This window comes from Heteronotia binoei, chromosome 10, assembly GCF_032191835.1.
Source record: "Heteronotia binoei isolate CCM8104 ecotype False Entrance Well chromosome 10, APGP_CSIRO_Hbin_v1, whole genome shotgun sequence".
In the NCBI taxonomy this organism is placed as follows: Eukaryota; Metazoa; Chordata; class Lepidosauria; order Squamata; family Gekkonidae; genus Heteronotia; species Heteronotia binoei.
Window position 1 is genome coordinate 5,476,594 of NC_083232.1, and position 71,830 is coordinate 5,548,423.

Sequence of the window (71,830 nt, forward strand, 5' to 3'; positions counted from 1 at the left end):
TATTAAGAATCACTTGGAATGAAGAGAATATCAAATATGTATATACCCAGACCGTGCAAGGTCCAGATGAAGACCCTATGGTCTATTTGGCGAAAAAACAATTCTTAGCTTTAGCCGCCGAGGTAATATTCCCGGAGGAGGAGGGCCAGGCTCCCGACTACAATGACGCCAATTTTGTCACAGATGTCATTAAAGGCCTCAACGTAGAAACGCGGCAGCTACTGGGACCCACACATGCACCTAACCCCGAATGGAGCACACTTCATGCCAATCTACAAAATCTTAGTAGATATATAGACACGTTTGGGCAGGGGAAAAAGAGTACTAAGAAGGACCGGGCTAAGGAGGCAGTCCATACTGTCACTTATGCTAACAACGGCCCTCACTCTCAATACCAGAAGGGGGAAATTAATCCCAGCCCATATAATCCTCAACAAATGGTAACAAATCCCCCGATAGCACAAAACCGGAAGGGTCAGGCACAGAACAATGGGAAATATGCGAAGCAGAGACAAGGAACAGAGGGAGAGATTCCCAATTATCAAGTGAGAGCTCCACCTCCGCCCGTCCAGCCTTCGGCTCCCTTACCCCCTCCAATGGCTCCGCCACCTCCGGCCCCACAACCCCATGTGATGACGGGTCCGTATGGGGAGGCCTACCGAGACTTGCAGGAGCATAGTAAAAGGTATAGGGACCCCCACCCACGGCGGTCTGAGCGAGCGCAGTTTTGGAACGCAATGTCACCCGGAGAGCAGAGCCAGCGGAAGGCGATTTGGAACTTTTTAGTACAAGCAGGGGTGAACATGACCAATTTGGATCCAGCACCCACTGCACACTTGATAGAAAAACAACAACAGATAGTGCAGGGGTGGGGAAATCAGCAGTACGCTGCACCTCCACCTCCGCCTGCCCAGCCTTATTTCAATGCGCCTCAAGGGTTTTCTCAACCCGTAGCTGCAGTAACTCAACACCCGCCTCCTCCAATGCACCCCACCGTTCAAGTGTACCCGGCACCGATAGCTGCGGTTCAACAGCAGACTGTCGTCAACAGTCCGGAATATGAAGACCAGGGCTTGCGCTAGGGGTGCCCGGGACCCACTGATCTCCCCGAGGGAGTAATGGCTAAGCTTAAGCCAGACACCTGGGGGAGACCAATGGTACAGGCAGGCATTGGGGCTCCCGGGAGGATGAAATCTGCCAATTTGTTAGTAGATACAGGGGCGTCGATTAGCGTGCTCCACCCAAAGTTAGTTACACAAGGGACTCAGACGGACAGGACTCTGGAACTGGCTGGGTATGCGGGAGGAAGCCACCTCTCACACATTTGGAGGAAGATTCCCATTACTATAGGGAGACTTAAAACTTCCACTTCAGCCTGCGCTAATGCAGGAGAAGATGACGGAATGGTTGGGGCTCCCTTCCTAAAGAAAAACCATTTAACTGTGGATTTGGCCAACGGACTCCTGTGGCACATCCCAGGAGGCCCGGACTTCATTAATGCCATACACCGTTGTGCTGCTCTAAAAGCACCCTTTCCTGTGTTTTCAGTAACCGGAGATCTATGGACCCAAAAGTTCCCCGGGGTATGGATTACTGACAAGGCGGAGTGTGGGACTGTGAGGAACGCTTGTGTTCTCATAGAGGGCAAGGATCCTCCTCCCCAGCGTCAGTACAAATATCCCGCGGAAGCGGAAGCAGGAATAGGAAAGACAATTGAGGGTCTGTTGAAGTGGGATGTCATCCTCCCAATGCAGTCCATCTGCAATGCCCCCTTGTGGCCGGTCCTTAAGGCAGATGGAGTGACTTGGAGGATGACGGTAGACTTCAGAGCCCTTAATGCTGTGACTCCCCCGGTGGCCCCGGTGGTCGCCAAATATAACGAGATAGTGGCAGCCATTGCAGCGGGATCTAAATTTTACAGCGTGGTGGACTTGGCCAACGCGTTCCACTCGATCCGCTTGCATGAGTCCTGCTGGTATAAATTCGCGTTTACTTTCCGCGGCCAGCAGTACGTATTCAAGCGGACCCCGCAGGGCTTCCATTCAAGCCCGAGCATTTGCCACGCGCACGTTGTACAAATGTGGGACCGACTGCTACCTGGATCAAGGGATTGCGTGCTCAGTTATGTAGATGACGTGCTGATTCATGCAGAAACAGAGGAAAAGGTCCGAGAGGTCACTGAGGAGGTCCTCAACCTCATCCAAGAAACTGGCTTTAAGGCAAGCAGGGAAAAGGCTCAGCTAGTAAAGACTGAGGTGAAGTACCTCAGTATCACACTAGGGGCAGAAGGGAGAACGCCGGACTCGCAGAGAGTAGAAGTGATTTCCAAACTCCCCGCCCCCACAGACTCCCATTCACTAAGAGCCCTGTTAGGCACCTTTAACTTTTCCCGGGATTTCATAGAGATGTTCTCAGAGAAAGCCCGACCTCTTTATGAGCTCCTGAAGAAGGACGTGCAGTGGTACTGGGGACCGGAACAGCAGCGGGCTTTTGCAGAGCTTAAAAGTGACCTCGCAAGGGCTCCGGCGCTCGCCCACCCCGATGTTACCCAGCCGTTTTTCATTCAGCTGGCTATCTCGGAGCACAGTCTGGGGGCTACTCTGATCCAGAGAAGAGCGGGATCTCAGCGGGTGGTGGCTTATGCCTCCAGGAACCTCTCTTCCGTGGAGGAGAAATTCTCCCCCTGTGAGAAGGTCTGCCTCGCTCTGGTTTGGAGTTTAACCCATTGGGAGTTTATAATAGGAGGAGCAAGGGTGATAGTTCAAACCACTCATTCCCCTCTTAAGTATATCCTCTCAGGGAAAGTTAAAGATGGGCAAGTTTCGAACCAGAGGATTGCCCAGTGGACACTGGCGTTAACTAACAGAGGGGTAGATTTCCAGAAGGAGCAAAAGGAACCGCCCTCGCCCTATGGCCTCGTAGTTGAAGGGGAAGAGCATGAGTGCCCGCTGCCAGTGGTACAACATATACCCTGGCCGGTTAATGGAGGAATAACCCTAGCAGAAGCCCGACAACAGGAACTTGTTTGCTGGTTTTGTGATGGGTCCTCCTTCCATGTAAATGGCTCAGCTCGAACCGGCTACGGCGCCATTAGGGTGCAGGATTCCCTAGTCCTTAAAGGAACAGTCCGCCCCCATTCCAGCCAAGCCGCAGAAGTGGAGGCGGTACTGACCATCCTCTGCTTTGAGCCCCTGGATGTGCCCTTAGCCATTTTTACAGATTCCCATTGGACGGTGCAGGCGATAACAGCCTGGCTGCCCATTTGGAAAAAACAGAATTGGCTGAATAGCGAGGGGAAGCCGGTCGCGCACTCTCAGAAATGGCTGCAAATAGCTGAAAGGATAGAGGCGCGAACTGACTCTACCTATGTGACGCACGTCAAGGGACATCAGAGAAACTATACAGAGGAACAACAGGGTAGATGCCATTGCCAAAGAAGCTGCATTCGCAGACACCAATCCTTTCCGTTCACCCCCCACCTTTCCTCTACACCCGGTCACCACTTGGAACCAGAGCAAAGGGAGAGAAATCCTGATGGATTTGGGCGAGCTCCAGAAAGATGACCCAGAGATCCTGGAGCTCGCCAGAGCCCAGAAGGATGAAACTGGGAAATACACCATCACTCAGCAAGATGGTATTTACTGGGCAGTAGATAGCCAGGGCGAGCAACACTGGATTGTGCCCCTGCAGGTCAGAGGGGATTTAATCAAGTTTGTGCACGAGCAGGGACACCGCGGTGCAAATCTGACTTTGGAACGGGTAAAGGAGACGGGCTGGTGGCCAGGCATGCGCCAGGAAGTCGCGCAGTGGGTGACTAATTGCCTTGCGTGTGCTATGGTTAATGCCGACACATCAGGACCCAAAGCTCCTATCCAACACCAAAGGATAGAGGGACCCTGGGCTCGAATACAAATTGATTTTATCGGCCCCCTTCCCCGCACAGCAAGAGGAAATCGATACTGCCTCACGGTGATTGATCCTTTCAGCAAGTGGGTGGAGGCTTTCCCTTGTAAATATAACACTGCTGCTACAACTGCTAAAATTTTATTCAATCACCTATGGACGAGATGGGGGATCCCGAGGGTCATGGACTCGGATTTGGGGTCACACTTCATCGGAGAGGTCACAAAGGAGTTGTGCAAAGCCTTGGGGGTGGAACAGCGGTTTCACATTGCCGGGCACCCCCAAGCCTCAGGAGCGATTGAGAGGACGAACCGGACTATCAAGGAAGCCTTACGGAAAGTAGTAAAATCCACAGGCAGGGATTGGGACGAGAAGCTGCCCATTATCCTGATGGCGCTGAGGGGAACTACTGCCGTCCATGGTCACACACCGCATATGGTCATGACAGGAAGGAAAATGGTGTTGCCGGAAGCCTTCTGGCTCAAAACACAACTTCCATCTGACTGGATGCCGGTGGTTGTGAATGACGCGTGGGTGCAATCACTAGTCACGGAGGTCCACAATATCCACCTAGAGGTAGCCAAACAGCTGGGAAGAGCACAACAGACCATGGATCAAAGGTTAGGTTGGGTCAAAAACCCGCGTGTATGGGATCCAGGACAATTAGTGCTATACAGGAAATTCTCGCAAAGCGAGCACTCCCTGGAGGCCAAATGGATAGGACCGGTCCCAATTACACAGCGAATAAGCCCAGCGGTTTACCAAGTAGAGATCCAGAAGAAGAACAGGGAAACCTTTCCCAACTCAAGGAATGGAAGGGGACCGCTCCTGCCAACACTAACCCAACTCAGCGGCCTGAGATGGCGCAGCCACAGCAAAGAGCTGAAGTTAGACAGATTTCTGTTATGCCATGCCCCGACCTTATAGACTTCTCCCTAGGAGACACATTCCTCAATATAGGAGTAACCTGAGCAAGTTAAAATATATGGAGATTTCTGAGACAGAGACCTGCACACAGAAATCTAGGGGGGGTGGAGGAAATACAAACACAGCTATATAATTTTAGGAACTGCAGCAAGTTTTTTTTTTCCCTTTGCTCTCTCCTACCCTTCCCCCATACCCTATACTATAACCCCCCTCACTGCGTGTAGAAGCAGCAACAAGGGTCTACAGCACAACTTTATTTTTGTTCTAGGTACACAATATGGATTACCAGGAAACAAAGGTGAGATTTATATGGAAAGTAATGTATGCAATGTATTTAGTGTTGATGTTAATGCAGGAGGAATGTACAGCTGATAGAGCAGTATTGCCCACCATAGTCCCATTCTCTCATTGGAGATGTAAAACCAGTTTATACCCCAAGGAAGTCATGCTATGTAAAGTCATAAAATCTAACTACGGAGAAAATGACAGCAGACTTCCTAGAAGCAGTTATGACTTTCGCAGCTGTGATGAAGAATGGGTTAGACCACCAAATATGATTTTATTATGTGCTGGGACCAGAATGTTAACACAGGAACTGTATTGCTTTTCACATGAGGATACCATGAGACCCTTGGTGCCCATGCATTGTGTTTATGTTCCAAATGGTCCACGAAAATTAACAACAACTCCCAATACAACCCCTAATGCCGTCCCAGCCTCTAAAGGGTTTAATGAGGACATGGGACCATACTGCGAAATTGCAATCGTGTTGACCGCAGTATGGAGGGCAAAGGATCCCTTCAAATTTATATTATCAATTGGCTCACGAGTAGAAAAACCACTTGCGTTCTCGATACAGACCCCTAGTGGAGAGACGCACCATTACCAGCTAACAGCATGGACTGAAAGAAACTGGGTGGTTACTGATTCAGAATTAAAGACACAGGGACCTCCTGACTGGTTTATGGTGATAGACCCTCTGTGCCAGCAGGGGCCTGTGAACGTTATGAAATTTACCAGGTTGGGCACCTTCAACACGGAACTTCCGGTTGAGGAAGGGAACTATTCTCTCACGATAGCTAATCTCACTCAGCTCTATTTTAATCCGCTCATCGTAGACGCTGAGACCACCCTAAACGCTGATTCCCACATAATTGGCTCCCATGTGATTAAGCGAGATATAAGGGAGCAAGTTTTAATCCGCCCACAGATGGTACTAAAGGAAATCAGGGTCAGCCTGACAGGATTAAATACCATCGAAAAATTGCCACAATGTGCTCCCTACCTGGAACCCAGTAAAAAGGGTTGGGAAGCTTGGCTGCAGTTATGGGTGGGGAACACACCTCGCAGATCGAAACGATCTGTAGGAGACTGGGTAGCACCAGTTGCTGGAGGAGTAGCGGTCTTAGATTCTATAAATATAGAAACGCTAGCAAATAAATTTGCCTATACTACCTGCTATATTTCTCAGCTGGGAAAACCCATTAATGACTCTTTCCACACCATCTCTGAAGTCCAGCATTCTATCAGCTCCATCTTAGTAAATTGGGAAAACCAAATTGAAAGGGATTTTGCCTTGCTGTTGAGAGGTACTCAATCCCTACAGGTAAATATTTCTTTGGCACTGGCGTGCACCCAGGCACAAGCTATGAATTTGGCAGTGACCATGGGCATGATCAGGCAGGCCACGGAGGGAAATATTCCATTAGAAATCAAGCAGTTAATTAGACCAGAAATTCCCGCCCCGCAACTGGAATTGGAAGCCTGGTGGACCCTGGTCAATACATCTTTTTCCGTGGACAAGCAGGAACTGAGACTTCTCATCCTTATGCCCACTGCAAAAAGGTTCTTTTATGTACACCCCGTTGTGCCGCTAGGGCTGCAAGTAGGGCCAACCGAAGTTTTGTATTCCTCAGACTCAGATAAATGGGCTAGGAATGACAATGGAAGTTGGGAAGCAGTAGATTTACAGGCATGTGTGCATAAAGACAACTTGGGATTTATTTGTGATGAGCAGACTCTACAAACTTACCACCCCTGTGTGAACCCCCTAAGGGACTCTCCTCAAGAATGCAAATATACGCTTAGGCAAGAGAATGCCTCCGCTTTTGTGTATTTAGGAAGAGGATGTGCTTGCGTGAGGACACACTGCGAGTATCTCATCATAAATACCTTCCACATCCAACCCATGTTGCCAGGTGTAAACAGATGTTTCTGCAACCTATCTTCCATTGTAGGATGTGATATAGAATTCACAGTCCCCATATGGACTAGGGAAGAGATCCTGTTAGCCCCTAGCTTATTTAAATTTATTCAACCAGTCTTTCTGGGCATGGGGCTGCGAGCGATTAGATCCTTGTTGTCTCATCCCCTTTTAAAACAAACCTTGCAAGATATTAAGAGGAGCGGAGACACAGCAGCCATGGTGATTAAGCACGACGGGCATGAAATCTCTAGCCTCTTAACACAGATCAAGGATACAGGAAAGCATTCGTTCCTTGACACGCTTCTGGTCTGGAGCCCGACTGGGTCAGCCGTACTGAACGTAGTCCTACACCCCATTGTGGTCATCTTAGTTTTCCAAATTATACTCTGTATTGCAATAATTGTTCTGGGATGCTGGCTGAGAAAGCAGTTAAAGAAAGTAGACGAGCTCCAAACCATGTGGAGATATCGTCCCCTCGTCATTGAGAAGCCCTAAGAGCCCCCTTGAATCCCCTCCCCACTCGTGTGAGGAGGAGGGGGGGGTTTCCTTTTTATTTTTATTTATTAGGTTATTCCCTTTCCCAAAGTCTTTCTTTTACTTGTAAGGGAGGGCTGTGTAGCCCAGGGGAAGGGGAGAGGGGAAAAAGGCGACAAAACCGAACCGTGGACTGCGGACCAGCAGTGGCAAGGTAGAACTTGCAAGGGATGCCTCCCGAGGGGTCAGAAGTCTTCATTGGAAGACTCCCACATGTTCGCAGGGTCAGCCGTGCGACTTCAGGCTCCCATCTGAACTGGATTGCGCCAGGCGCTTCAGTTCAACTGACCCGCTGAGACCCCCGGTTCTGCAGCCCCACATGTTTTACAACAGCGGGAACCGGTCTGGTCACAGGCTAAGCCGCCCGATCCTCCCCCTCTGGTGCCTCGATCCCACCAAGTAACTAAAAGGTCACAATAAGTCAAATGGCGGCTCGGCCCACACTATATTCTAGATCCCTGCATCGTGTTTATAGGCCCGGAAAGCTTCCCCCTCCTTATTCACCCATGGAAAAAGTTTTAGTGATTGAAAACCCCACTGCCCCGTCGCTCCCAGGTCACCCTGGACTTGAGGCATTTGCATAAACTTCTTCTGCACATGCCCCAACTTTTGGGCTGGGAAGCGAAGGACGATGGGAAATGTAGTCCCCATAGCCAGTTTAAAATTCTGAATGTCAGTATCTAATAGCCCCTCACTTTGCTCCTAAGAAATGTTCTATCTTTTACCAAGTAAAGGGTGGGCTTGGTAGCCCAGGGGGGAAGGGTGAGGGAAGCCCAAAATGAGCAGAACAAACTCAGGGCATTCTTGCAAGTGATCCATCACTACAAGGCCCGAAGTGACTCTGAGACAGAACCTGTTCTGACCCAGAGAGACTCCCAGCAGTCCAGTGTTTGAGCTCTGTGACTCTTCCGGCGCTCCGTGATCCTGAAGGAACACAGGGAACGGAGGGGGGGAAGAAGTTGCAGACACTCAAAGCATCAGGAACCTGGTGCAGCCTCTGTTCTGACCCATTGGGACGCCCGAGCGTGCAGCCCTACCCACATAACTGTGGGAGGGACTCAGGCTGTGCATGAGCACCCGAACCGAGGAGCTTAGGGAAACCACCTCCCGCGGGCACCCTGCGTCCGTCAACTAGCTTTTAGATTAAAGGCAACCCAGGTGAAGAGCGATTTCGGGGCCACAGGTATACCGGAACAGGGACCCTTCCACGAGCCGCTATTCCCACAGGAGCGGACCGAACCCAGGTCCACTTATTTGGAGATATTTTACAATATCTTGCTCCCAACCTGCCTCAGGCTTAGTTCATCTGCATAAACGCACCATGCGCATGCACTAACCCAAAGAGCAGGGCTGGGGACATCTGGGACGTGGAGTTCCAACGCCACGTGTTGGCAATGTACTGTTGATTTTAAGTTTTATCTATCTTTTACCAGAGATGTTGGGCCGCCGAGGCGACCCTGAGGGTTAAAAGAGGGCAGGCAGTGACACTTGCCCTCCGGAGCGCGGAGCTCCAGCTAAAAGTTCCGCCCACCTAAGGGTCTCAGGGGGCCAGAACAGACTCTGCACCAGGTGCCATACTTGCAGGGGCACCCTGAGTTTGTAAAGGCACACGCGAGCCCAGGCGGAATGCTTGAACCTGGCCCCCACCGGGAGAGCCAAACGCACGAAAGCACCCTCAAGTCACAGTGACTCTGGTATTCCCCAAAAGAAAGATGCGCCCCATAATAGGAAAGCCGCTTGAGGGTGACTAACAGCCTTTCTGGGGTGTTTTTGAAAAGGGGTGCCCCACAATAGTCCAAGAGACCCATTTCAGAGCAAGAGGATATTTGCATATGTGCCTCCCACTTGGTCTGCGTAATGAACTGTATGTCATCCTTGCCTGGCGCCTCTGTAAACCGCCCTGTCTGCCGATAGACGGCGGTGCGATGCGGAAGAAGTGACGTGGCAGTATATCAGTTGCCACCTTCCGGGCGGGAGGGGTAACACAAAATGGGGTCTCGATTGGGTGTACTCATGTGTGTATGTTTAAGAATCTATTTTTATACAAAGAAAGGGTGCCCGCCCTTGGGTGGGCAGGCTTTTGGAAAAATTACAGCAGGCTTTTGGAGAAATTGCAAGGCCGAACCAAGGAGCATGGAGTTGGAGGGTGTGAGAACCAAGTTAGCCCTTTTTGCAGGGGCTCTTTCTCGGTTTCCCAAGGAGCATCTCCAGGTTGGGAGTTGCCGAGGCAAGGCCTCTCCTTATGGTGTAGGTTCGGAGAAGCCTACCCAATGGAGTGACTGGCCCCACGCGACACACTCCTCTCCATGATTTCCATCGTACGGCCAGGTTAGTGTGGGAAATGGCGAAATCCCCCAAACTGCCTTGCAAGAGGGTCATTTGCATCTCCCACGCCCACCGACGGGTTGTTGGCATCATGATATGGGCAAGACCTCACAGGAAGTGGGAACTACCATGTAACCTAGATCCCACCCCTGCCAGTCAGAGCCTCGATTGACGGGCAGGGAACCTTAGGCCAAAAACCAACATTGGACTAAAGTTTTTCTTGTGTGTATGTTTTCTTATTTATGTATTTTTATCTATCTTTTACCAAGTAAAGGGGGAGTCCCCCCTCCCAGTCAGGGAGGGACTCCAATAGGCCCTAAAAGAGAGCCACGCTTATAGCTGGCTCTCCGGAGCCCACACGGGCTCCCGATTAAAAAAGGGAAAGCGGCCCTTGGATCAACTTCCCCGAACCTACAGCAATAGGAGAGGCCTTTCCGCGGCCGTGCTCCCCGGTTCGGAGTGCTGATCCATGGGCCCGCACTTCCAGACGCATGCTTTCCCCCTCCGCAAAGCCGGGAAGGCATGAGGAACGACATGCTTTAAGGTTGAAGAAAGCAATCTAAAGTCAATTAGAGAAGACTGTAAACTCACTAGGAAATCTGGTTTTGTAGAAATGCTTCGACAGAATTTGCTAAATGTTGTCTAAAACATGTATGAACATAAGCAAAGTGTGTGAAAATTTCTCCCAGAATCCTTTTTCCTCTTCATTTGCATGAGTGCATGGGGGACCCCTCCGGATAGGGTCCCCCCAGGTCATGTGAGCGGACCCCCAACAAGGTCCGAGCAACGTCGGATATTTCCGTTTGGAGCATGCTCCGATGGAAATTTGGCTTCACTGTGGGCAGCCTGGACTCAAGGGGGGGTGGGATAAGCGACGCAGACGGCTCGGCGCCGCCAACCTCCTTCCCTCCCGAAAAAGACTACAGACAAGCCGAATGAGAAGGGAAGCCTCTTCTTTCCCCAGCGACGAAGGTTATCGAGGGGGGGAGAAGAAGAAGCCAGAAGACCAAAGGTCAGAAATAGTTAGATGAACTATGTATCAGCGTAGTGTTAGGCTTTTATGAATATGAAATGTAATATGGAGATCACGAATGATTGCTTTGCCTCGTGGATCCGCTGATAATATGTACTGTTTATTTCCTACCCAATCAACTATTGCAGCCTAGCCGGCCTAGACTGCACGCATGATTTTGTTTTTAAGTAATCTTTGATTCAAATACTTTGTACTATGTGATTTTACTATGTGTTTTTATGGATTTTATAATGCTACATGAAATGCTGAAGTATGCACAATGTATCCCAACAGGCCTCCCTGTAAGCATGAACGCCAAGGAAGGATCTGATGGCCCATTGGCATTTTCAAAATTGTATTTTGAGTAGTGCTAGATAGTGGCTCCAACCCTTTTTGTAGGTAGCCGGTATTCCCTAGTAGACACCTCACGCTTCGTGGGCACACCGCCCGCTAACCCAAAGCTCCCGCTTTAATTTTTATTTCTATTTTTCTATGCTGTTGCGAGACTTTGCCACTAGACGGTGACGTCAGTCTCGAGGGGGGGAACTGTGAGAAAATGACCCCTCTTTCACAAACATGGTTGCCAGGGCGCCTGGAGAAGTGAGCTTGCATCCGCCTGGCCAGTGAATGCAAGTAAAACTATCCAGGAACTACATAGGACTCATGTATACCAATTGCTAATTATACAAGTGCTTGAGACAGGCACAGAGTGTCTGCAGACGCACACAGACGTTTCCCCGCTACCGCGTGGAGTCTGCCATGGTGAGGAGGAGGCTACGCCGCCACGGAGCTGTCCAGGCGAACGGTGTTGAAGCGCTAAGCATGGAAGCCACTGTGTTTCGCTAACACCACCTGTAGCCATCTTCCTGCCTGGTTGGGCTTCATTCCTTCTTAGTGGGAACCTCACGTACGCACCTTGAGCCTTTCCTAGCCCGCAAGCAACCTATCTAGTTTGTGAATGGATTAATAGCTCCACTATTAATCCTGATTGCTAAGTGATATCCTGAACAACAGTCCTCACCCAGGAGATGATGAGAAAGAGGAAGGATCTTTCCTGATACCTCCAAGCCCTTTTGTCTACACCGGGATACCTAGGTTCATATCTGATTCCCTATTGTCACCTCCCCAGATAATCCCATCTCATCCCAATCACCCGACCATTCCCATACTGATATCACCGGAGCCGCCCCAGGCCCTGTCGCAACTTGGAAGTTTCCAGGATGCCCAGGATAAAGGCGATGTTCATTGGTTGAAGCATACACCCAATCAGGTGTCGCCATGGACTCGCCATTGGTCCAGCCGATGTCCAGCCTTCTTGGTCATCAGCGGAACCTCCCATTACCACTCCCAGTCACCTCCCATCCCCTCAGGACCAAGGTGACGCTATATAACCTGTGGACTAGCTACCCACAGGTGTGCTCTCTATTCAGCAATCCCCTTAATCCGCTGTATAGATCCATCCCCGATTCCTGATCAGTTTCGGGCCCATTCCCCCATTCCCTCATTCGTCGCCATCGGAGCCTTCATTGGAGTCTGCGAGAGGTAGTATTGCCCTGTATGTCCATCCTTTTATGTTCCCCTATCGATCTCTCTATATTTCTTTAGACCTGTGTGAATGTGAGACTGTTTTTATACCTTGTGTGAAAGAACTATTGTTTCAAATAAATTACAATTGATTTTACTAAATTAGAGTCCTTTATTGAGCATTGACTCTCTGATCGGTTAAGCCTGGTATACACAGATAACAAAGATTCCTATTGGGACAACTGTCTCTCAATCTAATTCCCCAATCTCATTTTGAGAGCAGTTTCCCTAACAGGTTAAAACGGATAAAAGGAATTACTTCTTCACCCAAAGGGTGATTAACATGTGGAATTCACTGCCACAGGAGGTGGTGGCGGCCACAAGCATAGACAGCTTCAAGAGGGGTTTAGATAAAAATATGGAGCAGAGGCCCATCAGTGACTATTAGCCAGTGTGTGTGTGTGTGTATGTGTATGTATGTATTATATATATATATATATATATATATATATATATATATATATATATATATATATATATATATATATATATATATATATATATATATATATATATATATATATATAAATTGGCCACTGTGTGACACAGAGTGTTGGACTGGATGGGCCTCAGGCCTGATCCAACAGGGCTTCTCTTATGTTCTTATGTGACACAGCGTGTTGGACTGGATGGGGCACTGGCCTGATCCAACATGGCTTCTCTTATGTGACACAGAGTGTTGGACTGGATGGGCCATTGGCCTGATCCAACATGGCTTCTCTTATGTTCTCTTATGTTCTTATGTACATATGTCCTACTGGCCCCAGGCTTGAATATCTTTTGCTATAACATTGTTGTGGATTTGTATAGTGTGCGTGTGTCCGTGCGCGTGTGTGTGAAGTCCCATCAGTTGGCTTTTGACGTAAGAACATTGTCAAGCATGGTGAAATTCCATTGATAATTGATTGTTTTGGGGTCCTGCCTAACCTGGTCTGTGGAGTATCATGGTGGATCCAATTTTGTTAGCTTGTTATTCTTTCCCTTCCCTCTGTCTTGCTTTATGGCTTATCATTAGAAGTAGTGAGAACTGAAACTAAGTAATCAGCACCTTCCCATACATTCCGGTAAGGGAGTACACGCCATCCTGGGAAAGCAAGGACACAGTCCTGATAACACTATGGGAATGTGGACATTTATGATAGTTTATGTATGAATGCTACCCCGCAACCCCATCCCTTGGAATCCTTTTGAAGTAAGCCTTAAAAGTATTGTATCCATGTATTATCAGCATTACTCTCAAGAACCTGCTACACCAAAGTATCGGTCTATCAATAAACGTAGTCTTTGTATCAACTTCGACTCATCATTGAACCCGCATGCTTGTCAAACATCAGAAGAAGCTTGTTGAGTCAGAGCAGTGGCCCGTCTAGTCCAGGCTTCTGTCTCACACAGTGGCCAGCCAGTTCCTCTAGAGGGCCAACAACAGGGCAGAGAGGCTGAGGCCTTCCCCTGAGAAGGTCATCAGAAGAACCCTGCTGGGTCAGACCAGGGAGGGTCCATCTAGTCCAATCTTCTGTCTCACACACTGGCCAGCCAGTTCCTCTGGAGGGTCAAAGAGGGCACAGAGGCTGAGGCCTCCCCTGATAAGAACATAAGAAGAGCCTTGCTGAGTCAGACCAGGGAGGGTCCATCTAGTCCACCGAGTCTAATCCTGTCTCACACAGAGGCCAACCAGTTCCTCTGGAGGGCCAACAACAGGGCAGAGAGGCTGAGGCCTTCCCGAAAAGGACATCAGAAGAGCCCTGCTGGGTCAGACCAGGGAGGGTCCATCTAGTCCAGCCTTCTATCTCACACAATGGCCAGCCAGTTCCCCTGGAGGGCCAATGAGAGCACAGAGGCTGAAGCCTCCCCTGATAAGAACATAAGAAGAGCCCTGTAGGATCAGACCAGTGGCCCATCTAGTCCAGCATCCTGTCTCACATGGTGGCCAACAAGTTCCTCTGGAGGGCTAACAACAGGGCAGAGAGGCCAAGGCCTTCCCCTGAGAATAACATAAGAGAGCCCTGCTGGATCAGACCAGTGAGGGTCCATCTAGTCCAGCATCCTGTCTCACACGGTGGCCAACACATTCCTCTGGAGGTCCAACGATAGAGCATAGAGGCTGATGCCTTCCCCACATAAGAGCATCCGAATAGCCGTGCTGGATATATATATATATATATATATATATATATATATATATATATATATATATATATATATATATATATATATATATATATATATATATTTTCCAGTAGGGCTTAGGGCAGCTGACAATATGTAAACTTCTGGTGACCCCATGAATTAATGATCTCTAAAATGTCTTGGACCTTGCTCAGGCCTCACAAACTGAGGGTTGTCTCTTTGGCAGTCTGCAGCATCCGTAAAGTTCTCCTCCGAGGTTCTTCAAGGTGCTACAGGACTCTTGCACTTTTTTGTTCCTGCACTCACTGCTCACAGGTAGTATCATAGACATAGACATAATCTTTATGTTTGCCACAAGTTCTCTCAGTTTGCTGTAGTGGTTAAGTGGGTGGACTCTTACCTGGGAGAACTGCATTTGATTCCCCACTCCTCCACTCACACCTGCTGGAATGGCCTTGGGTCAGCCAGAGCTCTAATAGAGAGCCAGTTTGGTGTAGTGGTGAAGTGTGCGAACTCTTATCTGGGAGAACCGGGTTTGATTCCCCACTCCTCCACTTGCACCTGCTGCCATGGCCTTGGGTCAGCCAGAGCTCTAACAGAGAGCCAGTTTGGTGCTCTCACAGCAGCTGCCCTTTCAAGGACAACCTCTGCCAGAGCTAAGAGTCCGCACACTTAACCACTACACCCAACTGGCTCTCATTAGGCATTGAATTAGGCATTCAACAAAGAAGCTCTTCCTTCTGTTTGCCCATCAACTTCGTGGGGTGCCCTCTTCCCCGTCTACACCAGTCTCTGTTTCCTGAACATCCTTACTGTGCAGGGGAGAGTAAAAGCAGGATATGGCGGAATCAGATGAGAACAGGTTGGGAGACGACACCGGAAAATGAAAATAGGGTGATGCGGAACTGCAAGTCTTTGCGGTGAAGGTTTCGCTCGAGGAAAAGGCAAGCCAGAGAGAGAAAGCAGACAGAGAGCTCCACCTAGTGGCCCTGCGGGGTTACTTCGTCTTCCTCGGTGACCACCGGCAGAGAGTGGAGAGGCCGGGAGTCGACTTGGCCAGAGAGAGTAGGAAGGCTTTCAGTGGAGCCTGGAAAGTGCAGAGAATCAGGTAAGGCAGTGAAGGAAAAGACAGCGCAACAAAGCCATAGCAGGAGTTCAGGAAATAAAGCAAAGCCTTTGTGGTTGTCAACCTCCAGGTAGTGACTGGAGATCTCCTGGGATTACAACTGATCTCAACAGGCACTCTGGAAGGTCTGCTTTATGGCATTATACCCCTTTGAAGTCCCTCCCCTCCCCAAACCGTGCCCTTAGAGAGCCACTCTGGTGTAGCGGTTAAGTGCACCGTCTCTTATCTGGGAGAACCAGGGTTTGATTCCCCACTCCTCCACTTGCACCTGGTGGAATGGCCTTGGGTCAGCCGTAGCTCTAATAGAGAGCCAGTTTGGTGTAGTGGTGAAGTGTGCGGACTCTTATCTGGGAGAACCAGGTTTGATTCCCCACTCCTCCTCTTGCACCTGCTGGAATGGCCTTGGGTCAGCCATAGCTCTAATAGAGAGCCAGTTTGGTGTAGTGGTTAAGTGCATGGACTCTTATCTGGGAGAACCAGGGTTTGATTCCCCCACTCCTCCTCTTGCACCTGCTGGAATGGCCTTGGGTCAGCCATAGCTCTAATAGAGAGCCACTTTGGTGTAGCGGTTAAGTGCACGGTCTCTTATCTGGGAGAACCAGGGTTTGATTCCCCACTCCTCCACTTGCACCTGCTGGAATGGCCTTGGGTCAGCCATAGCTCTAATAGAGAGCCAGTTTGGTGTAGTGGTTAAGTGCATGGACTCTTATCTGGGAGAACCAGGGTTTGATTCCCCCACTCCTCCACTTGCACCTGCTGCCATGGCCTTGGGTCAGCCACAGCTATAATAGAGAGCCAGATGGGTGTAGTGGTTAAGTGTGCGGACTCTTATCTGGGAGAACCGGGTTTGATTCCCCATTCCTTCACTTGCACCTGCTGCCATGGCCTTGGGTCAGCCACAGCTCAAATTGAGAGCCAGTTGGGTGTAGTGGTTAAGTGCACGGACTCTTATCTGGGAGGACCGGGTTTGATTCCCCCACTCCTCCTCTTGCACCTGCTGGAATGGCCTTGGGTCAGTCATAGCTCTGGCAGAGGTTGTCCTTGAAAGGGCAGCTGCTGTGAGAGCCCTCTCCAGCCCCACCAACTTCACAGGGTGTCTGTTATGGGGGAGGAAGGAGATTGTGAGCCGCACTGACACTCTTCGGAGTGGAGGGAGGGATATAAATCCAATATCTTCATCTACCTCACAGGGTGTCTGTTGTCGGGGAGGAAGGGAAAGGAGACTGTGAGCCGCTCTGAGACTCTGAGTAAAGGGCAGAATATAAATCCAATGCCTTCTTCTTCCCTCTTCATGCTCCAATCCCAAAATCCCGAGGCCTTTTCTAACAGGGACCTAGCAACCCTAATCGGTTGGCGTTGTAGGAAGCGCAGGTAAGAACATAAGAGAAGGCATGTTGGATCAGGCCAACATCCCATCCAGTCCAACACTCTGTGTCACACAGTGGCCAAAAAATCCAGGTGCCATCAGGAGGTCCACCAGTGGGGCCAGGACACTAGAAGCCCTCTCACTGTTGCCCCCCCCCAAGCACCAAGAATACAGAGCATCCCTGTCCCAGACATAAGAACATAAGAGAAGCCATGTTGGATCAGGCCAACAGCCCATCCAGTCCAACACTCTGTGTCACACAGGGGCCAAAAAACCAGGTGCCATCATGAGGTCCATCAGTGGGGCCAGGACACAAGAAGCCCTCCCACTGTTGCCTCTCCCCCAAGCACCAAGAACACAGAGCATCACTGCCCCAGAGAGAGTTCCGTCAATACCCTGTTGCTTATAGCCACTGAGGGACCACTGCTCCAGATGTTTATCCAATCCCCTCCTGAAGCTGTCCATGCTTGTAGCTTCCACCACTTCCTGTGGCAGTGAATTCCACGTGTTAATCACCCTTTGGGTGAAGAAGGACTTCCTTGTATCTGTTCTAACCTGACTGCTCAGCAATTTCATTGAATGCCCACGAGTTCTCATATTGTGAGAAAGGGAGAAAAGGACTTCTTTCTCTACTTTCTCCATCCCACGCATCATCTTGTCAACCTCTATCACGTCACCCTGCAATTGGCGTTGTCCAAGCTAAAGAGCCCCAAGCGTTTGAACCTTTTCGCGTAGGGAAATCTTCCGACCCTTTAATCATGCTAGTTCCCCTTTTCTGCACTTTTTCCAAGGATATAATCTTTTTGGGGGGGTGTTTTGATGCATTCTTCCGCTGATAGGAATTCCAATCTGAATGCGTTTCTCTGCTAACTCCAGAGCCCGGGGCCATTTCCACCAAGGCTCTGGCCCTGTGAAACGGCTTCCCTGAAGAGGTGAGTAGGGTCTCCTCCTTGGAGATCTTCAGGAGGTGCTTTTGCCAGGGTATAATATAGTGCAGGGGTGGCCAACGGTGGCTCTCCAGATGCTTTTTTGCCTACATCTCCCAGCAGCCCCAGCCGTTGGCCATGCTGGCTGGGGCTGATGGGAGTTGTAGGCAAAAAAAAAAACCATCTGGAGAGCTACCATCGGCCACCCCTGATATAGTGGGTTCTACGCACTGATGAGGCGAGGTGGAAGTGATAATCAGCTCTTTATTAAGTGCAGCAGCATGGTAGGTGGCTGCACTAACAAGACAGGTGAATGGGGCAGCAGGGTTACCTATATGTAACACTGGGTTCCCACGCTAGCATGTGATTGGGTCAGTCAGACCAGCAGGGGGCCTGTGATTGGAGCAGGGCAGTTTGGGTTTGGATCCTGCTGCCCATTGTTCCTAAGTCCTCTAGCTCAGTCCTTCAGGCCACAATGAGCCAGGCAGGAACACCCTTGGTCCCCCCCCCCCCCCTTGGCAAAGGGATTTGGGGTTTGCTATTTTTCTGGGATCCAAGATCCCTGCAGATGGTGACTGTAGCCATGAAATTAAAAGATGTTTGCTCCTTGGGAGGACAGCTGTGGCGACCCTGGGCAATGTCATAAAAAGTAGAGACATCACCCTGCAAACAAAATACACAAATCATAATGCCTCTGTATAAATCGATGGTGCGGTCTCATTTGGAGTACTGTGTGCAGTTCTGGTCACCGCACTTCAAAAAGGATATTATAGCATTGGAGAAAGTGCAGGAAAGGGCAACTAGAATGATTAAAGGATTGGAACACTTTCCCTATGAAGAAAGGTTGAAACGCTTGGGGCTCTTTAGCTTGGAGAAACATCGACTGCCGGGTGACATGATAGAGGTTTGCAAGATTATGCCTGGGATGGAGAAAGTAGAGAAAGAAGTCCTTTTCTCCCTTTCTCACAATACAAGAACTCATGGGCATTCAATGAAATTGCTGAGCAGTCGGGTTAGAATGGATAAAAAGTACTTCTTCACCCAAAGGGTGATTAACATGTGGAATTCACTGCCACAGGAGGTGGTGGCAGCTACAAGCATAGCCAGCTTCAAGAGGGGATTGGATAAAAATATGGAGCAGAGGTCCATCAGTGGCTATTAGCCACAGTGTATATATATATATGTGTGTGTGTGTGTATGTGTGTGTATATGTGTGTGTGTGTAAATATATATGTATATATATACTCTCTCTCTCTCTCTCTCGGCTTGGCTTCGCGAACGAAGATTTAACTATATATATACACACACACATATATTGACCACTGTGTGACACAGAGTGTTGGACTGGATGGGCCACTGGCCTAACATGGCTTCTCTTATGTTCTTATGTGACACAGAGTGTTGGACTGGAGGGGCCATTGGCCTGATCCAACATGGCTTCTCTTATGTTCTTACGTATAGTCAAAGCGATGGTATTCCCAATAGTCATGTATGGCTGTGAGAGCTGGACCATAAGGAAGGCCGAGCGCAGAAGAATAGATGCTTTCGAGCTGTGGTGCTGGAGAAGACTCTTGAGAGTCCCTTGGACTGCAAGAAGATCCAATCAGTCAGTCTGAAGGGAAATCAACCCAGACTATTCCCTGGAAGGTCAGATGCTGAAGCTGAAGCTCCAAGACTTTGGCCACCCAATGAGAAGGGAGCGCTCCCTGGAGAAGATCCTGATGCTGGGAAAGACAGAAGGCAAAAGAAGAAGGGGACGGCAAAAGATGAGCTGGCTGGACAGCGTTACTGATGTAACAAACACGAATTTGAGCAGACTTCGGAGGATGGTGGAAGACAGGAGGGCCTGGCGTGACTTTGTCCATGGGGTCACAAAGAGTCAGACTTGACTGTGCGACTGAACAACAACAAATTTTTCTGAAAAGAGCTTTCACTGAAAATGTTTTAAACTGTTTTTTTTTAAGCTGCCCTGAAACACAAGGAAAGACTCCAGATATAAATGCTTTTTGAAAAAACGAATAATAAATAACATGGCTGCCATGGAGTTTACTGGGAGAGGGTTGGGGTGGGGTGGGGGGGACACAGACTTGAGGTATCAACATTTAACATGCTGATACTTATTAGTGCATCGAAGATTCACCAGCAAGCTTCAAGGTTTAACGTCCGTAAAGAATCCATCGACGCCGAGTAATAGCAAAGTTTGAATCCGGTTTAGCATTCAAAAAATCTGTTCAGCTTTTTTTGAATTCTTGGAATGGTGCAAAACTCCTGCTGTCTTGACTTTGCTCAGAGAGTCCATGCTGTTAGCGCTGGGGGAGGCAGGGAATGTTAGAAAGAAACGGAGAGGTAGAAAAAGAATCCGGGTCCAAGCTGTGTTTTCTGGGTCTGAACACTGGCTCTCTTAGAGGCAGAAAAAGCGCAGAATGTATGAACTGATACAGCATCGAATCAGAATGTCGCCTGGTTCGTCCCGGGGAGGGACGGTGGCGCAGGGGAGGGAGGGTGGCTCAGTGGCAGAGCATCTGCTTGGGAAGCAGAAGGTCCCAGGTTCAATCCCTGGCATCTCCAAAAAAGGGTCCAGGCAAATAGGTGTGAAAAACCTCAGCTTGAGACCCTGGAGAGCCACTGCCAGTCTGAGAAGACAAGACTGACTTTGATGGACCCAGGGTCTGATTCAGTAGAAGGCAGCTTCATATGTTCATATGTCTGGCAGTATGACAGGTAGCTTATAGTTGAGTGGCACCTGAGAGACAAAGAAAACTTTGAGGGCATGAACCATCGAGAGTTAAAACTCCCTTTTGTCAGGTGCTGTCTAAGGGAGCGGGGAGCGTTGACTCTTGAAAGCTTATACCCCTCAAATCTTGTTTGGGTCTTCAGCTGTCAATACCCGCCCCCCGCCCAGCTCCTAGGCAGGGTTGGTAGCTCCCCCCCCCCTCCGCACAGCCAGAAGTAGGGGATGGAGGGGAGGATGGTTGCAAGATCCAGGTTGCAAAACACCTGGAGATTTGGGGATGGAGCCTGGGAAGGACAGTGGGACACGGAGCCTTAGAATCCACCCTCCAAAGCGGCCATTTTCTCCAGGGGAACTGTAGTCTGGAGATGAGCTGTAATCCCAGGAGACTCCCAGGCCCATCTGGATGCTAGCATCTCTAGTGGTGTTCTACAGTTTCGTAACCTGATGCCCCCAGATGTTCCTCTGTCAAATGTCTTCTTGAAGGAGAAGATCATAGGTTTATACCACATCCTTCTCTCTGAATCAGAGTCTCAGCGTCGCTTACAATCTCCTTTATCTTCCTCCCCCACAACGAACACTTTGTGAGGTAGGTGGGACTGAGAGAGCTCTCACAGCAGCTGCCCTTTCAAGGACAGTTCAGTGAGAGCTATGGCTAACCCAGGGCCATTCCAGTCATCTTCTTCTTTTTCTTCTTCTTCTAGTCTTCTTCAATCTTCTTCTTTTTCTAGTCTTCTTCTTCAGTCTTCTAGTTTTCTTCTTCTTCAGTCTTCTTCTTCTTCTAGTCTTCTTCAGTTTTCTTCTTCTAGTCTTCTTCAGTCTTTTTCTACAGTCTTCTTCTTCTTCTTCTTTAGTCTTCTTCTAGTTTTCTTCTTCTTCAGTCTTCTTCTTCTTCTAGTCTTCTTCAGTCTTCTTCAGTCTTTTTCTACAGTCTTCTTCTATTCTTCTTCTTCTTCTTCTTCAGTATTCTTCTAGTTTTCTTATTCAGTCTTCTTCTTCTTCCAGTTTTCTTCTGATGATGATGACGATCTGCCACTATATAGCTGCTTCAGACATTCAACCTAGCATATCAACCCAGCTATTCACTCTAATCATCTTTAGAGGCCCTGCTTTGGCTGCCCCACCCTTATGAGGCTAGGTGGGTTGCAACCCAAAGGAGGGTCTTCTTAGTCATGGCACCAAAAATCTGCAACTCCCCTCCCCCAGGATATTAGTCTGTCTCCCTCTATTGCAGTCTCCTGGCAGCAGGTGAAGGCTTCTTTTGTTTCATCTGGCATGCCCCCATGCATTGCTATTGGCTCTCTTCCCTGGTTCGATGCATTTTTAAGAATTACTTTACGATTTTAAAAGCTGAAATGTTAAACTGTGGAAACATTTTAATGTTTTTTTGTGAGCATCCCTTTGGGAACCCTGAATGTTTTACATTTTAAATAAAATGTTTTTAAAGGAAGAAAGAAAATAAAGGAAATGGGCTTTCAAAAGAGAGCACCAGTATGTGGTTGCCAAGTCCATGCTGAGAAATTAAGAACATCAGAAGAGCCCTGTTGAAGCACACCAGTGAGGGTCCATCTAGCCCAGCATCCTGCCACACACAGGGGCCAACCAGTTCCTCCGGAGGGCCAACAACAGGGCAGAGAGGCTGAGGCATTCCCCTGAGAAGAACCTCAGAAGAGCCCTGCTGGATCAGACCAGGGAGGGTCCATCTATTCCAGCCTCCTGTTTCACATGGTGGCCACCCAGTTCCTCTGCAGGGCCAACAACAGGGCAGAGAGGCCGAGGCCTTCCCCTGAGAAGAACCTCAGAAGAGCCTTGCTGGATCAGACCAGGGAGGGTCCATCTAGTCCAGCTTCCTGTCTCACACAGTGGCTAGCCAGATCCTCTGGAGGGCCCACAACAGGGCAGAGAGGCCGAGGCCTTCCCCTGAGAAGAACCTCAGAAGAGCCTTGCTGGATCAGACCAGGGAGGGTCCATCTAGTCCAGCTTCCTGTCTCACACAGGGGCCAACCAGTTCCTCTGAAGGGCCAACAACAGGGCAGAGAGGTTGAGGCCTTCCCCTGAGAAGAATCTCAGAAGAGCCCTGCTGGATCAGACCAGAGAGGGTCCATATGGTCCAGCTTCCTGTCTCACACAGTGGCCAACCAATTCCACTGGAGGGCCAAAAACAGGGCAGAGAGGCTGAGACCTTCCTCTGAGAAGAACCTCAGAAGAGCCCTGCTGGGTCAGACCAGTGAGGGTGCATCTAGTCCAACCTCCTGTCTCACACAGTGGTCAGCCAGTTCCTCTGGAGGGCCAATAACAAGACAGAGAGGCCGAGGACTTCCCCTGAGAAGAACCTCAGAAGAGCCCTGCTGGATCAGACCAGGGAAGGTCCATCTAAGTCCAGCATCTTCCTGACTAACACAGTGACCAACCAGGTCCTCTGGATGGCCAGCAACATGGCAGAGAGGCCGAGGCCTTCCCTGATGTTGCCTCCTGGCTTGGGGATTCAGAGGTTTAATGCCCCTGAATGTGGAGGTTCCCCTCAGTAACAATGCCTAGTAACCATTGATAGACTTCTCCTCCATGAATCTATCAAATTTCCTTTTAAAGCTGTTTATTCGTGTGGCCATCGCTACCTCCTCTGGCAGCTAATTCCACATTTTAAATCACTCTCTGTGTAAAGTAGTATTTCCTGGAGATTTGGAAGGGGGGTGAGGGCTGGAGATAGCAGGCCTGAGGGAGCAGGAGAGACCTCCACTGGGGACACAGTCTACCCTCCAAAGCAGCCATGTCCTCCAGGGGAAATCATCACTGTAATCTGGACATAAATTGTAACTCTGGGAGATCTCTAGACCCCACCTGAAGCCTGGCAATCCAAATCTGGGACCATGCTTTATATGCACAAAAAAAAAAAAAAAAAACAGAAAGGGGAAAATACCTCCCGGGATGTCTGTCAGCTCATTGAGTGGTGGCACCGTGTCCAGCTTGTCGGCGTACATTTTGGCGGCTTTCCTTTTGGCGTACCGCGCCTCGATCTCCTTCTTGGTCCTCGGGATGCGGCATTTGAAGATACAGCACAGGGTAATGACTGAGGAGAAAGCAAAAAGGAGAGAGGGAGGGAGAAAACACCATCAAACGACACGTCCTTGAAACGTGAGAAAGTGAAGTGTTTGTGAGTTTCCTCCATTGTGCAGGGGGTTGGACTAGATGACCCTAGAGGTCCCTTCCAACTCTGCGATTCTAGGATTCTATTAACTGGGGAGGCCCTGTCTCAGAAAATGCAACTGGGAATTTTGAAAAACGGAAGCTGCCACATCTAGAGTCGAGAACTCTTCTGACACAGAGTTGCCCACTCTGACAGGCAGCAGTTCTTGGGAAGAAGAAGAAGATATTGGATTTATATCCTGCCCTCCACTCTGAAGAGACTCAGAGCGGCTCACAATCTCCTTTCCCTTCCTCCCCCACAACAGACACCCTGTGAGGTAGATGAAGATATTGGATTTATATCCCGCCCTCCACTCCAAAGAGTCTCAGAGCGGCTCACAATCTCCTTTCCCTTCCTCCCCCACAACAGACACCCTGTGAGGTAGATGAAGATATTGGATTTATATCCTGCCCTCCACTCCGAAGAGTCTCAGAGCGGCTCACAATCTCCTTTACCTTCCTCCCCCATAACAGACACCCTGTGAGGTAGATGAAGATACTGGATTTATATCCTGCCCTCCACTCCGAAGAGTCTCAGAGCGGCTCACAATCTCCTTTACCTTCCTCCCCCACAACAGACACCCTGTGAGGTAGATGAAGATATTGGATTTATATCCCACCCTCCACTCCGAAGAGTCTCAGAGCGGCTCACAATCTCCTTTACCTTCCTCCCCCACAACAGACACCCTGTGAGGTAGATGAAGATATTGGATTTATATCCCGCCCTCCACTCCAAAGAGTCTCAGAGCGGCCCACAATCTCCTTTACCTTCCTCCCCCACAACAGACACCCTGTGAGGTAGATGAAGATATTGGATTTATATCCCACCCTCCACTCCGAAGAGTCTCAGAGCATCTCACAATCTCCTTTACCTTCCTCCCCCACAACAGACACCCTGTGAGGTAGATGAAGATATTGGATTTATATCCCGCCCTCCACTCCGAAGAGTCTCAGAGCAGCCCACAATCTCCTTTATCTTGAGAGACTAAGATTCCATCCAATCTTGAGTAAGTTCCATGCACGGCAGAGTAAAAAGAATACACATCATCATTAGGAAACATTTCCATCCATAATTCTAGCAGACTAAATTTCCCGCACACTCTTTTAAATTTCTCTGCCTTTCTTTTTTTAACATTGCCTTTCCCCTGCAAGTTAATATTAAAATCCCCCCCTATTATTTTAGTATAGGGTGAAAATTTTTCAAACTTCTGCAAAAATCTATACAATACATTCAACTGATGCACATTAGGGAGGTACAAAGAAGCTATGGCTGACCCAAGGCCATTCCAGCAGGTGCAAGTGGAGGAGTGGGGAATCAAACCCGGTTCTCTCAGATAAGAGTCCGCACACTTAACCACTACACCAAACTGGCTCTCCCTGCTATTTGGATTGTATTATTGAATATAATACTGTAGAATTTTTGGAATTTTCTATATAAGAGGATTCTCCGATGTAACATTGTGAGATGAGTGATTCTCTGACAGTGTATTATATAACAGCGCTTTTCCTTGTATCGTGCGCATTGCCGGTGGGTGAAACAAGTTCGGGGTTTTTCTTGTACCTGCATTGAACAGATTTCCTTGCTTGAAATGACCAAATTTGAGCTTTGGAAAAGAAAAGAAAAATTAAAGCTTAAGAGGCAGCTGGGAGCTTATTAAAAATTGAGCTCGATTGGTCATAAGTCATTCCCAGAATAGCGGCAGATAAAAATGTCATGCAAAAGGACCTTTCGCGCTATGGACTTGGGACTGGCGGTGACTCATTCAAAGTCAACCCCTCTTCCTTTCCAAGGAAGCTGCTGCAGATGGGGGTCCATACATTCCCCCTTCTTGCTAGGATTGCCAACCCCAAGTTGACAACCTGACCTATACCATAGCAGGCAACCCACTGTCAAACTTTGGAGCAGCTTGGAACTGATCAGAGAAAAGCAGTAGACAAGTGCTTCTTTAAGACCAACTAAGTTGTATTCCAAAAGTAAGCTTATGGATGCTCTTAAGCAGACTTCATCAGACAAAATGAGAAGGGCAAGCTGCAATTCTTAATATAAGTGGGCAGTGAGTTGGTATGTGGAATCATGGGAATGTTTTTAGCAAAATAAAAGAATCACAAATTGGGATCTGTGTTTAAGAACATAAGAGAAGCCATGTTGGATCAGGTCAGTGGCCCATCCAGTCCAACACTCTGTGTCATATAAGAACATAAGAGAGGCCCTGTGGGATCAGGCCAATAGCCCCTCCAGTCCAACATTCTGTGTCACATAAGAACATAAGAGAAGCCCTGTTGGATCAGGCCAGTGGCCCATCCAGTCCAACACTCTGTGTCACATAAGAAACTAAGAGAAGCCATGTTGGATCAGGCCAGTGGCCAATCCAGTCCAACACTCTATGTTACATAAGAACATAATAGAAGCCATGTTGGATCAGGCCAGTGGCCCACCCAGTCCAACACTCTGTGTCACATAAGAACATAAGAGAAGCCCTGTTGGATCAGGCCAGTGGCCCATCCAGTCCAACACTCTGTGTCACATAAGAACATAAGGGAAGCCATGTTGGATCAGGCCAGTGGCCCATCCAGTCCAACACTCTGTGTCACATAAGAACATAAGAGAAGCCATGTTGGATCAGGCCAATAGCCCATCCAGTCGAACACTCTGTATCACATAAGAACATAAGAGAAGCCCTGTTAAATCAGGCCAATGGCCCATCCAGTCCAACACTCTGTGTCACATAAGAACATAAGAGAGGCCCTGTGGGATCAGGCCAATGGCCCATCCAGTCCAGCACTCTGTGTCACATAAGAACATAAGAGAAGCCATGTTGGATCAGGCCAATGGCCCATCCAGTTCAACACTGTGTCACATAAGAACATAAGAGAAGCCCTGTTGGATCAGGCTATTGGCCCATCCAGTCCAACATTCTGTGTCACATAAGAACATAAGAGAAGCCATGTTGGATCAGGCCAGTGGCCCATCCAGTCCAACACTCTCTGTCACATAAGAACATAAGAGAAGTCCTGTTGAATCAGGCCAATGGCCCATCCAGTCCAACACTCTGCGTCACATAAGAAGATAAGAGAAGCCATGTTGGATCAGGCCAATGGCCCATCCAGTGCAACACTCTGTGTCACATAAGAACATAAGAGAAGAAATGTTGGATCAGGCCAATGGCCCATCCAGTTCAACACTGTGTCACATAAGAACATAAGAGAAGCCCTGTTGGATCAGGCCATTTTCCCATCCAGTCCAATACTCTGTGTCACATAAGAACATAAGAGAAGCCATGTTGGATTAGGCCAATGGCCCCACCAGTCTAACACTCTGTGTCACATAAGAACATAAGAGAAGCTATGTTGGATCAGGCCAATGGCCCATCCAGTCGAACACTGTGTATCACATAAGAACATAAGAGAAGCCCTGTTGGATAAGGCCAGTGGCCCATCCAGTCCAACACTCTGTGTCACATAAGAATATAAGAGAAGCCATGTTGGATTAGGCCAGTGGCCCATCCAGTCCAACACTCTGTGTCACAGAGGAACAGAAGAGAAGCCATGTTGGATCAGGCCAATGGCCCATCCATTCCAACACTCTGTGTCACACAGTGGCCAAATATATATATAAACACATATATACACACACATATATATACACACTGTGGCTAATAGCCGCTGATGGACCTCTGCTCCATATTTTTATCCAATCCCTTCTTGAAGCTGTTTATGCTTGTAGCCACCACCACCTCCTGTGGCAGTGAATTCCACATGTTAATCACCCTTTGGGTGAAGTTCTTCCTTTCATCCGTTTTAACTGGACTGCTCAGCAATTTCATCGAATGCCCGCAGGTCCTTGTATTGTGAGAAAGGGAGACAAGTCCTTCTTTTTCTACCTTCTCCATCTCATGCATAATCTTGTCAACTCTTATCATGTCACCCCTCAGTCTACGTTTCTCCAAGCTAAAGATCCGCAAGCGTTTCTTCATAGGGAAAGTGTTCCAACCCTTTAATCATTCTAGTTGCCCTTTTCTGGGATTAAGACTGATCTCCAGTCTCCCTGGAGAAAATAGCCACTTTGGAAGGTGAGCTCTTGGGCATTGGACCGCACTCAAGTCACTCCCCTCTTCAATCCCCTCCCTCCTTTAATTCCACCCCCAAAATCTCCGGGTATTTCTCAACCCACAGCCGGTAACTCTAAGAACAAGGCGAGGCTTCTGACTCACTGGAGAAGTCGACAGTCTGGTCTTGTCTTGTCCAATTAGCGTTTTTCTGCTCAAAGGTCATATTAACATCAGGGCCGATTTCCCAGACCGTTTCGTTTCTTTCTCCCATTCGCCGGCTCCACTGAAAGGACCACCCTGGAGCTGTTCCCCTTTCCCCGACTGCGTGCCTTTGCACAGTAGCAGGCAAAACATCTGGCTGGATTTACAGTCCAAAACTGTAATGCTTATTTTATGGTGTAAATCTCCCCCCCACACACACACACTCGAATGCCCGAGAGAAGCTGAGAAATAAAAGCCAGAATGCTGTAAATGGTGCATCCCGGGTGGAATTAATTGTCCGTGCAATTTTGGTCTTGCAGATTTTAAGTGCCCATGACAGAAAATGCCGCTTTCTCGGAAGTGTATTTGTTCTGGCTGCGAACTTGATGCCCGGCAAGGTTTCTTGCTCTATGGTAAAGCTTGCAAGGATGTAAAAAGAGGCCTACTGGATCGGACCGAGGGACAATGGGTAGAGATGCCAGCCTCCAGGTGGGACCCGAGGATCCCCTGGAATTAGTTTATCTCCGGAGAGCCGGTTTGGTGTAGTGGTTAAGTGTGCGGACTCTTATCTGGGAGAACCGGGTTTGATTCCCCACTCCTCCACTTGCACCTGCTGGAATGGCCTTGGGTCAACCATAGCTCTCGCAGGAGTTGTCCTTGAAAGGGCAGCTGCTGTGAGAGTCCTCTGCAGCCCCACCCACCTCACAAGGTGACTGTTGTGGAGGAGGAAGGGAAAGGAGATTGTGAGCCGCTCTGAGACTCTTTGGAGTGGAGGGCGGGATATAAATCCAATATCTTCATCTACCTCACAGGGTGTCTGTTGTGGGGGAGGAAGGTAAAGGAGATTGTCAGCCGCTCTGAGACTCTTCGGAGTGGAGGGCGGGATATAAATCCAATATCTTCATCTACCTCACAGGGTGTCTGTTGTGGGGGAGGAAGGGAAAGGAGATTGTGAGCCGCTCTGAGACTCTTCGGAGTGGAGGGCAGGATATAAATCCAATATCTTCATCTACCTCACAGGGTTGTCTGTTGTGGGGGAGGAAGATAAAGGAGATTGTGAGCCCCTCTGAGACTCTTCAGAGTGGAGGGCGGGATATAAATCCAATATCTTCATCTACCTCACAGGGTGACTGTTGTGGGGGAGGAAGGGAAAGGAGATTGTGAGCCGCTCTGAGACTCTTTGGAGTGGAGGGCGGGATATAAATCCAATATCTTCATCTACCTCACAGGGTGTCTGTTGTGGGGGAGGAAGGTAAAGGAGATTGTGAGCCGCTCTGAGACTCTTCGGAGTGGAGGGCGGGATATAAATCCAATATCTTCATCTACCTCACAGGGTGTCTGTTGTGGGGGAGGAAGGGAAAGGAGATTGTGAGCCGCTCTGAGACTCTTCGGAGTGGAGGGCGGGATATAAATCCAATATCTTCATCTACCTCACAGGGTGTCTGTTGTGGGGGAGGAAGGTAAAGGAGATTGTGAGCCGCTCTGAGACTCTTCGGAGTGGAGGGCGGGATATAAATCCAATATCTTCATCTACCTCACAGGGTGTCTGTTGTGGGGGAGGAAGGGAAAGGAGATTGTGAGCCGCTCTGAGACTCTTCGGAGTGGAGGGCGGGATATAAATCCAATATCTTCTTCATCTTCTTCTTCTTCCAGACTACAGAGATCAGCTCCCCTGGGGGAAATGGATGCTTTGGAGGGGGGGGGGGGCTCTGTGGCACTGTCTTCCCCATGCTCCATCCCCAAATCTCCCAATATTTCCCAACCCAGAGCTGGAAAGGGAACTGATCTACACCTGGGGCCCTGATGATCTATGGCTGGAGATCAGTTCTAATTCTCGGAGACTAGGAATCCTACAAAAATGGGAGATGAAGGGTACAGTATAAAAACCAGCCCTCCTGTAAACAGCCCAGGCAATAAAAGCAGACAAACCTAATACATTTTGAAAGAACAGCAGCAAGATAAAAGCAGAACTGAGAGAGAATCGTGTGATGTCTTTGCAAATATGTAATCAAAATGGGAAACATAAAGCCAGCCTCTCTTGAAACTCAACAGGCCCGGCCAGGCAAATAGGCTCGGGCAGGAGTTTTTGAGGTAGTAAAAGGTAGTCCCCTGTGCAAGCACCAGTCGTTTTCGACTCTGGGGTGACGTATTACGACGAATGAATTAAAGTTTCAAAATCGGGAAAGTCACCTGGCTTTGATGGTTCCCTGCTGAACTGCTAAAGAAGATGATGAAGAAGAAGATATTGGATTTATATCCCGACCTCCACTCCAAAGAGTTTCAGAGCGGCCCACAATCTCCTTTACCTTCCCCCACCACACACATCAGACACCCTGGGAGGTAGATGAAGATATTGGATTTATATCCCGCCCTCCACTCCGAAGAGCCTCAGAGCGGCTCACAATCCCCTTTACCTTCCTCTCCCAACACAGACACCCTGTGAGGTAGATGAAGATATTGGATTTATATCCCGCCCTCCACTCTGAATAGTCTCAGAGCAGCCCGCAATCTCCTTTATCTTCCTCCCCCCACAACAGACACCCTGTGAGGTAGATGAAGATATTGGATTTATATCCCGCCCTCCACTCTGAAGAGTCTCAGAGCAGCCCACAATCTCCTTTATCTTCCTCCCCCCACAACAGACACCCTGTGAGGTAGATGAAGATATTGGATTTATATCCCGCCCTCCACTCTGAAGAGTCTCAGAGCAGCCCACAATCTCCTTTATCTTCCTCCCCCCCACAACAGACACCCTGTGAGGTAGATGAAGATATTGGATTTATATCCCGCCCTCCACTCTGAAGAGTCTCAGAGGGGCTCACAATCTCCTTTATCTTCCTCCCCCACAACAGACAACCCTGTGAGGTAGATGAAGATATTGGATTTATATCCTGCCCTCCACTCCGAAGAGTCTCAGAGCGGCTCACAATCTCCTTTACCTTCCTCCCCCACAACAGACACCCTGTGAGGTAGATGAAGATATTGGATTTATATCCTGCCCTCCACTCTGAAGAGTCTCAGAGCGGCTCACAATCTCCTTTATCTTCCTCCCCCACAACAGACAAACTGTGAGGTAGATGAAGATATTGGATTTATATCCCGCCTTCCACCCCGAAGAGTCTCAGAGCGGCTCACAATCTCCTTTACCTTCCTCCCCCACAACAGACACCCTGCGAGGTAGATGAAGATATTGGATTTATATCCTGCCCTCCACTCTAAAGAGTCTCAGAGCGGCTCACAATCTCCTTTATCTTCCTCCCCCACAACAGACAACCCTGTGAGGTAGATGAAGATATTGGATTTATATCCCGCCCTCCACTCTGAAGAGTCTCAGAGCGGCTCACAATCTCCTTTATCTTCCTCCCCCACAACAGACAACCCTGTGAGGTGGATGAGGCTGGAGAGGGCTCTCACAGCAGCTGCCCTTTCAAGGGCAACCTCTGCCAGAGCTATGGCTGACCCAAGGCCATTCCAGCAGCTGCAAGTGGAGGAGTGGGGAATCCAACCCAGTTCTCCCAGATAAGAGTCCGCACACTTAACCACTGCACCAAACTGGCTCTCCTCTCCAAAGATGGCCCTGGACTGGTGGACTCAAATGCTCACACCTTTATTCACATTGGTAAATCATGATAGATATTTGGAATATATCGCTGATGACTCGTGAGTCATCCAAGCAGACAGCCGTGTGGGTGTGAAGAAGTAGAACAAAATAGGAGTCAAGTTTCACCTTTAAGACCAACTTAGTTTCATTCAGAATGTAAGCTTTCTCGTGCAATGGCTCAGAATGTAAAATGAGTCATGCGCTTTTCAGTGTGCAAGTAGACAAAGATGCAGCCCGCTGGAATAAGAATCTTTTGATTCTCAGCGCTGGCCAAATCTTCTGCTGAAAGCCAATTCATTCTTTTTTTAAAAAAAAAAAAATAGTATGATTTATGCTTTTTTTAGAACTCTTGAAAGAAGCTGAAAAGCAATCTTCAGCTTTCGAGGGAAGGAGAGGAAAGAAAAAGAAAAAAAATCTATATAAAGTTGATACGGTACAAAGAACGATATGAAAAAGTGCTTGCAAAGATGGCAGCGTATATTTCACCTTCCTTCATACTCCGAAGGCGTATCGATCGCTCTAGAACTTTCCACTCCTGACGTTTCCAGTTCTATATTCTGTGGGATTCGCCATAATAGCAATGTTCTGTTTCCTCACTGCCATTTTTTTTTTTTTAAGAAGAGGGTTTCACTAAAAAGACAGCATGCATTAATAGCCACTAAAAAGACCTACTAAATGAACTATGAGAAAATAAAACTTCACACACCTGAGTTTTCAGGCTCTAAGTGACCCCAAAGGGTTCTCATATAACAACACAATTGTTAAAGGTCACGCCCAAGGGATCTCTGCAGTACCACCATTACTGCTAGTCATCAGATCACTCAAGGAGGGAATTGAGTGGATTACTCTATTTAGATTTCCCTTTGAAGATAAGATGTTGTATTAGTATCCCGCCCTCCGCTCCAAATCTCAGAGTCTCAGAGCAGTTTACAATCTCCTTTATCTTCTTCCTCCACAACAGGCACACTGTGAGGTAGGTGGGGCTGAGAGAGCTCTCCCAGAAGCTGCCCTTTCAAGGACAACTCCTATGATAGCTGTGGCTGACTCAAGGCCGTTCCAGCAGTTGCAAGTGGAGGAGTGGGGAATCAAACCCGGTTCTCCCAGATAAGAGTCTGCACACTTCACCACTGTGGCTGACCCAAGGCCATTCCAGCAGCTGCAAGTGAAGGAGTGGGGAATCAAACCCGGTTCTCCCAGATAAGAGTCCACACACTTCACCATTATGGCTGACCCAAGGCCATTCCAGCAGCTGCAAGTGGAGGAGTGGGGAATCAAACCTGGTTCTCCCAGATAAGAGTTGGCTCACTTAACCACTATAGCTGACCCAAGGCCATTCCAGCAGCTGCAAGTGGAGGAGTGGGGAATCAAACCTGGTTCTCCCAGATAAGAGCCCGTGCACTTAACCACTACACTAAACTGGCTTTTTGGATATACTCCTTCTTGCCTTGCTCAGAAGAGAAATACTTAGGCAAAGTAAAGAGGAGCACTCCCCACGCAAACTTCCCTAGGGTACAAATAAATCAGTCTGGCCAAAAGGAGATTAAGGTGCCTGGAGACAGTCTGGGGATGGAATGAGGGCAAATAAACTGAAGTTTAAGCTCTAAAAGGAGGAGGAGGAGGAGGATTTTCTGAGTACCCACAGGGCTCTCAAAGCAAGAGACGTTCAGAGGTGGTCAGTCATTGCCTGCCTCTGTGTAGTGAACCTGGACTCTCTTGGTGGTCTCCCATCCAAATACTAACGGGGGCAGAAGATGTTTCAGCGGTGGTTGGTTGTTATGCATTGGAACTGAAACATAGTTGCCTTAGGGGCAACCAGTGAGGAGTGAGTTTGAGACTCCATGACAATAGCCATCCGGATTCTGGGTGGAGGCCAAAGTGCGTCTATAGTTATGTTTGTTGGGTTTAGAGGTGAGGTCATTTGCATGCTTATAATTGTCATGCTGGGAATTATTAGGAAGGGAACTGAAAACAAATCAACCAGTATCATAATGCCCCTGTATAAATCGATGGTGCGGTCTCATTTGGAGTACTGTGTGCAGTTCTGGTCGCTGCACCTCAAAAAGGATATTCCAGCATTGGGAAAAGTGCAGAAAAGGGCAACTGGAATGATTAAAGGGCTGGAACACTTTCCCTATGAAGAAAGGTTGAAACGCTTGGGAGTCGGGATTCTTTAGCTTGAAGAAACGTCGACTGCGGGGTGACATGATAGAGGTTTACAAGATAATGCATGGGATGGAGAAAGTAGAGAAAGAAGCACTTTTCTCCCTTTCTCACAATACAAGAACTCGTGGACTCTCAATGAAATTGCTGAGCAGTCAGGTTAAAACGGATAAAAGGAAGTCCTTCTTCACCCAAAGGGTGATTCACATGTGGAATTCACTGCCACAGGAGGTGGTGGCGGCTACAAGCATAGCCAGCTTCAAGAGGGGATAGGATAAAAATATGGAGCAGAGGTCCATCAGTGGCTATTAGCCATAGTATATATATATGTGTGTGTGTGTGTGTACGGTGACAGTAACTTTTCCAGGCCCTGCAGCAATTCTGACCGGCCAGCCAGGCCCCAGGGAGGCTGCCGCACAGTACATCTGGGCCCTGCAATTCCTGCCTGGCCCTGGGGAGGCTGCTAAACAGAGCGGCTGGGCCCCACGATCCTTGCTGGCCAGCCAGGCCCCAGGGAGGCTGCCACGTGGCTCAGTTCAGCCCAGCAATCCTCAAGGGCCTCACCAAGTGACCTCGAGGGCTGTATACGGCCCTCGGGACAGGGGTCCCCCACCCCTGCCCTACAAGATCAAGCTATCCTGGGATATCCAAGTAGTGATCAGCGCCGACCCGGTTTAGCTTCCGAGATCTAACAAAATTAAGCTGGCCTGCGCCATCCAGGTAAATTGGGCTCCAACTGTGTTCTGTTGTTTCAGACTAAAATGGCAACATGGCTGAACCGATGTTTTAAACAAACATCAGGATAGGTAGATGCTAAATAGCACATTGGCCTTTAAGACTTAGGCAGCAGACAGTCTTGTTGATTTAATAACCTATGGTTGTATTAGGGGTTCAACAAAGCCACACTGGCGATTAGGTAAAGCTGCAGTACTGCAGTCCTAAGCTCTGCTCATGACCTGAGTTCAATCCCGACGGAAGATGGGTTCAGGTAGCCGGATGAAGGTTGACGCAGCCATCTGTCCGAGGTCGGTAAAATGAGTACCCGGCTTGCTGGGGGGAGAGGGAAGCGCAGATGACTGGGGAAGGCAATCACAAACCGCCCTGTAAGAAGTCTGCCGTGAAAACGTTGTGAAAGCAACGTCACCCCAGAGTCGAAAACGACTGGTGCTTGCACAGGCGACTTTGTTGTTGTTCAATCGCACAGTCAATTCTGACTCTTTGCCACCCCGTGAACCGAGTTACGCCAGGCCCTCCTGTCTTCCATCATCCTCTGAAGTCTGCTCAGATTTGTGTTTGTTACGTCAGTCACGCTGTCCAGCCATCTCCTCTTTTGCCGTCCCCTTCTTTGGCCTTCTGTCTTTCCCAGCATCAGGGTCTTCTCCAGGGAGTGCTCCCTTCTCATTGGGTGGCCAAAGTATTGGAGCTTCAGCTTCAGCATCTGACCTTCCAGGGAACAGTCTGGGTTGATTTCCCTTAGGACTGACTGATTGGATCTTCTTGCAGTCCAAGGGACTCTAGTTGTGTTGTTGTTCAGTCGCACAGTCGAGTTTGACTCTTTGCGACCCCATGGACCAAGTCATGCCAGGCCCTCCTGTCTTCCACCATCCTCCGAAGGCTGCTCAAATTCGCGTTTGTTACATCAGTAATGCTGTCCAGCCATCTCCTCTTTTGCCGTCCCCTTCTTCTTTGGCCTTCTGTCTTTCCCAGAATCGGGATCTTCTCCAGGGAGTGTTTCCTTCTCATTGGGTGACCAAAGTAAAAAAGGTAGCACAGGGGACTACCTTTTTTTTAAATATTAGGGATTCCACAAACCCATGCTTGTGATAATGCCTCCATTTATATTATTTAGAAGAAGAAGAAGAAGATGACATTGGATTTATATTCTGCCCTCCACTCAGAGTGGCTCACAATCTCCTTTATCTTCCTCCCCCCCCAAACAGACACCCTGTGAGGTGGGTGTGGCTAAGAGGGCTCTCACAGCAGCTGCCCTTTCAAGGCAACTCTGCCAGAGCTATGGCTGACCCAAGGCAATTCCAGCAGGTGCAAGTGAAAGAGTGGGGAATCAAACCCGGTTCTCCCAGATGATGATGATGAAGAAGATATTGGATTTATATCCCGCCCTCCACTCCGAAGAGTCTCAGAGTGGCTCACAATCTCCTTTACCTTCCTCCCCCACAACACACACCCTGTGAGGTAGATGAAGATATTGCACTGATATCCCGCTCTCCACTCTGAAGAGTCTCAGAGCGGCTCACAATCTCCTTTACCTTCCTCCCCCACAACACACACTCTGTGAGGTAGATGAAGATATTGCATTGATATCCCGCCCTCCACTCCGAAGAGTCTCAGAGCGGCTCACAATCTCCTTTACCTTCCTCCCCCACAACAGACACTGTGAGGTGGGTGGGGCTGAGAGAGCTCTCAAAGCAGCTGCCCTTTCAAGGACAACCTCTGCCAGAGCTATGGCTGACCCAAGGCCATTCCAGCAGGTGCTAGTGGAGGAGTGGGGTATCAAACCCAAATAAGAGTCCACGCACTTAACCACTACACCAAACTGGCTCTCAATTTAGCAATTTTTATGCCATCTAACTATGGTTGCCAACTTCAGGTTAGGAAATTCCTGGATAATTGGGGGGGGGGAGAGTTTGGGATGGGACCTCAGCGTGGTACGCTGCCATCAAATCCACCTTGCCTCCATGAGAACTGATCTCTATCATCTGGAGATCAGAGGTACAACATATGAACATATGAAGCTGCCTTCTACTGAATCAGACCTTTGGCCATCAAAGTCTGTATTGTCTTCTCAGACTGGCAGCGGCTCTCCAGGGTCTCAAGCTGAGGTTTTTCACGCCTATTTGCCTGGACCCTTTTTTGGAGATGCCAGGGATTGAACCTGGGACCTTCTGCTTCCCAAGCAGATGCTCTACCACTGAGCCACCATCCCTCCCTAACACTTATGAGGCTCTCCAGGGTCTCAAGCTGAGGTTTTTCACGCCTATTTGCCTGGACCCTTTTTTGGAGATGCCAGGGATTGAACCTGGGACCTTCTGCTTCCCAAGCAGATGCTCTACCACTGAGCCACAGTCCCTCCCAAACGCCAAGAAATTCCTAGGTCCCACCTGGGGGATGGTAACCCTCTGCCTAACCCAGGGTGCTTGCTCAATTTTCAGTCTGTGAAAAAGCAAACAAGGCTGGAGGCATCCTTTCTCTCCAGGGTTCCATGATCCTTTCTGCCAGAATGAGAAATGCCAGGAGGCGATTCCAGGGTGGCGACCTCACCTTCGGGCGGGAAACAACTTAAAAGGTAGTCTGAGATAAGCAGATGCTGTGTGGTTTTTCAGCTCCTGATCTAATGAGGGGTAGAAGTGGGGGGTGGGGGGAGGGAGTCTCAGAGAAGGGTGGGGAGGTAGGAGATCAACTTGAAAGCCAGAGGATCCAGCCGCTGGGTCTTCACTCACAGACCCTTCCAAAGGTCTGGCTGAAGAGAAAGGGGCTCTTGAACCTAGGGAAAAAGCTACAACCCAACAGCTTGTTCCAGTGATCTCTCCAACCCGCTAAGACAATGGGAAATGCTCACATGCGTGAACAGCCTGCAAAGGTAAGTTCAGGATCTAAAAGGTTGGGCTGTGAGCTTCTGTTTATTTTGTAGCATTGAACACCCCTCTCCTTCTTTTTTTATCCGTGGGTGGGTGGGGGGGGGAGATTTCTAGTTGGTTTTACAGCACGAATCCTTTTGCATTGTTTACTGAATGTCCCATCCTGTTGACTGTCTTTTGACTCGCTCTGCATCATCGGCCTGGTGTTCCAGTGAGGAAGATGGACTATACATAAAATAAATGAAATAAAGAGAGCCAGTTTGGTGTAGTGGTTAAGTGTGCGGACTCTTATGTGGGAGAACCGGGTTTGATTCCCCACTCCTCCACTTGCAGCTGCTGGAATGGCCTTGAGCTATTTCCCATAGCTCTGGCAGAGGTTGTCTTTGAAAGGGCAGCTGCTGTGAGAGCTCTCTCAGCCTCACCCACCTCACAGGGTGTCTGTTGTGGGGGAGGAAGGTAAAGGAGATTGTGAGCGGCTCTGAGACTCTTCGGAGTGGAGGGCGGGATATAAATCCAATATCTTCATCTGCCTCACAGGGTGTCTGTAGTGGGGGAGGAAGGGAAAGGAGATTGTGAGCCGCTCTGAGACTCTTCGGAGTGGAGGGCGGGATATAAATCCAATATCTTCATCTACCTCACAGGGTGTCTGTAGTGGGGGAGGAAGGGAAAGGAGATTGTGAGCGGCTCTGAGACTCTTCGGAGTGGAGGGCGGGATATAAATCCAATATCTTCATCTACCTCACAGGGTGTCTGTTGTGGGGGAGGAAGGGAAAGGAGATTGTGAGCCCCTCTGAGACTCTTCGGAGTGGAGGGCGGGACATAAATCCAATATCTTCATCTACCTCACAGGGTGTCTGTTGTGGGGGAGGAAGGGAAAGGAGATTGTGAGCGGCTCTGAGACTCTTCGGAGTGGAGGGCAGGATATAAATCCAGTATCTTCATCTACCTCACAGGGTGTTGGGGGGGGGGCGAAGGTAAAGGAGATTGTGAGCCCCTCTGAGACTCTTCGGAGTGGAGGGCGGGATATAAATCCAATATCTTCATCTACCTCACAGGGTGTCTGTTGTGGGGGAGGAAGGGAAAGGAGATTGTGAGCCGCTCTGAGACTCTTCGGAGTGGAGGGCGGGATATAAATCCAATATCATCATCATCATCATCATCATAATCATCATCATCATCATCATCATGTTGGTCGAATCAACAATACAAGCAGTAGCAGGAGATTGTCTGGTCTATACATTTTTATCCCACCCTTGTGGTTCCTCCCCCCACCCCCCACAACCACCCTGCAAGGAACCTCAGTGGGGTACAAGGTGACGATGACATTGGATTTATATCCCGCCCTATACTCTGAATCTCAGAGCCCTCACAAGCTCCTTTACCTCCCCCCCCCCACACACAATAGACACCCTGTGAGGTAGGTGGGGCTGAGAGAGCTCTGATAGCAGCTGCCTTTCAAGGACAACTCCTCTGAAAGCTCTGGCTGACCCAAGGCCATTCCAGCAGCTGCAAGGGAAGGAGTGGGGAATCAAACTTGGTTCTCCCAGATCAGAGTCTGCACACTTAACCTCTATGGCTGACCCAAGGCCATTCCAGCAGCTGCAAGTGGAGGAGTGGGGAATCAAACCTAGTTTTCCCAGATAAGAGTCCGTTCACTTCACCACTATGGCTGACCCAAGGCCATTCTAGCAGCTGCAAGGGGAGGAGTGGGGAATCAAACTTGGTTCTCCCAGATAAGAGTCTGCGCACTTAACCACTACACCAAATTGGCTCTCTATTAGAGCTCTGGCTGACCCAAGGCCATTCCAGCAGCTGCAAGTGGAGGAGTGGGGAATCAAACCTAGTTTTCCCAGATAAGAGTCCGTTCACTTCACCACTATGGCTGACCCAAGGCCATTCCAGCAGCTGCAAGGGGAGGAGTGGGGAATCAAACCTGGTTCTCCCAGATAAGAGTCTGCGCACTTAACCACTACACCAAATTGGCTCTCTATTAGAGCTCTGGCTGACCCAAGGCCATTCCAGCAGCTGCAAGTGGAGGAGTGGGGAATCAAACCTAGTTTTCCCAGATAAGAGTCCGTTCACTTCACCACTATGGCTGACCCAAGGCCATTCCAGCAGCTGCAAGGGGAGGAGTGGGGAATCAAACTTGGTTCTCCCAGATAAGAGTCTGCACACTTAACCGCTACACCAAATTGGCTCTCTATTAGAGCTATGGCTGACTCAAGGCCATTCCAGCAGCTGCAAGGGGAGGAGTGGGGAATCAAACCTGGTTCTCCCAGATAAGAGTCTGCGCACTTAACCACTACACCAAATTGGCTCTCTATTAGAGCTATGGCTGACCCAAGGCCATTCCAGCAGCTGCAAGGGGAGGAGTGGGGAATCAAATTTGGTTCTCCCAGATAAGAGCCCATGCACTTAACCACTACACCAAACTGGCTCTCTATTAGAGCTATGGCTGACCCAAGGCCATTCCAGCAGCTGCAAGGGGAGGAGTGGGGAATTAAACTTGGTTCTCCCAGATAAGAATCCACGCACTTAACCACTACACCAAACAAGGCCATGGAGTGCAGTCTCCAAAGCATTCATTTTCTCCAGGGGAACTGATTTTTGTAGTCTAGAGTTGAGCTGTAATTCTGGGGAATCTGCGGGCCTCACCTGGAGGTTGGCATCTCTAAGTTCGATGCCTTAATCTTTGCACCTAATCTCAGTAGTTGGAATTTCCCTCATTATTCAGCTCTATATAACAGCAGGAGAAGCAGAGTTCACCTGTGGATCCGGACCATGATGCTGGGGAAGTGGGGAGGTTAACTCTTGCCTTCCCAGGGTGTCTCTTTGGTTGATTTCTGCCAGGATATTTCAGGCCTCAGAAGGGAGTCGACTCCCCCTGCGGTTGAAATCAGCCCAACAATCCACTCACGAAATCTCTTTTAAAGGGACAAGGCATTCCCCACCCCCTGTCTAATCGGCAGTCTTACACACGGTGCATTTTTCTTAGCATTTTAAAGTTTTATCCCGGGAGGGTAATGCCTTTAACAAATGCAGCTACGGAAGTAAGATAAAATACCAGAAAAATGGGATTGGATTTTAAAAGTTATGTCTTGGAGTGAAATGGACAAACTTACAAGAATCTTAAAGGACTATGGTTTGGAGAAGTTTAGGATGGATTGGGAGAAATTTCAAATATATGTTGAAAAACATTGGAAAGTTAAGGGACATTTAGTGATGTTTGAAAACAGTTGAATGGTTATAAAGAAAAGAAGAAATGGTTTTTCTTTTGTTTTTTTACTGGATTAATAGTATCTTTTCCTTTTGATAAAGGTTAAGAGATTAGAGTATAAGGTTTTTTACGCGTTATTACCTTGTATTTTTAGCAATTTAAGTAAACACCGGCGGGAGTCAGAAAAAGGGGGATGGAAGGGGTGAAAAGTAATGTATTGGTATTATTCTTGCATTAGTGCTTTCTTTAATGTTTTTTTAATAAATATTATTATAATACATTACAATAATAAAAGCGATTTTGACAAAAAAAAAAAACCCAAATGCAATAGACGAATCACCCATCAAAATTCAACAAAAAATCCAATTGCACCTTAAGAACATAAGACCCCTGCTGGATCAGATCTGTGATGGTCCATTTTGTCCAGCAGCCTGTCTCTCCCCACATGTTCCCCAGAGAGTGCTGAGATCGAGTTCTCAAAATCTGCTTGCAATCCCTGGGCCAAAGGAGTCCCGTTTCAAGTCGACCAGAGACAGGGCCTTTTCAATCACAGCCCCTTGCTGGTAGAACCAGCTACCGGAAGAGGTGAGGGCCCTGCGGGACCTTGGGCAGTTCCGCAGGGCCTGTAAGACAGTCCTCTTCCGGTTGGCATACAACTGATGGGTACTTGAAAATTTCAAATAGAAGGCTGTAGTATGGTACTTTGGTAAATGGCTTTGACCGTTTGACTGTTTTTACCGGTTTATTGTTTGAAATGTTGTAATTTGATGCATTTTGAAATTTAAGCCTATGTTAGAACTTTTGGGTTGTGAGCCGCCCTGAGCCGCTTTGGTGGGAAGGGCGGGATATAAATTGAATAAAATGAAAATGAAAAATGAAATGTCTCACACAGCAGCCAGCCAGTTCATCTGGGTAGAGAGGCCAAGGCCTTTCCCTGATGTTGCCTCCTGGCTCTGGGATCCAGAAGATGAGTGCCTCTAAATGTGGAGGCTGCTGTCACTCACCATGACTTGTAGCCATTAAGAGACTTCTCCTCCTCGAATCTATCTACACCTCTTTTAAAGCTGTCCATTCCTGTGGACATCACGACATCCTCTGGCAGCCAATTCCACATTTGAATCACTCTCAGTGCCAAGTAGTATATATTTTTTTGTTCATCCTGAACCTACTGTCCATCAGCCTCGTTGGCTGCCCTCAAGTTCTAGTCTTTTGGGAGAGGGAGAAAAAGTTCTCTTTGTCGACTCTCCTCATCCCGTGTGTAATTTTAGAAACCTCTATTATGTAAAGCCCTTAGTTATCTCTTTTCTAAACAGCCCATCTGTTTCATTAGATGCCCCCCCCTCCCCACAACAGACACCCGTCGCGGTTGACAAGAACATTGAGATCCTTCTTGTATAATTTTTCTGTGTATTCTTGCCACCTCTTCCTAATCTCTTCTGCTTCTGTTAGGTCCCTACCATTTTTGTCCTTTATCATGGCCATCTTTGCACGAAACGTTCCCTTGATTTCTCCAATTTTCTTGAAGAGATCTCTTGTCCTTACCATTCTGATTTTCCTCTATTTCTTTGCATTGTTCCTTCAGGAAGGCCTCCTTATCTCTCCTTGCTGTTCTCTGGGAATCTGTATTCAGTTGGGTGAGTCTTTTCTTTTCTTTCTGCCTTTGCCTTTTTCTTTCCACAGCTATTTGTAAAGCCTCTTCAGACAGCCACTTTACTTTCTTGCATTTCTTTTTCTTTGGGATGGTGCTGATTGCTGCCTTCTGTACAATGTCACGAACCTCTGTCCATATTTCTTCAGGCACTCTGTCTATCAACTTTAGTTCTTTAAACCTATTCTTCACCCCCGCTGTATATTCATAAGGGATGTGATCAAGGTCAAACCTGAATGGCTTAATGGCTTCCCCAGTTTTCTTCAGTTTAAGCCTGAATTTTGCAATGAATAGCTCATGATCTGAGTCACAGTCAGCTCCAGGTCTTGTGACTGTAAGGATCTTCTCCATCTTTGACTGCAGAGTATATAATCAATCCTATTTCTGTATTGCCCATCAGGTGATGTCCACGGGTAGAGTTGCCTTTTAAGTTGTTGGAAAAGGGTGTTTGCTATGACCAGCTTGTTCTCTTGACAAAACTCTGTTAGCTTTTGCCTGGCTTCATTTTGTACTCCAAGGCCAAACTTGTCCATTGTTCCAGTTACCTTTTGACTTCCTACTTTGGCATTCTAGTTCCCTAAGATGAGGACATCTTTTTGTGTGTGTTAGTTCTAGAAGGTGTTGTAGATCTTCTTAGAACTGGTCTACTTCAGCCTTTTCTGCATCAGTGGTTGGCGCATAGACTTGGATTGCTGTGACATTGAATGGTTTGCCTGGGATACGGACCGAGATCATTCTGTCATTTTTGAGATTGTATCCCATTGCTGCCTTCCTCATTCTCTTGTTAACTATAAAGGCCACGCCATTTCTTCCAATCGTAACAGATGTAGTGATCCTCTGAGTTAAATTCGCCCATTCCCGTCCATTTTAGTTCACTGATCCCCAAGATGTTGATGTTCAGTCTTGCCATCACATCTAGCTTACCTTGATTCATAGATCACACATGCCATGTTCCGACAGTATTGTTCTTTGCAGCATCGGACTTTCCTTTCAGCATCAAACACATCCACATCTGAGCATGCTTTTGACTTTGGCCCAGCTGCTTCATTCTTTCTGTGGTTACTTGCAGTTGACCTTCCCCAGTAACATACTGGGCACCTTAGGGACGGTGGCTCAGTGGTAGAGCATCTGCTTGGTAAGCAGAAGGTCCCAGGTTCAATCCCTGGCATCTCCAACTAAAAAGGGTCCAGGCAAATAGGTGTGAAAATCCTCAGCTTGAGACCGGGGAGAGCCGCTGCCAGTCTGAGTAGACGATACTGACTTTGATGGACTGAGGGTCTGATTCAGTATAAGGCAGCTTCATATATGTTCTTCATATATATGTTTATATATATATATATATATATATATATATATATATATATATATATATATATATATATATATATATATATATATATATATATATATATATATATATATATATATATATATATATATGTTCCAACCTGAGGGACTCATCTTTCAGCGCCATATCATTTAGCCTTTTGTTAGTCCATGGGGTTTTCTTGGCAAGAATACTGGAGTGGGTTGCCATTTCTTTCTCCAGTGGACCGTGTTTTGTCTGAGTTCTCAGCTGCGACTGGTCTGTCCTGGGTGGCCCTCCAGGGTATAGCCCACAGCCTCATCAAACCACACAAGACACCACAAGCGATCCATGAGCTCCAGCATAGCAGATTACAAAACAGGGAGAGAACCAGCCCCCCATCCACAGCCCCACCCTGCAGGTTCCTCGTGGCCAGTTTTGGTGCATCCCAGATAAGGAGAAAGAGGACTTACTAATGGACAAGACGAAGATGGCAAAGATTCCCACCACTTGCCAAAGCCGCAAACCCCAGATCACAACAGTCTCCGAAGTCACTGGATCGGGTTTCTGTTTGGGGGGTTCAGTGGTGGCCTAAAGAAAGAAGAAGAAGATATTGGATTTATATCCCGCCCTCCACTCCGAAGAGTCTCAGAGCGGCTCACAATCTCCTTTACCTTCCTCCCCCACAACAGACATCCTGTGAGGTGGGTGGGGCTGGAGAGGGCTCTCACAGCAGCTGCCCTTTCAAGGACAACCTCTGCCAGAGCTATGGCTGACCCAAGGCCATGCTATAGGGTTGCCAATCCCTAGGTGGGGGCAGGGGATCCCCCGGTTTGGAGGCCCTCCCCCCGCTTCAGGGTCATCAGAAAGCGGGGGGAGGGGAGGGAAATGTCCACTGGACACACTATTATTCCCTATGGAGATTTATTCCCATAGAAAATAATAGAGAATTGATCCACGGGTATCTGGGGCTCTGGGGGGGCTGTTTTTTGAGGTAGAGGCACCAAATTTTCAGTACAGCATGTAGTGCCTCTCCCCAAAATATCCCCCAAATTTCAAAACGATTGGACCAGGAGGTCCAATTCTATGAGCCCCAAAAGAAGGTACCCCTATCCTTCATTATTTCCTATGAAAGGAAGGCATTGAAAAGGTGTGCCGTCACTTTAAATGTGATGGCCAGAACTCCCTTTGGAGTTCAATTATGCTTGTCACAGCCTTGATCTTGGCTCCACCCCTAATGTTTCCTGGCTCCACCCCCAAAGTCCACAGATATTTCTTACATTGGACTTGGCAACCCTACCATGCTAGCAGGTGCAAGTGGAGGAGTGGGGAATCAAACCTGGTTCTCCAGGATAAGTGTCCACACACTTAACCACTACATCCAACTGGCTCTCTATTAGAGCTATGGCTGACCCAAGGCCATTCCAGCAGCTGCAAGTGGAGGAGTGGGGAATCAAACCCAGTTCTCCAGGATTAGAGTCCACACACTTAACCACTACACCCAACTGGCTCTCTATTAGAGCTATGGCTGACCCAAGGCCATTCCAGCAGGTGCAAGTGGAGGAGTGGGGAATCAAACCAGGTTCTCCCAGGTAAGAGTCCACTCACTTAACCACCACACCAAATTGGCTCTCTATTAGAGCTATGGCTGACCCAAGGCCATTCCAGCAGGTGCAAGTGGAGGAGTGGGGAATCAAACCCAGTTCTCCAGGATAAGAGTGCACACACTTAACCACTACACCCAACTGGCTCTCTATTAGAGCTATGGCTGACCCAAGGCCATTCCAGCAGCTGCAAGTGGAGGAGTGGGGAATCAAACCCAGTTCTCCAGGATAAGAGTCCACACACTTAACCACTACACCCAACTGGCTCTCTATTAGAGCTATGGCTGACCCAAGGCCATTCCATCAGCTGCAAGTAGAGGAGTGGGGAATCAAACCCGGTTCTCCCAGATAAGAGTCCGCGCACTTAACCACTACACCAAACTGGCTCTCTATTAGAGCTATGGCTGACCCAAGGCCATTCCAGCAGGTGCAAGTGGAGGAGTGGGGAATCAAACCCAGTTCTCCAGGATAAGAGTCCACACACTTAACCACTACACCAAATTGGCTCTCTATTAGAGCTATGGCTGACCCAAGGCCATTCCAGCAGCTGCAAGTGGAGGAGTGGGGAATCAAACCCAGTTCTCCAGGATAAGAGTCCACACACTTAACCACTACACCAAATTGGCTCTCTATTAGAGCTATGGCTGACCCAAGGCCATTCCAGCAGCTGCAAGTGGAGGAGTGGGGAATCAAACCCGGTTCTCCCAGATAAGAGTCCGCGCACTTAACCACTACACCAAACTGGCTCTCCGAACTTCTGAGGGGTGATGTTCTTCCACTGGTGCCCTCGGAACCCTTTTTCCCTCTCAACCCACCCCAAATGACTTCCCTCTCTTAACTCTGACTACATGAGCCCCCCACCCCGTTCCTTCCTGGACAGCCAGTGAAGTATCACATTAGGATAGGATCTGGGAGACCCAGGTTTGAATCCCCTCTTTCATGGAAGCTAACTGGGGTGACCTTGGGCTAGACACACACTCTCAAGCCACAGGCTTGTTGGGAAGGTAAAATGGAGGAGTGAACAATGATGTAAGACACTTTGGGCCATCAGCGGGGGGGGCGGGGGGGGAAGTAAGGTGTAAATGAAGGCAATGAAATCAGTAAATCTGTTCCCTGATTAAAACTTCACTCTGAGGTTTTCTCTCTTCTTTATACAGACTTTTGTGGATCAATACACTTGATTGTACCTTGTAATCCAGCCACGCCCCTCTCACTACAAGGCGCTAACTGGAAAAGCCATTTCACGTATTCATTGTTTCTTCAGGCTACGGAACAGGGACTCACTTATATCAACACACGCTTTCATCAAAATCACACTCCGTTGAGTCACGGCAACGCTGGCCTCTTTATTTAAGATTTCCGCCTGTAATTTCTGACCGCTGTCTGGCACGATCTCCAGTCACGGTCTCCTCTTGACATGTTGGTTGTTTTTTGAGGTATGACTTCTGTTAAAGGAACAGGACGTTTTTTGAGCCAGTCCTTTTAGCAATGTTGGGATCGTGCTAAGAACCCTTCCTGTTCCTTTGCTGGTCTGATACCCAGGCTACATAAGAGAAGCCATGTTGGATCAGGCCAATGGCCCCTCCAGCCCAACACTCTGTGTCACATAAGAACATAAGAGAAGCCATGTTGGATCAGGCCAATGGGCCATCCAGTCCAACACTCTGTGTCACACAGTGGCAAAAAAATTTATACATGCACACACACTGCGGCTAATAGCCACTGATGGACCTCTGCTCCATATTTTTATCTAAACCCCTCTTGAAGGTGGCTATGCTTGTGGCCGCCGCCACCTCCTGTGGCAGTGTATTCCACATGTTAATCACCCTTTGGGTGAAGAAGTACTTCCTTTTATCCGTTTTAACCTGGCTGCTCAGCAATTTCATCGAATGCCCATGAGTTCTTTTATTGTGAGAAAGGGAGAAAAGTACTTCTTTCTCTACTTTCTCCATCCCATGCATTATCTTGTAAACCTCTATCATGTTACCCCGCAGTCGACGTTTCTCCAAGCTAAAGAGTCCCAAGCGTTTCAACCTTTCTTCATAGGGAAAGTGTTCCAGCCCTTTAATCATTCTAGTTGCCCTTTTCTGGACTTTCTCCAATGCTATAATATCCTTTTTGAGGTGCGGCAACCAGAACTGCACACAGTACTCCAAATGAGACCGCACCATCGATTTATACAGGGGCATTATGATACTGGCTGATTTGTTTTCAATTCCCTTCCTAATAATACCCAGCATGGTGTTGGCCTTTTTTATTGCAATCGCACACTGTCTTGACATTTTCAGTGAGTTATCTACCATGACCCCAAGATCTCTCTCTTGGTCAGTCTCTGCCAGTTCACACCCCATCAACTTGTATTTGTAGCTGGGATTCTTGGCCCCAATGTGCATTACTTTGCACTTGGCCACATTGAACCGCATCTGCCACGTTGACGCCCACTCACCCAGCCTCAACAGATCCCTTTGGAGTTCCTCACAATCCTCTCTGGTTCTCACCACCCTGAACAATTTAGTGTCAATTTAGGCTCCACAAACTGCTTTTGTGAGCTGAACATGCCTCTCTCAAAATGCGCCTTGTTGTTTTTCACTGACTTCCTTTATAGCATTCTCCCTTCCTCTTTCGTCCATGGGCGATTTGCCCTTATCGTGGCCCAGTAGGCATCTCATGCATCTCCCTGTTTTTCTCTACCTAATGTTGGAAACGAAGGATGGGAAAAAATGATATTGAAAAGGTCTGTAAGTTTGGGGGGGGGGGAGAGATTCTGCACCCCTAGCAAAAACAGACTACTCCCCTCTCCCCGTTCTAATGCTTTAAAAAAACGAACTTCAAAGCCAGTAAATTCTTTGAAGGAAGCTGGTGCCTTCTCTGGTCTTTTCCCTAGCAGCAGTGTCTGGAAATAGAAGTGAACTCAACCCGGTTGCTTTTTGTTACTGCAATAAACAAATCGATCCAGAGGAATTAGCCATGTCTGTCTGATGTAGCATTGACAGGCCTGACTCAGGAAATATCAGGGAACTTGGGGGGGGGGGGGGGTGGAGTCTGGAGCAAGGGTGTGGCAAGCATGATTCAATTCGAAAGGGACTTCTGTCAATCACATTTAAAGGGACCGCAGTCCTTTTAAATGCCCTCCCTCCATTTGGAAATAAAGGATACGGGCACTCGACCCCCCTGGACCAATCTTTTTTGATTTTTTTTTGGGGGGGGGGGTGTTGAGGAGAGGCACCTCTAAAAGGATATTATAGCACTGGGAAAAGTGCAGAAAAGGGCAACTAGAATGATTACAGGTTTGGAACACTTCCCCTATGAAAAAGCTTAAAACGCTTGGGGCTCTTTAGCTTGGAGAAATGTCGACTGCGGGGTGACATGATAGAGGTTTACAAGATTATGCATGGGATGGAGAAAGTAGAGAAAGAAGTCCTTTTCTCCCTTTCTCACAATACAAGAACTCGTGGACTCTCAATGAAATTGCTGAGCAGTCAGGTTAAAACGGATAAAAGGAAGTCCTTCTTCACCCAAAGGGTGATTCACATGTGGAATTCACTGCCACAGGAGGTGGCGGCGGCTACAAGCATAGCCAGCTTTAAGAGAGGATTGGATAAAAATATGGAGCAGAGGTCCATCAGTGGCTATTAGCCATAGTATATGTGTGTGTGTGTGTGTGTATACGGTGACAGTAACTCCCAAGTTTCAAAAAGATTGGACCAGGGGGTCAAATTCTATGAGCCCCAAAAGAAGGTGCCCCTATCCTTCATTATTTCCTATGGAAGGAAGGCATTTAAAAAGATGTGCCGTCCCTTGAAATGTGATGGCCAGAACTCCCTTGAAGTTCAATGATGCTTGTCACAGCCTTGCTCTTGGCTCCACCCCCAAAGTCTCCTGGCTCCACCCCCAAAGTCCCCAGATATTTCTTAAATTGGACTTGGGAACCCAAGGAGGACGGCGATGCCGCCCGCCAAAGAGGGACCCACAGCTGTCCCTCAGGGGGGAGCTGCAGCCGTGGCCCTCAGAGGAAGATGGCCGCCAAAGGCCTCCATCTCGAAGCTTCCTCGGAGCAGCTGTTAGAAACAACCGTTGCTGCCCCCCCCCCAGGACTGCTTCTGGTCGAGTCCGCGGGTCGATGGTTGCTCCCGCCCGCCTCTAAAGGAAGTCCCGCCTTCTCCCGCTGGGCAAGCAGCCCAAGGCGGGGAAAGAGGGCGAAGCTCGGGAGCATCGGGAGAGGGCCGTTGCCAGGCAACGGGGGCGCTCTGAGGAGAGGGAGGAGGCCGGGGGAAATGGTGGACTGCGGGGGTGGCCTTGCTTTGGTGCTTTGAAACAGCTGGGGCGGAAGAAGGAGGAACCTGAAAAAGGAGGGCATTATTCTGCTCTTGAGGGCACTGGGGACCCAGTGGGGAAGCTGATTTCTTATTTGTTTCTGGAGTATTGCAATAAATTTGGGGTTCTCGTTCTGTTTTAAATTATTTCATTTGCCATTTTTAACCGGTAATTAGCAAAAACTATACGGGGCGTAGCTTAAAAGCCGGTGTGTCAGAAGTTGCTCTGGAAGTAAGCTATCTTTTTGCATCCTTGGAGAGGGCATAAGTCTCTTTAAATCACTTGTCCAAGCCAGTCAGTGGCTTGGAGAATGCATTTAAAGTTACAGTTGCTTTCTTTCCACCTCTCCCTCCCCCATCTCTTTGCCCTCCTTCCTTCCTTCCTTGCAGCTCTCAAACATCTGACATTTATAATATGCGGCTCTTACATTAAGGAAGTTTGGCCACCCCTGTTCTAAATCAAGGGAAATAATTTTAGCTGCAACATGAACTGGTGCTTTACAGATCCAGGCGGGCAGCCGTGTTGTCTGCCTGCCTGGATATGGCTTCATGGAAGGTGTCACATTAGGCCCCATGGAATGGAGTGTTCCTTTGACATAATACAGCACCCCCCCCCCTGCCAAAATAGGGGTGCTGCCAGCTAACTACATGTTTGAGAGAAGACGAGAGGAACAGCAGAGGCTCAATTTCTCTTCATGTTTGAGAAAGATGCTTTTACACATTAGTCTCCACTGTTTCTCCCCCCAACAATTAAATCCAAACATATTGTGACCTATAAATTTAGAGCCAGTTTACCGTCCTGGTTAAGTGTGCAGACTCTTATCTGGGAGAACCGGTTTTGATTCCCCACTCCATAGCTCTCACAAACTTGTCCCTGAAAGGGCAGCTTCTGTGAGTGCTCAGGGTGTCTATTGTGGGGGAAGAAGATAAAGGTGATTGCAAGCCTCTCTGAGATTCAGAGCGAAGGGTGGGGTATAAATCCAATAACTTCTTCTTAGCTGGCCTTTGCATATGTAAAAATACCTTCAATAAGCTGTATGCTAATTTGTTGTTTACCTATGTAAAGGTATCTTTGCCTATCTATATTGGGTGGGTCTTTCACAAGTATATCTTTGGGAAATAGAAAGCCCCTCATGCCCCCTTGGCTGGCTTGGAGAAGGCATTTGTCTCTTTAAATCATTCTCCAAGCCAGCCAGCAATTTGGAGAATGCATTTAAAATTGCTTTCTTTCCACCTCTTCCTCCCCCCCCCCGCCCCCGGTCTATTAGCTTTCCTGCCTGCCTGTCAGCTCTCAGACATCTGATGTTCATGTCTTACAGCTCTCAAGCAGCTGACTTTTATTCTATGCGGCTCTAACATTAAGCAACATTTGGTCACCCTTGATCTATATCTATACAGATCGATTCAGAGGATTTAGCTGTGTTGGTTTGTTGCGGCAAAAATACCAAAGAGTTCAGTAGCGCCTTTAAGTCTTCACAAATTTAATTGCAGCATAAGCTTTCTAGAAAAAAAAACAGCTTTCTTGGTCAGATCTGACAAAGATAGCTGTGTTTCTTGCAAGCTAATACTACAATGAAATTTGTTAGTCTTTAAGGTGCTGCTGAACTTTTGCTATTTATACAAATACATCGACAGATATTAACCATTAACTTTCATTTCAATGTGTGAGGAATTCTGCCTGCGCACAGAAAGCTCATACCTTGAATAAACTTTTGTTGGTCTTAAAGCGGACTCAAGATTTGTTCTGCCGCTTTACAGAATTGCTGCTGAATGAATTAGTTATGTAAAAGTTAGGTAAATCATCTTGTACAGCGTCATGTTATCATCTTAAGTATCACAAATCAGCCAGTATCATAATGCCCCTGTATAAATCGATGGTGCCGTCTCATTTGGAATACTGTGTGCAATTCTGGTCACCGCACCTCAAAAAGGATATTATAGCATTGGAAAAAGTACAGAAAAGGGCAACTAGAATGATTACAGGCTTGGAACACTTTCCCTATTAAGAAAGGTTAAAACGCTTGGGGCTCTTTAGCTTGGAGAAACGTCAACTGCGGGGTGACATGATAGAGGTTTACAAGATTATGCATGGGATGGAGAAGGTAGAGAAAGAAGCCCTTTTCTCCCTTTCTCACAATACAAGAACTCGTGGGCATTCGATGAAATTGCTGAGCAGTCGGGTTAGAATGGATAAAAGGAGGTACTTCTTCACCCAAAGGGTGATTAACATGTGGAATTCACTGCCACAGGAGGTGGCGGCGGCTACAGGCATAGCCAGCTTCAAGAGGGGGTTAGATAAAAAATATGGAGCAGAGGTCCATCAGTGGCTATTAGCCACAGTGTTTGTGTGTATATATATAAATTATTGGCCGCTGTGTGACACAGAGTGTTGGACTGAATGGGCCATTGGCCTGATCCAACATGGCTTCTCTTATGTTCTTATGTGACACAGAGTGTTAGACTGGATGGGCCATTGGCCTGATCCAACATGGCTTCTCTTATGTTCTTATGTGACACAGAGTGCTGGACTGGATGGGCCTTTGGCCTGATCCAACATGGCTTCTCTTATGTTCTTATGTGACACAGAGTGTTGGACTGAATGGGCCATTGGCCTGATCCAACATGGCTTCTCTTATGTTCTTATGTGACACAGAGTGTTGGGCTGGATGGGCCATTGGCCTGATCCAACATGGCTTCTCTTATGTTCTTATGTGACACAGAGTGTTAGACTGGATGGGCCATTGGCCTGATCCAGCATGGCTTCTCTTATGTTCTTATGTGACACAGAGTGCTGGACTGGATGGGCCTTTGGCCTGATCCAACATGGCTTCTCTTATGTTCTTATGTGACACAGAGTGTTGGGCTGGATGGGCCATTGGCCTGATCCAACATGGCTTCTCTTTTGTTCTTATGTGACACAGAGTGTTGGGCTGGATGGGCCATTGGCCTGATCCAACATGGCTTCTCTTATGTTCTTATCTTAAGTAAAAAATCAAGCTGTCTAGAACTAGTAATGCAAACAACTGAAGTGAATTCTTCTTATTGCTTATTCATTGGAGGGGGGAAAAAACCCCCATGATATCCAGCAAGAGGGGAAACGTAAATATCAACGCTTGCTGCTGATATAGTCTTTATTCAAAATAAACTGAGAATTGGAATATATGAGTTTGTGCTGGCTACAGTGGGAATTGTTTGTGGGTAAACTGCCATAGTCTCTGCTTTTGTCTGCCCTAGGATTAAAACCTGTTAGGTGTTTGAGGTAATCCAGTTCAAAGTCTACTTTTGAAATTGATGTGTTCGAACAGTTCAGGGAAAGATATTACAATCTGATGTCTAAACCTTTTATGCTGCTCATTGTTATAGCAGTTCTGTGAGCTGCTGTTGAGAAGCGGTAAACATCTGTTAGAAAATTAAGTTTCCTGAAAGGGGATTGGGGCCTTCAGAGCCCTTTCTCTGCAAGGAGCTTTATGATACTTGCAAAGCCAGCTTGAATCACAGAATCATAGAGTTGGAAGGGACCCCCAGAGTCATTCAGTCCAACCCCCTGCACAATGCAGGAAACTCACAAATACCTCCCCCTAAATTCACAGGATCTTCATTGCTGTCAGATGGCTATCTAGCCTCTGTTGAAAAACCTCCAAGGAAGGAGAGCCCACCACCTCCCAAGGAGGAAGCCTGTTTCATTGAGGAACCGCTCTAAACTCACAAACACCGCCCCCTAAATTCACAGGATCTTCATTGCTGTCAGATGGCTATCTAGCCTCTGTTGAAAAACCTCCAAGGAAGGAGAGCCCACCACCTCCCACGGAGGAAGCCTGTCCCACTGAAGAACTGTTCTAATAGTCAGGAAATTCTTCCTAATGTTGAGCCGGAAACTCTTCTGGTTTAATTTCAACCTGTTGGTTCTGGTCCTACCTTCCGGGGCCACAGAAAATAATTCCACACCATCCTCTACAGGACAGTCCTTGAAGATGGTGATCATATCATAGAATCCTAGAGTTGGAAGGGATCTCCAAGGTCATCTAGTCCAATCCCCTGCTCAATGAAGGAAACTCACAAACACCTCCCCCTAAATTCACAGGATCTTAGAATCATATAATCCTAGAGTTGGAAGGGACCTCCAGTGTCATTTAGTCCAACCCCCTGCACAATGCAGGAAACTCACAAACATCTTCCCCTAAATTCACAGGATCCTCATTGCTGTCAGATGGCCATCTAGCCTCTGTTGAAAAACCTCCAGGGAAGGAGAGCCCACCACCACCCGAGGAGGAAGCCTGTTCCACTGAGGAACCGCTCTTAACAGTCATAGAATCATAGAGTTGGAAGAGACCTCCAGGGTTATCTAGTCCAACCCCCTGCGCAATGCAGGACACTCACAAATGCCTCCCCCTAAATTCACAGGATCGTCATCACTGTCAGATGGCCATCTAGCCTCTGTTGAAAAAACCTCCAAGGAAGGAGAGCCCACCACCTCCCGAGGAAGCCTGTTCCGCTGAGGAATCGCTCTAATGGTCAGGAAGTTCTTCCTAATGTTGAGCCGGAAACTCTTCTGATTTAATTTCAACCCATTGGTTCTGGTCCTACCTGAAGTTTCACTGAATCACTGAAGTTTATGCGCTTCTATGGCCAAGATTGTGCATGCTATGGCACTCGTTGGAGTCTTACACATCTCCCTGTTGTTCTCTGCCTAATGTGGGAGGAGATGGAAGAAAATAGCACTGCAAAGGACTGGAAGCCATGGGGGGCGTGGGTGGAATTTGCATCCTTAGTAAAAGCAGACTGACTCCCCACCCTCATTTTAATTTTTGAAAAACCAAACTTCAAAGCCAGTGAACTTTTTGAAGGAAGCTGGAGCCCCCTCTGGTCTCCCCCCCCCCCCCAGCAGGAGGGGTTTGAAGTAGAATTGAGCTCTTAAGAGAGCAAAAACGGCCATACAGACAATGGCTGTCCTATGACCAGGGCTGCAGCACCATCTGCTGTTTGAAAGGTGAGTTGCAGCCAAAGAAAGAAACCAATTTTATAACTGAAACGGTTGGGAAAGGAAATTGAGGAAGGGATGTATAGGGTTGCCGAGTCTAATTCAAGAAATATCTGGGGACTTTGGGGATGGAGCCAGGAGACATTAGGGGTGGAGCCAAGATCAAGGCTGTGAGAAGCATCATTGAACTCCAAAGGGAGTGCTGGCCATCACATTTAAAGGGACGGCACACCTTTTCAATTCCTTCCTTCCATAGGAAATAATGAAGGATAGGGGCATCTTCTTTTGGGACTCATAGAATTGGACCCCCTGGTCCAATCGTTCTGAAACTTGGGGGATATTTGGGGGAGAGGCACTAGATGCTGTACTGAAAATTTGGTGCCTCTACCTCAAAAAACAGCCCTCCCCCAGAGCCCAGATACCCATGGATCAATTCACTATTATTTTCTATGGGAATAAATCTCCATAGGGAATAATAGAGTTCCCAGCAGACATTTCCCTCCCCTCCCCCTGCTTTCTGACGACCCTGAAGTGGGGGGAGGGCCTCCAAACCGGGAGATCCCTGCCCCCACCTGGGGATTGGCAACCCTAATTTGTTTGCTAGTTCTGGGTTGGAAAATACTTGGAGAATATGGGGGGTGGAGTCTGGGGTGAGCAGCATTTAGGTAGGGGAGGGATCTCAGTGGTGTATAATGCCACAGAGTCCACCCCCCCCCCAAAGCAGCCATTTTCTCCAGGGGCCGGGGGACTATCTTGGCCGTTTGGAGATCAGTTATAATAATGGGTGATCTCCTGGTGTCACCTGGAGGCTGGTAACCCAAACAGGCACCATTCTCCTCCCTCCCCCATTCCTGCTGCCATCCCATTTACATCCAAACATATTAGTTCAGTCTGCCTAAGGGTCAAAGGAATGTGATTTTTTACCAGGAGAAAGACAATAAAGGTAAAGGTACTCCCCTGTGCAAGCACCAGTCGTTTCCGACTCTGGGGTGACGTTGCTTTCACAACTAAATCAGAAGAGTTTGCGGCTCAACATGAGGAATAAATTTCTGGCAGTGGTTCCTCAGAGGAATAGGCCTCCTTGGGAGGTGGCGGGCTCTTTTGTTTGAGTTGATATTTGTTGGTTGCAAGGAAACGATGGCCTTTGCAAGCATTTCTTGGAAGAAAATACGCACAATAATTCCCCTTTTTTTATTCTCCCCTACAGCTATTAATATTTTGTCAGCAATTTCAGTTCTCTGTTTTTCTTTCTGAGTTCGTTGCTACTGTTTATGCCATTTGTGTGTCCCCCCCCATGCAACCTATCCCGTATTGATAAATACAATACAACGCACACATTATATCCCCCTCGACCTAGCCTACCTCACAGAGTTGTTGTGAGGATAAAATGGAGGAAAGGAGAATTACAGCAGCCATTTTGGTGCCCCATAGGAGAGAAAGGTGGGCTATGAATACAAGAAATACATTGCAACCCTCTCACGCCAATGTTGGTAACCCTATTTGTGAATCCTTCACAGAGAGTAGATTTTCTGAGAGTACAATAATAATTGCGATTTTCTTCTCTGCCTTGAGTCTCAGTGAGAAGGCAGGCTAAAACTGTAAGAAGAGCCCTGCTGGACCAGCTAGCCCAGCATCCTGTCTCCCACAACGGCCAGCCAGTTCTTCTGTATGGCCACCAACAAGGTACAGAGGCCCAGGCCTTCACCTGGTAAGAACCTGCTGGATCAGACCAGTGAAGATCCATATAGTCCAACATCCTATCTGATGCAGTGGCCAACCAGTTCCTCTGGAGGGCCAACAACAGGGCAGAGAGGCCAAGGCCTTCCCCTGAGAAGAACCTCAGAAGAGCCCTGCTGGGTCAGACCAGGGAGGGTCCATCTAGTCCAGCCTCCTGTCCCACACAGGGGCCAACCAGTTCCTCTGCAGGGCCAAAAACAGGGCAGAGAGGCCGAGGCCTTCCCCTGAGAAGAACGCCAGAAGAGCCCTGCTGGATCAGACCAGTGGGGGTCCATCTAGTCCAGCCTCCTGTCTCACACAGTGGCCAGCCTGTTCCTCTGGAGGGCCAACAACAGGGCAGAGAGACTGAGGCCTTCCCCTGAGAAGAACACCAGAAGAGCCCTGCTGGATCAGAACAGTGAGGGTCCATCTAGTCCAGCCTCCTGTCTCACACAGTGGCCAACCAGTTTCTCTGGAGGGCCAACAACAGGGCAGAGAGGCCGAGGCCTTCCCCTGAGAAGAACATCTGAAGAGCCCTGCTTGATCAGACCAGTGAAGGTCCATCTAGTCCAGCCTCCTGTCTCACACAGTGGCCAACCAGTTTCTCTGGAGGGCCAACAACAGGGCAGAGAGGCCGAGGCCTTCCCCTGAGAAGAACATCTGAAGAGCCCTGCTGGATCAGACCAGTGAAGGTCCATCTAGTCCAGCCTCCTGTCTCACACAGTGGCCAACAGTTCCTCTGGAGGGCCAACAACAGGGCAGAGAGGCCGAGGCCTTCCCCTGAGAAGAACCTAAGAAGAGCCCTTCTGGGTCTGACCAGTGAAGGTCCATCTAGTCCAACATCCTAAATGATGCAGTGGCCAACCAGTTCCTCTGGAGGGTCAACAAGAGGGCAGAGAGGCTGAAGTCTTCCCCTGATGTTACCTCCCAGTTCTGGGATTTGGAGGATGAGTGTCTCTGAATGTGGAGATTCCCCTCAATCGCCATGGCCAGCAGCCGTTGATAGATACGTACAAAATAACCAAGTAGCTAAATGGGGAAGAAAACAAACTTTTTCATCTTTTCCATCCTCTGTGACCAATGAGGATAAGGTTTCCTAGAACAAATGTCCTCGTCCCTTTAACGGACTGGTAAAAATGAGCACTTCTTCAATCTTTATATGGCATGATGCTAAAGGCCTTAGGCCCGCTGGTAAGCACTGCAGACCAAACCGAAGTTAAAGGAGACAGTGAGACGGACCAACTGAAAGCCTGGTAACCCTAGATGAGGACTAGAAACCCACTGCTTTGTTTTGTAAACCACTAGATCTCTGGGGAATTCCGAGAGGCCTGATATTCCATCTGCTGCATTTCCCCTTTCTCTTGCTGAATGTCAGCTCAGTCTTTGTCCTACCGTAAGAAAATAGCTGGCGGGGGGGGGGGGGGGAGTTGTTTTCCAAATTGGCCCTGCGTCTTTGGGCTATCAGTTGGTGTGTCCTGATCTCTGCTCATGTTCTTGCACGGACTGATTCTGCTCTCCCCCCCCCCCCCCCAAATCAATTTAGGCTCCATTTTCAGAGATTCTGTTTCAGGTTATTCACTTCCCCTTGGAATACAAATGGGCATAAAAGCTCATGTCACAGAGCATGGTGTTGCAAACGGTTGCAAAACTGCTGTCTTTGAGGCCAGCAGTGCAGAGAACACATTTGCTTCCCAGCTTAAAAAACAAACAAACCAGGAGCTTTTCCTGTGTTGTCGACAGCGGCCTTCATCTCCAGCCATTTATAAGGGTTTCAGATCTGGGTTGGGAAATTCCTGGAGGGTTTTGGGGAGGTGAAGCCTAGTTTGGAGAAGAGAGGGATCTCAGCAAAGCATGATCCCATAAAGCTCACCCTCCAAAGCAGGGGACTGTTCTCTGTAGCATGGAGATCAGCTGTAATTCTGGAGGTTGGCAATGAGAGTTGCTCTCCAAAGCAGCCGTTTTGCCCAGAAGCTCTGTCATCTGGAGATGAGGAGTAATTCTGGGAGATCCCCAGTTCCCACCTGGAGAGTGGCATCCCAGACACCCAGTGAGCCTCTAACTGAGCTAAGGTTCACACCAAAATCTTCCTGGCTAGTCAGGTGGGCTGTCTCCCTTTTGCTCTGGCATGGCTCCTTCAAGCCTTACATGGCAGTTCAACAGGGATACTGTGGCACGAGAAGAATCCTAGAATCACAGAGTTGGAAGGGACCTCCAGGGTCATCTAGACCAACCCCCTGCACCATGCAGGAAACTCACAAACACCTCCCCCTAAAGTCACAGGATCTTCATTGCTGTCAGATGGCCCTCCAGCCTCTGTTTAAAAACCTCCAAGGAAGGAGAACCCACCACCGCCCGAGGAAGCCTGTTCCACTGAGGAACCGCTCTAACGGTCAGGAAGTTCTTCCTAATCATAGAATCCTAGAATCATAGAGTTGGAAGGGACCTCCAGGGTCATCTAGTCCAAACCCCTGCACAATGCAGGAAACTCACAAACACTCCCCCCCCCCAAATCACAGAATCTTCATTGGTGTCAGATGGCCCTCCAGCCTCTGTTTAAAAACCTCCAAGGAAGGAGAGCCCACCACCTCCCGAGGAAGCCTGTTCCACTGAGGAACCACTCTAATGGTCAGGACATTCTTCCTAATCATAGAATCCTAGAATCATAGAGTTGGAAGGGACCTCCAGGGTCATCTAGTCCAACCCCCTGCACAATGCAGGAAACCCACAAATACCTACCCCTAAATTCACAGGATCTTCATTGCTGTCAGATGGCCATCTAGCCTCTGTTAAAAACCTCCAAGGAAAGAGAGCCCACCACCTCCCGAGGAAGCCTGTTCCACTGAGGAACCGCTCTAACGGTCAGGAAGTTCTTCCTAATAATAGAATCATAGAGTTGGAAGGGACCTTCAGGGACATCCAGTCCAAATCCTTGCACAATGCAGGAAACTCACAAACGCCTCCCCCTAAATTCACAGGATCTTCATCGCTGTCAGTTGGCCCTCTAGCCTCTGTTGAAAAACCACCAAGGAAGGAGAGCTTTGCCGCTGAATGGAGGCCAGCTAGGTTGCCAGCTTTTCCTCATTGGTCTCGCTCTTCCACCTTTGCCACCGGCCTGAAGGGAAGAAGGTGACATTTCTCCCTCCGTACTGTAATAGGATGGAAAAAAACCGTCACCAGCTGAATGTGTCAGCCTCCTTTTTAAAGCACAGCCACATTGCCAGATTCTGGAAACAGGAAGAAGCTGCACAAACCTAGAAAGGAACCACAGGCTGAAATATTTCTCAACCCATTTCTTTTAGCAGTAGAGTTGCCAATTCCTAGGTGGGGGCAGGGGATCCCCCGGTTTGGAGGCCCTCCCCCCGCTCCAGGGCCATCAGAAAGTGGGAGGGGAGAGGGAAATGACTGCTGGGCACTCCATTATTCCCGATAGAGACTGATTCCCATAGGGTATAATGGAAAATTGATTCATGGGTATCTGGGGCTCTAGGGGGGGCTGTGGTTTGAGGCAGAGGCACCAAATTATCGGCATAGCACCCGGTGCCTCTCCGCAAAACACCCCCCAAGTTTCAAAACGATTGGACCAGGGGGTCCAATTCTATGAGCCCCCAAAGAAGGTGCCCCTACCCCTCATTATTTCCTATGGAAGGAAGGCATTTAAAAGGCACACTGTCCATTTGAACATATGAAGCTGCCTTATACTGAATCAGACCCTTGGTCCATCAAAGTCAGTATTGTCTACTCAGACTGGCAGTGGCTCTCCAGGGTCTCAAGCTGAGGTTTTTCACACCTACTTGCCTGGACCCTTTTTTGGAGATGCCAGGGATTGAACCTGGGACCTTCTGCTTCCCAAGCAGATGCTCTACCACTGAGCCACTGTCCCTCCCCTAAATCCTTTTAAATCTGATGGCCAGAACCCCCTTTGGAGTTCAGTTTTGCTTGTCACCCTTGCTCCTGGCTCCACCCCCAATGTCTCCTGGCTCCACCCCCAAAGTCCCCAGATATTTCTTGAGTTGGACTTGGCAACCCTATTAACAAACAAAACCCAGCCGGTGAACCTTTCCCTATCGCCGCCTCTCTGTGCTGGAGGGGAAAACACCCTGTCTTTCAAACTTTCAAACAAGCCAAGAGGTTTCTAGTTCTCATCTAGGCTCACTAGATTTTCCACTGGTCCATCTGGGTGTCCCCTTTAAGAATAGTTTGCTCTGCTTCAGTGCTTATCAGGGGACATAAGGTACTTAGCTCCATGCAATAAAAAAGATTCAGCTGCCCATTTAAAGGGGGAAGGGACATTGGTTCCCAGGCAATCTTATCCTCATTGGTCACAAAGGGTGGGGGGAAGAAGGAAAAGCTGATTTTTTTCAATTAGTTACTTGGACACTTCATCTATCAATGGCTACTAGCCATGTAGACTGAGCCTCTGAATCCCAGGGTCAGGAGACAACACCAGGGGAAGGCCTCAGCCTCTCTGCTCTGTTGTTGGCCCTGCAGAGGAACTGGTTGGCCACTGTGTGAGACAGGAGGCTGGGCTAGATGGACCCTCACTGGTCTGACCCAGCAGGGCTCTTCTGATGTTCTTCTCAGGGGAAAGCCTCAGCCTCTCTGCCCTGTTGTTGGCCCTGCAGAGGAACTGGTTGGCCACTGTGTGAGACAGGAGGCTGGGCTAGATGGACCCTCACTGGTCTGACCCAGCAGGGCTCTTCTGAGGTTCTCCTCAGGGGAAGGCCTCAGCCTCTCTGCCCTGTTGTTGGCCCTGCAGAGGAACTGGTTGGCCACTGTGTGAGACAGGAGGCTGGACTGGATGGACCCTCCCTGGTCTGACCCAGCAGGGCTCTTCAGATGTTCTTCTCAGGGGAAGGCTTTAGCCTCTCTGCCCTGTTGTTGGCCCTTCAGAGGAACTGGTTGGCCACTGTGTGAGACAGGAGGCTGGGCTAGATGGACCCTCACTGGTCTGATCCAGCAGGGCTCTTCTGAGGTTCTTCTCAGGGGAAGGTCTCCGCCTCTCTGCCCTGTTGTTGGCCCTGCAGAGGAACTGGTTGGTCTGAGTTCAATCCCTGCGGAAGCTGGGTTCAGGTAGCTGACTCTAGGTTTACTCAGCCTTCCATGGTCGGTCAGATGAGGACCCAGCTTGCTGTAGGGAAAGTGTAGAGGACTGGGGAAGGCAATGGCAAACCACCCCGTAAAAAGTCTGCCATGAAAACGTTGTGAAAGCAACATCACCCCAGAGTCGGAAATGACTGGTGCTTACACAGGGGACTACCTTTACCTTAATAGCCCTGTGGCACAGAGTTGTAAAGCTGCAATAAGCTCTGCCCATGACCTGAGTTCAATCCCTGTGGAAGCTGGGTACAGGTAGCTGACTCTAGGTTGACTCAGCCTTCCGTCCTTCCGAGGTTGGTCAAATGAGTCCCCAGCTTGCTGGGGGGAAGTGTAGAGGACTGGGGAAGGCAATGGCAAATCACCCGGTAAAAAGTCTGCCGTGAAAACGTTGTGAAAGCAGAGTCGGAAACGACCGGTGCTTGCACAGGGGCACTTATAACGTGCGTTGGGTTTTGGGGTGGGGTCATTTCCATGCTTACAAGTTTTTCACCTTGCTATGCTGAATCACTGAATAAAGAGCTGAAATCACAATCTCCTGAGCATCCTCATGCTTCGAACTCGGTACATTATAGGATGTTTTGGAGGTCATTACTTCATAGGGTCAGGACCTTTTCTTTTTAAAAGCAGGAATGCACTTGCTTGCATGCATTCCTGGCTGGCTTGGTGCCAGGGGTGTGGCCTAATACGCAAATGAGTCCCACTTGGCTTTTTCTACCAAAAAAAAGAGAGCCTTGCCATAAATCAGAAACCGCTTGACTTGCACTTGCACACAGCGTAAAGGTGCATTATGCTGAGTCAGACCCAGGTCTATCAAGGTCAGTATTGTTTCCTCTGACTGGCAGCTGCTAACCATCCGTGGTCTTTCCCTCTACCTTCTTTATACATATATGTGCTACCAAGTTGTGGTCAACTTTTGGCAACCTCAGCCCAAGGCGCTTTCAAGGGAGAAGCAGAGGTGGTTGGCCATTGCCTTCCTCTGCGGAGTCTTCCTTGGTGGGTCTCCCAAACAGGACTTAGGTTGACCCCAGCAAGGGACTTTCAAGGGAAGGGAGAAGCAGAGGTGGTTGGCCATTGCCTTCCTCTGTGGAGTCTTCCTTGGTGGGTCTCCCAAACAAGACTTAGGTTGACCCCAGCAAGGGACTTTCAAGGGAAGGGAGAAGCAGAGGTGGTTGGCCATTGCCTTCCTCTGCGGAGTCTTCCTTGGTGGGTCTCCCAAACAAGACTTAGGTTGACCCCAGCAAGGGACTTTCAAGGGAAGGGAGAAGCAGAGGTGGTTGGCCATTGCCTTCCTCTGTGGAGTCTTCCTTGGTGGGTCTCCCAAACAAGACTTAGGTTGACCCCAGCAAGGGACTTTCAAGGGAAGGGAGAAGCAGAGGTGGTTGGCCATTGCCTTCCTCTGCGGAGTCTTCCTTGGTGGGTCTCCCAAACAAGACTTAGGTTGACCACAGCAAGGGACTTTCAAGGGAAGGGAGAAGCAGAGGTGGTTGGCCATTGCCTTCCTCTGCGGAGTCTTCCTTGGTGGGTCTCCCAAACAAGACTTAGGTTGACCCCAGCAAGGGACTTTCAAGGGAAGGCAGAAGCAGAGACGGCTGGCCATTGCCTCTCTCTGCAGAGTCTCCCTTGTTGGTCTCCCATGCAAGTATTGACCTGCTTAGCGCCTGAAATCTGTAGAGATCATGCTACGCCATGCCAGCTGCCCTCTCACACTGCCTCCTACTCGGACACACAAGAAGCTGCCTTCTGTTGAATCAGATCCGTGGTCCATCAAAGTCAGTATTGTTTACTCAGACTGGCAGCAGGCCTCCAGGGTCTCAGGCCCGGGGTTTTTCCCATCGCTTCCTACCTGATCCTTTTAACTGCAGATGCCAGGGATTGAACTTGGGACCTTCTGCATGCCAAGAAGTTGCTGTACCGCTGAGCCACGGCTAGTGTTTCCTCCAAGCTGAGTTAGCGTGAGCTAGCTCACAGATTTTTAGCCTCCGGTTCACCCGTTTTTGTCTTAGCTCGGGAAGGATGACCCCAGAGCACACTAATTTATGCAGCAGCGCGCCACTTTAATGCCAATAGCCCACAAAGTGGGATTTTTGCTCACTACTACTATTTAAGACTCTTAAGATCACAACAACTGTCAGGGAGTCTGCTGGTTGCCTTTTATCGTAGTTCCATTGAGAGCATTTTATCTTATTGCCTCTGCGCGTGGTTTGGGAGCTGCACGGAAGCAGAGAGAAGGGTGCTCCAAAGAGGGGTGGTGAGAGCACAGAAGATTTGGGGATGTTCTCTCCCCTCATTGGTGGATCTGTATGATATGGGATGTAGAAGGAAGATACAAATGATCTTAAGGGACCCTTCACATCCGGGCCACTTGCTATTTGAGATCTTACCGTCAGGTAGGCGATATAGAGTGTTGAAGGCAAAGACAAATAGATTCAAGGGCAGCTTCTATCCAAGTGCCGTGGTTAAGCTAAATGCAGGGTTATGAATGGTTATTTGTTTTTAGATGCATTTAAATGTTCTATGTATATGTCCTTTTGCGGGTGTTGATGTGTTGGTATGTTTGTGGAAGAGCACCTCATTTCGTTGCTCTCATTTTCTTTTTTGAGAACAATGACAATAAATCTATCTATCTATCTATCTATCTATCTATCTATCTGTCTGTCTGTCTGTCTGTCTGTCTGTCTGTCTGTCTGTCTGTCTGTCTGTCTGTCTATCTATCTATCTCTCTATCTGTCTATCTCTCTCTCTCTCTCTCTCTCTCTCTCTCTCTCTCTATCATCTATCTATCTCTCTATCTCTCATCTATCTATCTATCTATCTATCTATCTATCTATCTATCTATCTATCTATCTATCTATCTATCTATCTATCATCTATCTATCTATCTCTCTATCTGTCTATCTCTCTCTCTCTCTCTATCTCTCTCTCTCTCTCTCTATCATCTATCTATCTATCTATCTATCTATCTATCTATCTATCTATCTATCTATCTATCTATCTATCTATCTATCTATCTATCTATCAAAAGACTCTGCAGCTTACAGGGAACGTTGGCCATGGCTCCTCTATTTTAACTGGAGATCCTTGTAACTGGAGCTGCTGCAGAAGGACCTACGAGCTTCTGCATACCAAGTCGGTTCTGCACCACCAAATCATGGTCCTTCTCCCACAACAGCCCTGTGAGGTAGGCGGGGCTGAAAGGGAGGGACTGGCCCAAGGTCACCCGATGACAATTGTGGCAACAGCACTGAGATTTGAATTCAAACCTTCCTGTTCCAACATCCTAACCATTATACCGCATTGTGCCAGTTCTATCACTGGCTATTATGCCCCCCCTGTCCTGGGGGTCAGAGGTCAAGGGCTCATTCAGCTACCTGTCTTCTGCCATAACAGAGGTCACCAGTCGCTGATCTCGGACAAATTACTGTCCCAATGTAAGACAGCATTTCAATGTGTCACCCCAGCCCTGCAGCTCTTTTGGACTTGCGAACTGCAATCCAACCACAAAACCGGGTCACTGTACCTCTCACCGTCCTGCAAGTTTTCATGCATAATTCTGCCGTGGGGAAGCTTAACTTTGAAACCAACAGTGATCCCCCAGGCAGCCAGTGTGAATTAGTTCACCAATTTTTAGCCTCTGTGAATTATAGGGTTGCCAATCCCCAGGTGAGGGCAAGGGATCCCCTGGTTTGGAGGCCCTCCCCCCCCGCTTCAGGGTCGTCAGAAAGCGGGGGGAGGGGAGGGAAATGTCTGCTGGGAACTCTATTATGGAGATTTATTCCCATAGAAAATAATGGGTATCTGGGGCTCGGGGGGGGGCTGTTTTTTGAGGTAGAGGCACCAAATTTTCAGTACAGCATCTAGTGCTTCTCCCCAAAATATCCCTCAAGTTTCAAAACGATTGGACCAGGGGGGTCCAATTCTATGAGCCCCAAAAGAAGGTGCCCCTATCCTTCATTATTTGCTATGGAAGGAAGGCATTGAAAAAATGTGCCGTCCCTTTAAATGTGATGGCCAGAACTCCCTTTGGGGTGCAATTATGCTAGTCACAGCCTTGATTTTGGCTCCGCCCCCAATGTCTCCTGGTTCCACCCCCAAAGTCTCCTGGCTCCACCCCCAAAGTCCCCAGATATTTCTTAAATTGGACTTGGCAACCCTAGTGATTTAGCTCACCAATTTTTAGCCTCTGGCTCACACATTTTAGTCTTCGCTCAGGAAAAATCACCCCAGAGCAAACTCATCGATGCTATAGCTCACAGTTTTAATGCCTCTAGCTCACTAAGCAGAATTTCAGCTCACAAGACTCCGCAGCTTAGAGGGAACGCTGCTTAGGAGGTTAGCCATTTTAACGGCACCTTTCTGTCTTCGATGTCCAGAGCTGGAGGCTAAAATATTGTTCTCGTTCTTACACGCCCTGCATTCGTCTAGCACAGAAACGAGAGACAGAATCGCCCAGCTGATGCTGCTCTCCTTACCTCGATTAGCTGGCCCAAAGCGGTCCTGGAACAACAGAGCAGCAAGGAAGGTGAGGTCCCAAAGGGACCCAGGGGGTGCCGTTGGTCCCACGCCATCTTCTTTCCCCTAGGTACCTCTCTCGCCTCTGTCCCTATGACCACTGGCGGCTGAAAAGTCCGGCTGATGGATGGCCTGTTGGCTGGCTTCTCGCCACCCACAACATCTCCTTGAGGCTCTGAGTTCCTCTGCTCAGTCTGGCTTGCCTCCCAGCCAGCCCTGGGGAGTCGCTGATTAATTCATTAGCCTGGGTTTCCTTACAGACAGGTTTGGTCTGGGTTGCAGCCAGAGGTGGATGGTGGATGTTGCTATCAGCTGCCCAGCTCGCGCTCCCTGGACACGAAAAATTATTCGCTTCTTCCAGCCCAGCTTCCTTCCTAGCAGATGGCCGGATCTGTATTACCCCTCGTCTCCCGCCTGGCTGCAGGGGCGGGGGAAAGGAGATGTGAATTATAGCCTGGCTTTGTCTGGTTTCGCAGGTCCTGTGAAAAGCCATTATGTGGATCGCCTAGGGTGAGTCGCCATTTGTCTCCAGGCAACCAGGCGGGGAGCTTTCTGACAAGGGCTGTTTCCTTCTCCTCTCCACTTCAGTTTGATGTAGAGCCAGTTTGGTATAGTGGTTAATTGCGCAGACACTTATCTGGGAGAAGCACTCCTCCCCTTGCACCTGCTGGAATGGCCTTGGGTCAGCCATAGCTTTTGTAGGAGTTGCCCTTGAAAGGACAGCTGCTGTAAGAGCTCTCGCAGCCCAACCCACCTCACAGGGTGTTTGTTGTGGGGGAGGAAGGGAAATAAGATTGTGACTGCTCTGAGCTTCAGAGTATAGGGCAGGATATAAATGCAGTATCTTCATCTTCTTCAATCTGCCACCAGTGAATGTAAGAACATAAGAGAAGCCATGTTGGATCAGGCCAATGGTCCTTCCAGTCCAACTCTCTGTGTCACACAGTGGCCAAATATATATACACACACACACACACTGTGGCTGATGGACCTCTGCTCCATATTTTTATCTAACCCCCTCTTGAAGCTGGCTATGCTTTTAGCCGCCACCATCTCCTGTGACAGTGAATTCCACACGATAATCACCCTTTGGGTGAATAAGGACTTCCTTTTATCCGTTTTAACCTGACTGCTCAGCAATTTCATTGAATGCCCATGAGTTCTTGTATTGTAAGAAAGGGAGAAAAGTACTTCTTTCTCTACTTTCTCCATCCCAGGCATAATCTTGTAAACCTCTTTCATGTCACCCCGCAGTCGACGTTTCTCCAAGCTAAAGAGCCCCGAGCATTTTAACCTTTCTTCATAGGGAAAGTGTTCCAAACCTGTAATCATTCTAGTTGCCCTTTTCTGGGCTTTTCCCAATGCTATAATATCCTTTTTGAGGTGCGGTGACCAGAATTGCACACAGTATTCCAAATGAGACCGCAGCATCGATTTATACAGGGGCATTATGATACTGGCTGATTTGTTCCCTTCCTAATAATTCCCAGCATGGCGTTGGCCTTTTTTATTGCAATCGCACACTGTCTTGACATTTTCAGTGAGTTCTCTACCACGACCCCAAGATCTCTCTCTTGGTCAGTCTCTGCCAGTTCACACCCCATCAACTTGTATTTGTAGCTGGGATTCTTGGCCCCAATATGCATTACTTTGCACTTGGCCACATTGAACCTCATCTGCCACGTTGACGCCCACTCACCCAGCCTCAACAGATCCCTTTGTAGTTCCTCACAATCCTCTCTGGTTCTCACCACCCTGAACAATTTAGTGTCATCCGCAAACTTGGCCACTTCACTGCTCACCCCCAACTCCAAATCATTTATGAACAAGTTAAAGTGCATGGGACCCAGTACTGAGCCCTGCGGCACCCCACTGCTTACTGTGCTCCACTGCAAAGACTGCCCATTTATACTCACTCTCTGCTTCCTATTTTTTTTTTTTAAACAGTTTATTTATTATAAATTCTACAATTACATAACATCTTGTACCATACAACCTGTTATTGTATCCTATTTCATAATTCAATTAAAAAATAAACTAACAAAACTAAACAAATACAGAAAATCGCAAAATTATTAAAACAGAGAGCAAAGGTAGATTATTTCATAACTTTATACAATAATTAATATTCTTACAATCTACTCATTCCTTTTTCGTATATTTCTCCTCTGTTAATCATTTCTTGCACCTTTTAACCCATTACTTGCTTTCCTCATCTTTAGCACTATTTTGTATCCCCAGACCTGGGGCGACCCGCCCCCCCTCCCTACACCACTGATTAGCAATATAATATGTTTTCCAGTCTGGCAATCCCAGTCCACCATTTTCCTTTTTATCCCACAAAATTTTACGTTTTATCCTAGGTTTCCTGCCCTGCCAGATGAAAAACATAATTATTTTATTTAGTTTTGCAAAGAAATCTTTTCTTAACACTATATTTATTGTCTGGAATAAGAACATGGTTTTAGGGAGAATAACTATTTTTACTACTGCAATCCGACCCATAAAAGACAACTGCAAATTTCCCCCCTTTTTAAAAATTTTTGTCTATCTCCTTTAACAAACTCAAGTAATTATTTTCATAAATAGTATTGCATTTATTGGTTAAGTGTATCCCCAGGTACTTAACTTTCTTTTCACATTGAAAACCATCAAATCTGTCATATTTTTAGTAAACATTTTCGATTTTTTGCTTATTTACTTTCAGACCTGCCACTTGGCCATACTCATTTAAGTCTATTAAAATTTTATCAATCGATTCCAATGGACTTTGCAAAATCAATATAATATCATCTGCATATGCTTGTATTTTGTACTCCTCTCCTTTCACTTTAAGTCCTTTAATACCGTTATTCTTCCTGATCGTTATGTTAAGGGCCTCCAATGACAAAATAAATAACAAAGGGGATAGGGGGCATCCTTGTCTTGTACCTTTTAATAGATTTATCTCCTCTGTGTATTCACCATTCAGTATGATTTTAGCTTTTTTTGTTTACTATATATGGTCTGTATCATTCTTATAAACTCATCTCCACAATCCATTATTTTTAGTGGTTCTAGCATAAAATTCCAGTTTAAGTTATCGAAAGCTTTTTCCGCGTCAAGTAAAACCAGCGCCATCTGCTTGTCTGGATTGGTCTCATAGTATTCTACGACATTTAGAATAATTCTCATATTGTTCCTCATTTGTCTTTTAGGGAGAAATCCCAATTGGTCTTGGTGTATTACATATATCAGGATCTTTTTTAATCTAGTTGCTAAAATGGTTGCGTAAATTTTATAATCTACATTGAGGAGGGATATGGGCCTGTAATTCTTAACTTCTTCCAAGTCCGTATTCTCTTTAGGAATAAGAACTATATTCGCATGCTGCCATGTCTCTGGTAGGTCCGCTTTTGTCCAAATATGTTCCATCAAATATTTGAATGAGAGTGACAGACATTCTTTAAAAGCAATATAATATTCAGCAGAAAGGCCGTCTGGACCTGCCGATTTATTCTTTTTTTGTTTATTCCATGCTTCCTCAATTTCCTGCATCGTTATCGGACTGTTTAGCAATTTTTTCTGATCATCTTTTAATGTTGGTGGACCCCTAGTTGACAAATATTATTTTTGTTTAGTCTTATCAATTTCAGTTCTACTATATAACTGTGTATAGTATTCCTTAACAATTTGTTTAATGTCTTTTGAAATATATCTCTGCTTCCCTTCCTTATCTTACAGAATGTTTATCAGCCTTTTTTTTTTATCTCTGCTTCCTATTAATTAGCCAGTTTTTGATCCACAAGAGGACCTGTCCTTTTACTCCATGACTCTCGAGCTTACTAAGGAGCCTTTGATGAGGAACTTTATCAAAAGCTTTCTGGAAGTCAAGGTAAACAGCACCTATTGGGTCTCCTTTGTCCACATGTTTGTTCACCTCCTCAAAGAAATGTAACAGATTAGTGAGGCAAGATCTTCCCTTACAGAACCCATGCTGTGTCTTCCTCAATAACTTGTGTTCAACAATGTGCCTACTCATTCTGTCCTTGATAATGGTTTCTACCAACTTTCCCGGTATTGAAGTCAGACTGACTGGCCTGTAATTTCCCGGATCTCCTCTGGAACCCTTTTTAAAGATGGGGGTGACATTTGCTACCTTCCAGTCCTCAGGAACGGAGGCAGATTTCAGTGAAAGATTACATATTTTTGTCAGGAGATCCACAAGTTCAACTTTGAGTTCTTTCAAAACTCTTGGATGTATGCCATCTGGACCTGGTGACTTATTAGATTTTAATTTGTCTATCAGTTGTAGGACCTCCTCTCTTGTCACCTCAATCTGACTCAGGTCTTTCAACACCCCTTCCAAAATTAGTGGTTCTGGAATGGGCAAACACTTCTCATCTTCCACAGTGAAGACGGAGGCAAAAAATGAATTCAGCTTCTCAGCCATTTCCCTATCCTCCTTCAGTAATCTTTTTACCCCTTGGTCATCCAAGGGCCCCACTGCCTCCCTGGCTGGTTTCCTGCTTCTAATATACTTGAAGAAATTTTTATTGTTGGTCTTTATGTCTTTTGCAATGTGCTCCTCATAGTCCCTTTTTGCCTGCCTGATCACAGTCTTGCATTTGATTTGCCACAGCCTGTGTTCCCTTTTATTAATCTCACTTGGACTAGCTTTCCGCCGCTTAAAGGAGTCCTTCTTACTTTTTACAGCTTCCATTACTTTGTTTGTTAACCATGCAGGCCTTTTCTTATACCTGTTTGTGCCTTTCCTAACTTGTGGTATATATATTTATCTGAGCTTCTAGGATTGTAGTTTAAAGAGCCTCCAAGCTTCCCCAAGGGTTTTGACTGTATTTACCTTTCCTTTCAGTTTCCTCTTCACATGCCTCCTCATCTCAGAGAATTTACCCCTTTTAAAGTTAAACGCGGTTGTGCTGGTCTTTTGGGGCAACTCTCTATTTATACAAATGGTGAAATCAAGAACGTTATGGTCACTTAGGGTTGCCAAGTCCAATTCAAGAAATATCTGGGGACTTTGGGGTGGAGCCAGGAGACATTAGGGGTAGAGCCAAGATCAAGGCTGTGACAAGCATCATTGAACTCCAAAGGGAGTTCTGGCCATCACATTTAAAGGGACGGCACACCTTTTCAATTCCTTCCTTCCATAGGAAATAATGGATAGGGGCACCTTCTTTTGGGGCTCATAGAATTGGACCCCCTGGTCCAATCTTTTTGAAACTTGGGGGGTATTTTGGGGAGAAGCACCAGATGCTATACTGAAAATTCGGTGCCTCTACCCCAAAAAACAGCCCCCCCCAGAGCCCCAGGTACCTGCAGAGCAATCCTCAATGATTTTCTATGGGAATAAATCTCCATAGGGAATAACAGAGTTCCCAGAAGACATTTCCCTCCGCTTTCGGAGGACCCTGAAGCGGGGGGAGGGCCTCCAAACCAGGGGATCCCCTGCCCCCATCTGGGGATTGGCAACCCTATGGTCACTGCTCCCAAGCGGTGTGATCACTTTTACATCTCTCACCGGATGTAAAGGTAAATGTGGCTATATGTGGACAGGTGGTCAATTTTTTTAAAAAAGCAGGGGAGAGCCACTGTGGGGTAGTGGTAAAGAGTGGTGATTCCCTACTCCTCCTCCATGTGAAGTCTGCTTGCTTACCTTGGGCCGGTTATAGTTCTCTCAGAACTCTCTCGGCCCTTCCTACCTCACAAGGTGGAAAGACAGATTCAGGTGGGTTAACGTATTGGCTTGAAACAGCAGAACCAAGTTTGTGTCCAGTGGCACCTTTAACGAATTTAATTTTGAGTATAAGTTTCCGTATGCATGGTATCTGAAGAAGCACGCACGTACACGAAAGCTTATACTCAGAATTAAACTTTTTGGTCTT

The 71,830-nt window shown here is 47.9% G+C and overlaps 1 protein-coding gene across 1 annotated transcript; it reads right to left on the reverse strand.

Annotated features, from left to right (window-relative positions):
* Positions 1 to 15,598: 15,598 nt before the first annotated feature.
* TMIE (transmembrane inner ear) lies at positions 15,599 to 47,962 on the reverse strand. The gene is made up of 4 exons (XM_060248269.1): positions 47,927 to 47,962; positions 44,202 to 44,319; positions 23,685 to 23,834; positions 15,599 to 15,705 (listed from the first exon to the last, which is right to left on the reverse strand). Exons 1-4 carry the CDS (start codon positions 47,960 to 47,962, stop codon positions 15,599 to 15,601), a joined length of 411 nt encoding a protein of 136 aa, XP_060104252.1.
* Positions 47,963 to 71,830: the final 23,868 nt, after the last annotated feature.

Excerpts from the sequence above, each read along its gene's own strand:
- TMIE (XM_060248269.1), bottom strand. The coding sequence starts at position 47,962 with ATGGACGAAAGAGGAAGGGAGAATGCTATAAAGGAA. Across the intron at positions 44,320-47,926 it reads GGGAGAATGCTATAAAGGAA|GCCACCACTGAACCCCCCAA; the intron begins GTCAGTGAAAAA and ends TTCTTTCTTTAG. Across the intron at positions 23,835-44,201 it reads CATCTTCGTCTTGTCCATTA|TCATTACCCTGTGCTGTATC; the intron begins GTAAGTCCTCTT and ends CTTTCTCCTCAG.